Raw genomic sequence first — 71015 nt, 5'->3', positions numbered from 1 at the left:
GGTTCGCCATCGGGAGGATCGTCGACCATGGCGAGGTCGTCTTCCGGCACCGAGAGTCTCTCCACCATTAACTTTGGGAGATGTGCTGGCTTCTGCAGAGGTATGTCGTAAGCCATCTTCTTGCTTTCTTCGTAACTCAAGGATCCGTGTCTCTCCGTCCACGATTTCCACTCCGGCAAGAGCCTCACCGGTGCCGAAGATGCTGCAGCCATCGAGATCCACTTCATGCGGTGATCTCGGGCGGGATTTGGCGAAAACAACGGTGGCCTTTACTTAGCTATTTTCAAATTTGAAATGTGAGATGGGCCCCAATCCATCGAAAGGCCCAAAACGTATGTGGCTCAGACCATCGGTGCCGTATCGGCCTACTGCTGGTCTCGCCGCATTGTTTTCTCATACAGGCACAAGGACTCACAACCCTAGAGCTCCTCATTCCGCGGTCTTTCGCAAATACGCGATCTCCTACATAGCAGTCACGCGTTCTGCCATGGAGAACAACGGATCAATCCCAGGAGCTCAACGGGGTGCTGCTGCTGCTAACCAGGGATGGGGACGGAGTAATGGTCGGGCCGGCTTCGTTGGCCGTGGCGGCTTCCAACAGCCTACTTTTCATCCCGGTTATGACGGCAGCAATGATAGCCAAGGCAGGGGCCGTTACAATGGTGGATATCGCAATCCGGGCGGTCGATCCAGTGGGCGCAGTTTCGGAGGACGATATCGTGGTGGCTTGATGGGCAGGAATGGCCGAGGTGGACACTTGAGAAACGCTAGTACCCAGTTGGGACAGAACCAAGCTAGTGCTGGCGGCATGGCAACGGCATCTGCCGAACAAACCGCGCAGGCAGCGGCCTTGTTGCAGCAGGCCTTTGTGGCGATGCAAGCATCCACGGTTGCAGGGGCCAACACATCCACAGGCCAGGTTGAGCAGGTTGATCCTTTATCAAAGGCTATACCTAGTGCAGATAAACCCGACTCTTCGGCGCAGGGTGCTATGAAGGGTAGCGGCAAGCCTCCTTATTGCTATCGGTGCTACACCAAGAGCCACAAGATGGATGATTGCACAGCGGAGCTGTACTATGAAATTTGTGTTGTGATGAGCACGCCTTGCTACGGTGCCCCATCTACCGTTCGATACAGCCCGACACAAAGAAAGCTACTGCCTTCACTATGCCATGCAGCTATGTTGTTGAAGGTCTTAGCTTTTACTATATCAACCCACCTGAAAATTTCAAGATCAAGGTGGAGTGCAAGACAGCAGTGATCAGAGTAACTGGAGGCCCACTCACATCGGCCAATGTGACTTTAGAGATGGAGAGGTTGTTCCAGGAGGATGGCGTTGGATTGTGGAGGAGACCAGTACAAATACTTTCAGAACCGTGTTTCCGTCCAGGTCGGAGCTGCAGCGCATGGTGGAGTGGGGTGTGTTACATACAAAATTCCCAGGAACAACTTTGAAATTTGAAGAAAGCAGGGGTCGTGATGAGGTCAAGTATGTGATGCCCAAAGTGTGGGTGCAATTCACAGTGCTGGCAAAGGAGCTGCGTGAATTTGTGATCATTTGGGTGATCGGCTCAATCCTTGGCGTGTCAAAGGCAGTAGATATGAAATTCACAAGAAAACATAATATATGTCGCCTCCAAGTGCTTGTTCTAGACCCCAACATCATACCACAGTTCGTGGATGTAGTGATCGGGGATTATCTTTATGGACTCTAATTCAGTGTTGAGGAGAACATAGATGAAAATAATCCTGAACCTGGGTTCAACGACATTGGGGGAGAGAATAAGGGAGATGATCACAATAGGACAACGCACCAGCTAATGGTGGCAAGGGCAAGGATGTGAATAAGGATAGTGTTGGGAAAATAGACAACTGTAAGTTTAAATTCCGAACTAGATTTATCATGACGAGAATTAAACCTAGCATGCATGACTCTAATATACTAGACAGTACGTATATCATAAACAAGATCTCAGAAAACATGATTATGAAACAGATCTGATCACAAAATACGTACTGTGCGGGAGCCGCCGGGAAGACGAAAGGTGCAGACGAGACGAAGACGGTCCTTTGAACGGAGCGCAGCAACTGGCGTTGCAGACGATGGTACGCCACAGCTCCTAACTTGGACGGAGGACGAGCCATGGCGAAGAAGATGAGCAGTCGCGCTTAGCGCTTCCCAAAAACCTTATTCGCCCTCTCCCGGTGCAGGATCACAAGAGCGAGCGGTTCCGGAGACATGCTCTCCCGTTCGCCGGTGCACGCCGGCGCTCGGGATGAAGAAGACTACGGTGGCGACACAGCAACGAGAGGAGGCAAAACCCTAACTCAGATTAGATCTTTTTATGAATTCCCAAACCTTGGGGACTCTATGTATAACGATCTATGGTGCACTTTTTCCATGAGCGAGGTGGTCCGTATTTAAAGGGAGAAAAACCCCTACACCCTCGTCCATTAGCAATACGGGACTAATAGATCGTGTACCTCCTCTTAGCGCTAATGGGCCTTTGAGATTTATTAGGATTATTTATATGGGCCAAGCCTAAATCTAACAATCCCCCACCAAATCTCAAATACTCATTTATAGATTTTGCCTGTTTCTCACTACTGTTTGATATACCAGTGTTTTAGTGAGGACTGTTAAGTTGAACTCTCACCTAGAGTTCCAAGCTACACTTATCCACAACTTGAACAATAGACTACGCCTTGAATTGCAAGTTTGGTGCGAACAAGTTTCACTCAAAGTCATAACCAGTACATGGCTGCCAGTAGCCTTCTCCGCGGGTGGAGCATATACGTCGTACTCCCTGGTCTCTTCATGAGTTTACTAGAGATCACCCAAATCTCACAGACTGCGACATTAGACAGTCAGACTCATATAGGTGTGTTCTTTCAAGAATGCTCTGTAGGACAGCACCTTTGCTCATTAGAGCCAACAAAAACACATTAAGTCAAATAGCCAACCTGCCTTACAGCAACTGAGAGTATTGCATCTTTTCTTAGAGAGGGTTTAACCATTACTCTCCTCAGTTCACCATCAGCTTGTTCTCCCCATGTCCTAATTCACGAGATCTCTGATCACATAGGTTGGGTTACCACTGTGGCAACTTATACGGGTCTCATACCCATCTCCCTTGATGCACTATCTATCACATTCCGTGATAATCCTTTTGTAAAGGGATCTGCCAGGTTTTTGTCTGTTTGAATATAAGTCACACTTATCACTCCGGAGTTTATCAACTTCCTGACAGACTTCAGTCATCTTTTAATATGTCTTGATGACTTTGCATTATCCTTAGCACTGTTCACTTTGACTATCACCGTTTGATTGTCACAGTTCATAAAGGATGGCCGGCACTGGTTTCTCAACCACAGGCAAGTCCATCCAGAGCTCATGCAGCCACTCTGCCTCAACAGTGGCTGTGTCCAAAGCAGTAAGTTCTGCTTCCATGGTTGACCGCGTCAAAATGTCTGTTTGCAAGACCTCCATGATATCGCACCACCTCCAAGGGTAAACACATACCCACTCGTGGCATATAGCTCATCAGCGTCAGATATCCAGTTTGAATCACTATATCCCTCAAGCACAGCAGGGTGCCCAGAATAGTGAATCTCATAACTCATAGTACCTGCTAGATATCACATAACCCTTTCAAGTGCATGCCAATGATCAGTACCCGGGTTTGACATGAACCTGCTCAATTTGCTCACAGCAAAAGATATGTCGGGTCTCGTTGCGCTAGCTAAGTACATAAGTGAACCAATAATCTGCGAATATCTCAGTTGATCTTTGGCAATTTTCCTATCCTTTCTCAACATCACACTAGGGTCATAAGGTGTTGGAGAAGGCTTACTGTCGATATAGTCAAAACGACTCAAGACCTTTTCCACATAATGGGATTGTGAAAGAGTAATCACATTCTCAACCTTAATAACCTTGATGTTAAGGATAACATCAGCTTCTCCTAGATCCTTCATATCAAAGCTCTTTGAAAGAAATGACTTGACCTCATTGATCACATCAATGTTTGTGCCAAAGATCAGTATGTCATCCACATACAAGCATAATATCACTCCTCCACCCTCACCATAGCGATAGTACACACATCTATCAGCCTCATTAATGACAAAGCCTGCATAAGTTAAAGTTCTGTTGAACTTCTCATGCCATTTCTTAGGTGCTTGTTTCAACCCATACAAAGACTTCAAAAGCTTACACACCTTGTTTTCTTGACCTTTCATTACAAATCCATCAGGCTGATCCATGTAGATCTCCTCATCCAAATCTCCATTTAGGAAAGCTGTCTTAACATCCATCTGATTAATGATAAGACCATATGAGGCAGCCAAGGAAATTAATGCTCGAATAGTGGTCAATCTAGCGACAGGTGAATAAGTATCAAAGAAGTCTTCGCCTTCCTTTTGTGTGTACCCTTTAGCAACAAGCCGAGCCTTGTACTTGTCAATAGTACCGTCAGGCTTAAGCTTCTTCTTGAATATCCACTTACATCCTACTGGCTTGTAGCCATAAGGTCGTTCAGTGAGCTCCCATGTTCCGTTAGAAAGAATTGAGTCCATCTCACTTTGGACTGCTTCTTTCCAATCATCTGCATCTGAAGATGCATATGCCTCTGCAATGGACGTGGGAGTATTATCCACAAGGTACACAGTGAAATTGTCACCAAAGGATTTTACAATCCTTTGTTTCTTGCTCCTTCTAGGAGCTTCACTGTCATCCTTCTCTAGGACATGCTCATGTTCATCGGATTGTTCAGAAGACTCGATAGGTACTACAGGTTGAGGAGTTATCTCTATCAAAAATCTAGAATTGCTATGCATATCTTTCATAGGAAAAATATTCTCAAAAAATGTTGCATCACGAGATTCCATAATAGTATCAACATGCACATCTGGTATCTCAGATTTAACCACTAAGAATCTATAAGCAATGCTCCTCTGAGCATATCCTAGAAAGACACAATCCACTGTCTTAGGTCCCAACTTGCGCTTCTTTGGAATACGCACATTAACTTTCGCTAAGCACCCCCCACGTGCGCAGATAAGATAGTGATGGTTTTCTCCCATTCCACATCTCATATGGAGTTTGATCTTGATTCTTGTTTGGAACTTTATTCAAGACATGACACGAAGTCAATACAGCCTCCCCCCACCATGCCTTAGAAAGACCAGCTGTGTCTAACATGGAGTTAACCAAGTCAGTCACCGTGTGGTTTTTCTTCTCGGCAATCCCATTTGATTCGGGAGAATAGGGAGGCGTCCTCTCATGAATAATTCCATGCTCCTCACAGAATTCATCAAATATTTTGGGAAAATACTCGCCACCACGATCTGACCTTAGACGCTTGATCTTTCTCTCTAGTTGATTCTCAACTTTAGCTTTATAGATTTTAAAGTAGTCTAATGCTTCGTCCTTAGTTCACAACAAATAAACATAGCAAAATCTAGTCGCATTGTCAATTAACGTCATGAAATATCTTTTCCCACCTTTTGTCAACACACCATTCATCTCACATAGATCAGAATGTATGAGTTCTAGAGGTGCCAAGTGTCTCTCCTCAGCAGCCTTGTGAGGCTTCCGAGGTTGCTTTGATTGCACACAACTATGGCACTTAGAACCTTTAGCAATGGTGAATTTCGGAATTAAACACATGCTGGAAAGCCGAGACATCAAACCAAAATTAACATGACATAAACGTGAATGCCAAACACTAGCATCATCACTAACGTTGCCACAAATATAGTTCACCGACTTATTATAAAATTCAGCAAGAGAAAAGCGGAACAAGCCTCCGCAATCATAGCCTTTACCAACGAATTGTCCATGTTTCGACACGGCAAATTTATTGGACTCTAACACTACCTTAAACCCGTCCTTGCATAGGACTGACCCGCTGACCAGATTCTTGTTGATAGTGGGCACATGCTGTACGTTCCTCAGCTGCACGATCTTCCCCGAAGTAAACTTCAGATCTACCGTGCCAACACCATGAACAGAAGCATGTGAACCATTCCCCATCAGCACGGAGAAGTCCTGGACGGTCTGGTAAGAAGAAAACATAGAGATGTCAGCACACACACATGAACATTAGCACCCGTATCAAGCCACCAACTCGTGGATTGAAAAACTGAAAGAACTGTAGGTAAATTACCGTACCCATCTCCAGTGTTGCTTATGGTCACCATGTTGACATCCTTGGACTCATTTGCTTTCTTGGCCCTGCGGTCCGCCCGATCTGGGCACTCCTTGGAGAAGTGTCCAAGCTTACCACATGCATAGCACTTTTCCAAAGCCTTGTTCTTCTTCTTCTTGAAGGTAGTGGTCTTGTTAGGCTTGTTGTTCCCTTTGTTCTAGCCATGTGGGAACTTTTGGACCAGGTTGGCGCTGGACTGGCCTTGATCTCCTTTCTCAGGCACGTCCTTCTTCCGAGCCTTCTCCTCAACATCAAGAGTCGCTATCAGATTTTCAACTGATATTTCCTGTCTCTTGTGTTTCAGAGTTGTGCCGAAGTTCCTCCACTGGGAAGGCAACTTTGCAATAATGCATCCAGCCACAAACTTGTCGGGAATAGGACACTTAAGGAGATCAAGATCCTTGACAATGCACTACACCTCATGCGACTGTTCCACCACAGAACGGTTATTCATCATCCTGTAGTCATGGAAACTCTCCATGAGGTACAGTTCATTGCCCGCATCTGTTGCATCATACTTAGCAACCAGAGCATCCCACAGCGTCTTCGCCTCTGTCTCATCAATGTACACACGGACTAATCCGTCTGACAATTGCTAATGATACATCCGACAAAGAGATTATTGGCCTCATCATACTTCTTCTGCTCTTCAGCAGTAAGTACGCCCTCAGGCTTGCCAAGTCTCATGTCCCAGATGTGCATAGCAGTAAACCAGAGGCGAACCTTGGACTTTCAGATCTTAAAGTTCACGCCAGTAAACTTTTCTGGCCTCAGTGACTCAGCGAAACCAGCCATTGTTAAATCAACAGATTGCCTATAATAAGGTTTTTGGATTGTTGGAAAAATAGACAACTGTAAGTTTAAATTCCGAACTAGATTTATCATGACGAGAATTAAACCTAGCATGCATGACTCTAACATACTAGACAGTACGTATATCATAAACATGATCTTAGAAAACATGATTATAAAACAGATCTGATCACAAAATACGTACTGTGCGGGAGCCGCCGGGAAGACGAAAGGTGCAGACGAGACGAAGACATTCCTTCGAATGAAGTGCAGCAACCGGCGTTGCAGACGACGGTACGCCGCAGCTCCTGACTTGGACGGAGGACGAGCCGTGGCGAAGAAGATGAGCAGTCGCGCTTAGCGCTTCCCAAAAACCTTATTCGCCCTCTCCCGATGCAGGATCACAAGAGCGAGCGGTTCCGGATAACTGTTCTCCCGTTCGCCGGTGCACGCCGGCGCTTGGGATGGAGAAGACTACGGTGGCGGCGCAGCAACGAGAAGAGGCAAAACGCTAACTCAGATTAGATCTTCTTATGAATTCCCAAACCTTGGGGACTCTATGTATAACGATCTATGGTGCACTTTTTCCATGAGGGAGGTGGTCCGTATTTAAAGGGAGAAAAACCCCCCTACACCCTCGTCCATTACCAATACAGGACTAATAGATGGTGTATCTCCTCTTAGCGCTAATGGACATTTGAGATTTTTTAGGATTATTTATATGGGCCAAGCCCATAAATCTAACAGATAGTGCGCAGCAAAACAACACCAAAGGAACTGCACCGAAACTGAACTCGGCTACAACTGTTGGGTCGCGACCTGTAGCACCGGCGGCGTGATTCCTGGGCTGACCTCGGTGCCGAAGCTAGACGTGCACATGAAGGAAAATTTGGTCAACCGGTAGGGTGCAGCCCCTGCAACCCCGGCGGAGCTAGTGGACATCCCAGAAGCGACGGGTTGAGATTCGCTGTAGCAAGCGTTAGGTGGACACCAGCGAGGTGGTGCTGCACCAGGCCTCAAAGTTGAAGGCCGGCAAGGATACTGAGATCCAGTCTACTAAAGGTGACACATGCAATTCCTCTTCGTTTTTACCTTATCCTGAGAAGTATATTCACTCTACCTTCAGTAGCATTGGTATTAATATAGGATCTGATGATACTAGCATTAGGAACTCAATTTCAAATTTGAAAAAGGTAGAAGAAGACAAGATGCATGAGTCCCATAGCATAGACTGGAAATTAGATATATTAGATAAAGAGGAAAAGATTATGGCTGAGGAAGAAGAAGTAGACACTTATATTTTAAATCATCTATGCGGGGAAATTATGGATGAGGTAATGGATGTTAGCAGTAATCTTAAAGATTTTACTGTGCCACTATCCAAAATCAAACTTCATAACTCTAAAGGCAAGAAAGTACAAGAGACAAGGGTGTCTAAAAAAATCTAATTTATCTAAATGAAGGGTGTATTTTGGAACAGTGACGGGTTTCGAGACCCTAAGAAACATAGATTTATCTCGGATTTAATAAAGGAACACAATTTGAGTTTTATTGCTATTTCAGAAATAGGAAGGAGAAGCTTTACTGATCCTTTCCCAAAAAATCTGTGTAGTGGTAAAAATTACCTTTGGCATGTGAAAGAACCTAAAGGTCGGTCAGGTGGTATTTTACTTGGTATTGATCTAGAGGTTTTTGACATTGGCGCAATAGATGAAGGAGACTACTCTGTAAAATTTCGCTTGTGCAATAAAAATGATAGCTTCAAGTGGGCGTTGGTAGTAGTCTATGGTCCTGCGCAAACTGAGTTCAAAGAGAATTTCTTAACAGAATTAGTTCATATATGTAGCCATGAGCGATTTCCACATTTAATTGGTGGCGACTTTACTATTTTAAGAAGCCCCAAGGAAAAGAATAATGATACTTATGACCATTGTTGGCCTTTTCTTTTTAATGCTATAATTGACGGTCTTAATCTACGGGAGCTAGAGATGTCGGGTAGGCAATACACATGGGCTAATTCTTTACAAATGCCGACTTATGAGAAGCTGGACAGAATTTTAATGGCAACGGAGTGGGAAGAACAATTTCCACTCTCAAATGTCATTGCACTCACGCGTGATATCTCAGACCATACCCCTTTATTGTTGAATACGGGAGACTCATCTTCGAATTCTAGCCAAAGCCAGTTCAAGTTTGAATTGGGATGGCTTCTTCGTGATGGCTTCATGGACATGGTGAAGGAGGTTTGGGAGAGTGTGGATCTTGGTTCCACTCCCATGGAATTCGCCAACACTTATGGGGTTGGGCCAAGAATACAAGTGGTGCACTTAAAAAGGAAAAGAAAAATATTCTAGACAAACTGGATAGTCTGGATAAAAAAGCGGAAACCTCTATTTTATCCCCACAAGAGGTTGATCTAAAACACTACATGAAGAACATACTGGCAGAAATGCTTAGAGGGGAAGAAATTAAGTGGTACCAGAGAGCAAAAGTTAAGGAGTTACTAGAAGGTGACTCGAACACCAAGGACTTTCAGCTGATTGCTAATGGTAAACACAGGAAAACGAGGATATGTCAGTTACACGATGGGGACCATATAATAAGGGGTGATGAGCAACTAAAGAAATACATCACCACATATTATAAAGGTCTCTTCAGTCCACCAGATAATAATAATTTTAACCTGGATGCGACTCGGATAGATGATATTCCCCAAGTAACAGATAATGAAAATGAGATCCTAACTTCAGAGTTCACAGAAGCGGAGGTGAGAGAGGCTATTTTTCAAATGGAACATAATAAATCACCAGGGCCTGATGGTTTTCCGGTTGAATTCTATTTCCATAAAGGAGAATTACCTCTCTACAGCCTCAACTTTGGAACAATTATCTTACTCCCAAAGTTTAATGAAGCTATCAAAATTCAGCAATATAGATCCATCTATTTGATTAATGTTATCTTTAAATCTTCACAAAAGTGGCTACTAATAGAATCTCAATGGTGGCATAGAAGGTTATTAGTCCTACACAGACTACTTTTCTTCCTGGTAGGAATATCATGGAGGGGGTCGTTGTTTTACACAAAACCATCCATGAACTACACAGGAAAAACAAAGTGGAGTCATTTTCAAAATTGATTTTGAGAAAGCTTATGACAAAGTAAAATGGAGTTTCGTCCAACAAACACTGAGAATGAAAGGTTTCTCACATAAATGGTGTGAATGGATTGAATCTTTCATCCAAGGGGGTCATGTGGGAATCAAAATCAATGATCATATAGGACAAAACTTTCAAACTTTGAAATACCTGAGACAAGGTGATCCACTATCACCCATTTTGTTTAATATTGTTGTCAACATGTTAGCTATCCTAATAAACAGAGCTAAGGATGAGAGTCATATTGCGGGGATTGTTCCTCATCTTGTAGATGGCAGCTTGCCTATCTTGCTGTATGCTGACGACACCATCCTTTTCATGGACCACAATATTGAGAAAGCAACTAACATGAAAATGTTATTATGTGCTTTTGAGCAATTATCAGGCCTTAAAATTAACTTCCATAGGAGCGAAATATTTTGTTTTGGACAGGCTAAAGAGTTGGAACAACAGTACTCACAATTATTTGGTTGTCAATCTGGGAAGTATCCTTTTAGATATCTTGGCATTCCAATGCATTTTAGAAAGCTTAGCCATGCAGATTGGAGGATCGTAGAGGATAAGTTTGAAAAACAAAATAAGTAGTTGGAAAGTGGAGCATATGTCGGTAGGAGGACGTCTCATTCTAATAAATTCAGTCTTAACTAGTTTAGCCATGTTTATGTTATCCTTTTTTGAAGTGCCAAAAGGGATACTTGAAAATTTGGATTACTATTGGTCAAGGGTTTTTTTTGGAAATCTAACGAACATAAGAAGAAATATTGATTACCCAAATGGAGTATTCTATGCCAGCCAAAAGAAATTGGCGGGTTAGGCATTAAGAACCATTATATACAAAATAGGTGCTTGTTAAGTAAATGGCTTTTTAAATTTATCAATGAAGAAGGAATTTGGCAAAGTTTATTAAGGAACAAGTATTTAAAGAACCAGACTATCGCTCAAGTGGAAAAGAAACCGGGGGACTATGGCTCCTTCCAATTAAATAAGGGTAATCAAATATGTTTTTGGGAGGACAAGTGGTTGGGCAATATGACACATAGAGAGCAATATCCGACTCTTTATAATATTGTGCGGAAAAAGCATGCGACTTTAGCATCAATATTTGATACTGTACCTCTCAATGTATCCTTTAGAAGAACTTTGATAGGTCATACACTTTTTTATGGCATGATTTGGTTGCTCGCATTAGTCATGTTCATTTAAATGATAATGCTGATGTCTTTTGTTGGAATTTGAATCAATCTAGTATATTCACCGTTAGCTCAATGTATAGTGCACTTATTAGCAATGATAATGTACAATTTGACAAACATTTGTGGAAACTAAAAATGCCCCTTAAAATTAAAATATTTATGTGTTACTTAAAGAGAGGTGTTATTATTACTAAACACAATCTAGAAAGACGGAATCGGAATGGTAACAAACAGTGTTGTTTTTGTTCTAGTGACGAAACTATTCAACATCTCTTTTTTGATTGTCATGTCGCCAAGTTCTTATGGAGAGCTGTACAGTTTGCCTTTGATTTACATCCACCTCAAACCATTACTAATTTGTTCGGTAATTGGCTTAGGGGTGTTGGAAAAAAGTTAAAAAGACAACCGTTAGTAGGAGCATCTGCTTTATGTTGGGCCATTTGGTTTAGTAGGAACAATGTGGTGTTGATAAATCTCCAATTAAAACTTATTTACAGGTACTATATCGGGGTAACTATTGGCTCAGATTCTGGGCACAGTTACAAAGGCATGATGAAGATAAGGAGGCGGTTCAGCAGGCATGTCAAACCATGGAGGTTCTAATCATGCAGTTATTTGCCAACAATAAATGGGGGTTTAGTAATAAGATTGGTTCTTAATAAGCATCCTCATCAAACTTTTGGGTTGGCTATGTTGGTTTTTTATCCTGACAGTGTGATCGCAGATGGTGTGCTGCAAACCTTGTAATAAGCGGTTGTAGCCTCTTTTGAGGCCAAGGCTGGGTACTTTTTTCTCATTATCTAAAAAATGCATGGGAGGGAAAAGCTGACAATCATAATTGTTTACAGGATAAAAGGTTGCTTTAGCTTTATGTTATATGTTGGAGCATTTTGTCTTAGCTAGCACCTGGTGACATGTCCAGCTTCAAATTTTTTGCAATGGCTATACGCTGTTGCTCCTCTTAGGCTGACTCCAACAAGGAGATGCAAAGCTATTTATGTGTCTCCTAACACACTGTGCATCACCAATTTGGTGTCCAACAGACCATGCATACCCAGCAGGCATTTTGCATCGGAGGAGAGAGGCGAGCTAAAAATGCGTTCCCTCTCTCCTCTGATGCATTGCCTCCGCCGCAGTTCGAGGAGAGCGTTCCCCGCCCCTACCCCCGGCCCCGAGGCTCGCCGCCACCAAGCGCTCCCCGCCCTCGGACCTCGCCGCCGTCGAGCAATCCCCGCCCTCGCCCCCGCGCCCGGGTTCGCTGCCACCGCCGCCGTGGCTCGCGGAAACCGCGCCACCGCCGAGCTGCTCCCACGCCGAGTAGCAGACCAATCCCCGTCCCCGCCACCGGGTTCGCCACCACCGCCGCCGAGCTGCTCCCACGCCGACCTCGCCGCCATCGCGGAGCAGGACCGGCTCGCCGCCGCCGGGGAAGCGCCGAGGCCGGCGCGGCGGAGGAGGCGGGCCCGCGCCTATCGTCCCTTCCGTGCCGCTCCGCCGTGCTAGAGGAGGACGGAGCCATCCCGTCGTGCTCGCTCTGCCGCGCCGCCGTCTCCTCCCGCACCCGCAGCTCCTCCACCGCCTCCGAGCCGCCATGGCCTCCGCGCCGCCGCGCCGCCTGACTCCGCCTCTAGGGGAAGGATGCCGGGGGATCCGCCCCTCCCCCGAGCGCACAGTTGGAGGTGGTGGTCGGGGCCGAGCGGCACTGGCGGCCGCATAATCTTGCATCCCCGGCGCCGTGCCAGGTGGCGGCGGTGTTTGGCGGGCTACGGGGTTGGAGGAGGAGGTGCAGGAGGTGGGCTCGGTGGTGATTTGAGGAAGGTGTAGCAGAGGCCGTGGATCTGGCCGGAGAAGCTCGGCTCGAGCTTGCCTCTATCTGGAGGAAGAAGAAGAAGCAGAAAGGGAGAAGGAGAAGTCGTTGGGGGATGAAAACGCGAAGGAAATGCCTTTGCTCATTGCTGTTGCCCATGTGAACGAACGAATAAACACTGTACACAGAAGACAAATGCCAATTTGCCTCCCAAAATGCCTCTTAATGTTGGACTCGGTCTTATGGCAATACAAAGCTTAATTGGAATCATCAGCCACCAACGTACCGTCAGCATTTCTTTATTGACTATAAAATTGTTCCATCCATCACTGGGCCTGGATCAGGGACTGTATCTTGGGTCCCTCGTGTAAGCGGAAGCGCTTTCCCGTCCGTGGGATTTGGGAAGTCCACGCACCGTCCTCGTCCTTATCCGTATCAGTCCGTGTCCGTCAGTCCCCGCTCGCCACTGCTCTCTTGCCTCTGGTCTGATCGGATCAGATCACCCGCCACCCCATGGCCGCCGACCGCCGCTTCAAGATCTTCGCGGCCGCCGACGGCTTTGGCCAGCCGCTCAAGGACGCCGTCGTCGCGCACCTCCGCGCGCACCCGGCCGTCGCCGAGGTCGTCGACCTCGGCGTCGACAAGTACTACGCCGCCGCCGCAGCCGTCGCCCGCCAAGTCTCCTCCTCCGATTCGGCCGGCGCCCCCGAGGTCCGCGGCGTCGTCGTCTGCGGCACGGGCGCCGGCGTCTGCATCTTCGCCAACAAGTACCCGCGCGTGTACGCCACGCACTGCGCCGCCCCCGCCGACGCCGTCAACACCCGCTCCATCAACGCCTGCAACGTCCTCGCGCTCTCGGGGATGGCCACGCCGCCCGATGCCGCCGCCGCCATCGCGGACGCCTGGCTCGCCACGCCCTTCCGCGCCCCCTGCCCGGCCTCCGGCGACACGCCCTGGCCGGAGGACATCCAGCGGTTCTTCGACACCGCGCCGGACGAGATGGCCGCCATCCCCGAGGCCGAGGGCGCCCCCGACTCCGCCTGCGCCATCTGCTGCCTCAGGAACGGGATGGAGTTCGAGCCGGTGGGGATAATGCCCGGGAGCGAGATGCGGATCGTGCGGGAGAGCCCCACCTCGGCGTACGTACGGTTCAAGGCCGGCAGCGTGGAGCCAGCGCACCACCACACCTTTGGCCACGACCTGGTGGTCATCAAGGGCAAGAAGAAGGTCTGGAACCTCACCAAGGAGGAGAGCTACGACCTGGTGGACGGAGATTTCCTCTTCACTCCGGCCGGGGACGTGCACAGGGTGAAGTACTTCGAGGACACGGAATTCTTCATCCGATGGGATGGGCACTGGGACATCTTCTTAGATGAGGATCTCGACACCGCACGTAGTGCGATTGATGCAGAGCTTGGAGCAGGCAGCAACGGCAAGTGAGGTGACTGCATCTTGTGCGGTAATGGCAATGCTTCTGAAGTTACATGCCCTCATTATCTTGGTCTTGCAAAGTTGCGATGTTGGTTGCTATATATAGTTGTTTTGTCATCTCGGTTTGCGATGTTGTGCATTATGATGATAGCAAACTGTACAATACAATGACTGAATAAAACTGCATATGCAAGGTTGCTAGTCGTGGTTGTTCTTGGAACTGGTTTCATGTTTATGGAAGCTATATGTTTTATGTCATTGTTGTTGAGTCACCCTGTGATGTGCTAATTTCATTAGCTGTGTTATTTGTGACTTTCAACATCCAAGATGTGTTAAATACTGATGATTCAATCGCTAAGAAAGAGACCAAAATGATTAGTGGAAAACAACCCCTTGGAGCGCAACCTTATCTGAGTGCTACTTATTGAGCACCACCATTCCTTTTGATGCAGTTCTTACTTTTTTTTTGTGTGATGTGCTCCATCAAATCGAGCCTTACTCATGTGCTGTCCGACTTTTTTCTTAAGGCTGCTTTTTTTTTAATAAACTATGGTTTGTCGGATCAGGTTAATAGATGTGGAAGCATTAGGGGTGTTAATTAATGACCCTTAGGTGCACCTCCAATCGTCTTTAGTTCAAAATTTTGTACTACTTCTACAAAATGAAATCACATTTTGAAATATTAGTAAAAAACTTTGAACTAAAGAAAGTTAGAGGTACACCTAAGGGTCACCAATTAACACCTCTAGGAAGCATTGCCTCTTCATCGAGAAAAAAGAAAGAAAGATGTTGAACAGTAGAAGCATTGCAGTTTAGTAATTCTTTTAGTAATTCTGATCTCAACTGTGAAGTAGCGAACCAGAGATTTCTATATCACCGAAATTACGATGGTCTCGTTATCTTCTTTGATATCATTTAGCTTACACTTTCAAATTGGATTAGATACATTAGCATTATTTGCTCGACATGGTTAAAGGCCTTTTCAGTCCATTAAATCCATGATTCTTGATACTACATGGAAATAGGAAATATTATATTTCCTAGTTGATGCCTTTCTCAAAGAAGATCCAAGTTGACTTTGTTACGCAAAGTATGTAATCCAAAGGAGCAGTACATGGAAAACGAAATATTGCTGGAACATATTGTCTGATCTAGCAACCCTTGATCAAGTAAACATTGCACGGTGAAGCCCTGTCGTCACCCAACGTGGTGCGGCATCGCGCCCACCGTACTGCTTGCTCATCCTGGAAGCCGAACTGCCGAAGCCCACCTCCAAAGCGGACCCCGCCGTGCCGCCGGTCGCTCTCCATGCGCTCCTGGAGGGCGGCAGGCAGAACCGGCCACCCCGGCGATGCAGTGGCGGTGAGGATCTTCTCCCCTCCGGGCTCGATGCAGGATGGCCCGACGTTCGCCATGGCGATGGTGGTGCCGGAGTAGGACACCTCCATCGCGGCTCGTCCGCTGGTGTGTCCTGAGGAGGCTGTAGGTGCTCTTGGCGCGCAGCGTCACGTTGAACGACGGTGGGGCCGGCGGCCAGGCCGAGCCCGGTGCCGACGACGGGCTCCATGGAGAACTTGATCCTCCCGGCCTCCTGGAGCGTCCTGAAGGCCACGAAAGGCGCGAGGAAGATTGTCGTTGGTGCTATCAGCACAACGAAAAACGGGGAATCTATTCATCGCGCGTGCGAGTGCGAGCGATCCTATCGCAGAAGGAGGAGCACCAACGGCGCCGAAAGAGGATGAAGAAGAAGCGCCGCCACTGTTCATCTTCCTTGCGGAGACGAGCGTTCCGGAGAGGGGTGGGGGTGGGGGTGGTCGGCCGGGGGTGGGAGGTTGGGGGAGCAGCCGCCGGCGAGGTCGCCGGCGGCCGTGGTGGTGGAGGGCGGCGGCGGACCTTTAGGATTTCGGGTTGCCGGGGCTTCCAATGGCCGACGACGGTAGAAGAGGGAGCCGGGGGCGGCGGAGGACCGGCAGCGACGATGGTTCGGCCGGCGGAAGGCAAGGCGGCGCGGGAGCGCCGCCGGCCGGGCAGGGCAGGAGCCCCGGTGGGCGGTGTCTGCGGCGGGGGCGAGAAGGCGGCGGCGGCGGCGCGACAGCGAACTTGGTTAGGGTTGGAGGCGGTGGAGGGTGGCGGCGGAGGCGCCGAAGCCGAGGGAGGTAGGGGATTGCGGGGGTGCGACGCTGGAGAGGCCCTGTTTGTTTCTGTTTTCTGGATCTCGTTTTGCTGAGAATAAGGATTCTGAGATAACCCAGCTGCTTGGAGAATCAGCTGTCTGGATAAGCTGGGTATTTGGCAATCTTGATTATTTTGAGTCGATTCTCTGAGTTGAGTGGTAAAATGTCTGAAATATCCCTGAGGCTGATGATATCTCATTTTTTCTGAATACGAGCGGAATTCAATAAGACTTATATTTTTTAAGTATCTTGACTACGTAATTATATTATAATTAGGTTAAATATATATATCAATATCATAAATATACCAAAAGATATACCCATGTATTACGCTACATATATATATCTTTGGTGTAGACAAATGGATCTCGATTTATTCCTTGCTTATGTCATGATCTATTGTACTTGCTACCACAAAAGAAACAGAATACTGCATAAAAAAATCTATTTGCAACAGTTTCACAAGAAAAAGAATAGCTCAAATCCTATGCAGGGGCGCTGGTCGGGGTGGGAGGGCAGAGTCCGGGTGGGGGGTGTGCTGGCGGGAGACGGATTCAGTCACTTGTCACAAAGTAAACTGGCGCTAAACGACAAGGAAAACCACTGTGTCGATAGTACTGTAGCATGTACAGTATCAAAATACTGTTCCACGGGTACTGTTCACGCAGATCTGTTCGTCGATCACGAAATGGACGGCTCTCAAGAGGTGGCAAGTTACCGGAACAGTGCTCAGTGACTTGGCTTGAGCAAGTTACTGAATCTCAATCCTGGCGGCTCCGTCCGGGGTGCAGGGAGTCCAGGCCCCTGTGGTTTTCTCCCCTGTTACTTTGACCGCTAATTACGGTGTCAAACAAATTCAGTTTACAAAATCAACTTCAGAATCCCCACGCTAGTGACCCTGAATAATCTAATGCGATCTTTGACTGCGCGATTAGATGATGGTACTGTAGCATCACTGTAGCCAGTCATCGATTAATTACCATCATTAGATTCGTCGCGAAAAGTTACACACATCCTTAAAAAGGTTTTGCAAATAGACTTCATTTAGTACACCATGCATGCGAGATTCTTTTTTTGGGAAGTGTGCGCGCTAGAATTCTTGCGGAACCAAACAAAGCCCAGGTCGCAGGAACGGGCGGCGATCGAAGGGGCAGGGGCACTAATTAGGATGCCGCGGCGCTGCTCCAGATCAAGGAGAGGCGGTTCCAAGGCCGCCGGTGCAGCTCCGATCGGGGAACGGCGGCACAGCTCCGGTCCATGATGGCAGGGCGGCGGCGCAGATCTACTCTGGAGAGGGCATGGCGGCCCGATTTTAGGGGAAGGCGGGGCGCAGCAGGGATGGCAGGCGGTGGGGAGGGGCGCTGGGTCAGGCAGAGATGGGGAGAGGCGGGGTAGGCGTGGAAAAGACCTACCGATTCTCAGAAAAGCACCCCCGAGCCCGCAATGTAGAAAATCATCATTCATGTTGTTTCTCGATTCGCTGGTAAGCTACTTTCCAGGTAAGCGAGAAATAATCGAGGCGTTTAGGTGGAATTCTTGCTTATTTTCATCTAGAATCTACTTATAAGCGGAAACAATCAGGCCCAAAGTGCGACAAATAGACGCCCCCATAAAAATGGTGGCCACCCAGATATTGTTGATGGGGAAGCATGGCCCCTCATCATATCCAGTCAGAGTTCTGCTGTCCATCGTTAGTTTTAAGGCATTTGCCCTTCTGCAGGGGAAGGGAGGAAGGTGCACATATAACTTGACGAGAATCCTACACCGAGAGCCCTCTCGATTTAAGATTAAATCGAGAACCCTCCAACTTACATCCATCTCCACACACGAGAAAGTAGACGGGGGTGATAAGAAAGTAACAAAACCAGTGTTAGACCTTCTTCTCCGGCGACGGGCGGGCGGTAGGTGGGCGGGGCGGTCGGCGGCGTGGTCGCCGCCGGCCGCGGGTGGTGGTGGAGGCCGCCGGGGTTAGGGTTCTGGGGTTGGGGTTGTGGGGAGGGCTCCATGACCGTCGGCTTTAGAGGGATGGCCGTGGGCAGCGGCCGGCCTGGTGGAGGAGGCGGGTTGTGGGCGGCGAGGCCGGCGGCGACGGCTCCGCCGGGCGGGTGGTGGAAGACATCCGGTGGCGCGGGGTCGGTGGCGGGGGCGAGCGGTGGTGGCGGGCCGGGTTGGAGGGGAGGGGAGGGGGCGGCGGTCCTCGCGCGATGCCGGCGAGGGGGAGGTCGGTGGCGGGGGCAGAGGGAGGTGGCAGGCGGATGGAGCAGAGCAGTGGACGGCAGCGCACATGATGGTTGGGCGAGGAAGACGACTGATTTTTTTTTTTGACGATTGGAGGGCGGAGTCGAACGGATAAGAGGATGGGGGCTCTCGCTGGATGCTTAAAAGGGAGAGGGCTCTCTCCGTAGATGCCTCCATAACTTGATCAGGCCATTATATATTGTCACAACACAATCAAATTGCACGCGCGCATCCGATGCAAATACAGGGTCCTTGTCGAAGACACCCAACCCGTTTTGCCATCATCGTGGCGGTTCAACCCGTCATTGGATTCGAACTCGATCAAGATGGCAGCTTCCGGCAAGACCGAGGCGCTCGCCGCCGACGACAAATCGCGAGAGGTCATCGTCGCCGTGCTGCTCTGCTGCGGCATGCCTGCATCACTGCCGTGATCGGAACCATGACCTGGGTGACGACTGACGAGCATCACGACACCGGCGGACCGGCCGACACGTCCCCCAGCTTCTCCGTCATGGTGACCGACACCAGCAGCCTCGACCCGCTGCTGCTCGGCCTCGCCCTCCGTGCCGACAACCCCATGGACTCGAGGATCTGTCGGGAGAACGCCGCCGTCACGGTGTCCTACGGCGGTCTGATCCTGGGCTTGGGCCAGGGGCAAGACTTCTGCGTCGCGATTCCATTACGGCGATCGCGCGTCACATTCCTGGCGTGCGACGAGCTGTCTCCGCGCCCTCCGGAGTCCGGACTCCACGTGACGTCAGACTCCACGCACCCACGTGAGTCGTGACATTTCACCCACCTCCATGTGAGTGACGTCACAAATATTTATTTTTTCTTTTCATTTTTTTTGTTTTTCTTTTACGTTCCATAAGTGTTGTTAATTTTTTCTTTTCTAATTTTTCCTTTTTTACCTTTTATATGTCTAAAGTTTTTTTGACAATTTTTATAAGGAAATCATACTAAAAAATTATACCCAGACTTGTGCTTAGAAGTTGCATGATAAATTTGTGCGTACAAAAGTTGTATGAGAAATCTTCTAGATAACATCTCTCATACAATTTGTACTGAAAAGTTATCCTCTATAAGTTATTTTAGAAAACTACACATTAAATTTTGTATGCACTGTGAAAGTTGTGCTAAAAAATATTAATTTCAAATTATTAAGAAAAAATTATACGTAAAAGTTATGTACAACATAAAAAGTTATAATACGAATCTGGCTTCAGTGAAGGTGTGCAAAAAATTATACTCGCAAATTATATTTATAAGTTATAATTTTCTAAATTTGGAAAGTTGTGCGAAATAATTTATTTTCTAAAAAGAAAAGTGATCCCTGTCCGAAATCGTGCGCGAGCAGCGCTGCTGGTGCGCGCGGATTAGGAGGACCCCTTCTGCGTGGAGAAGCGGGCTGCGGGAGACCATGGAGGTGGAGGCCGCGCTGCTGCGCGCCGACGTGGTGCTAACCCACGACCTGCGCAGGAGCATAGCGTTACGAGCCGCGCGCCGGCGAGATGGAGGTCTTGGTGGAGCTGAGGATGCTGCTTCTGAAGGAGACCACGACTGCCAGCACTGCGCGCGCGACTAGAGGTGGTAAAGGGTTTAACATTTTGAACTATAAAATCTAAAGACCGGACCTTAAAAGGATTGGGTTCTAATTTTATGTAATTTTAAACTAAAAATTTTAAAAGTCTTATTGGGCTGTGAAGAGACTACTAGAGCCATGACCCATTATCACCCTTATGCGCGACATGTTCCAGTACTCTCGCGTGAGGCCGGGGCAGGGGTGCGCGCCGTGCCATTGTCACGCTCTAGAAATTACCCAAATATCAGAGTCATTTGGGGGCAGTAATTAATACAGGAATCATACTCATGTTGCGGTAAACTTGAATTGCACCGAGCTTTTGCATAAAAGCGACGGACGAAGTAGCAACGCCTCCGCGCTCGCCCACTGCCAGCAGCCAACAGGACGGCCCCTCTGACACGTGGACCCACCACTAGCGGCGTTGACTTGTATGGGGTCTGCTCAAAAACCTACTATTCAGCCTTGCTTAGGCTTAGTTTGGAAGCCCAAATCCCCACAGGCATCCCGTCGATTTCCAAGGTCGGCAGCCCACGCGGAATTTTTCCTAACGAAGCCCATCATACGCTTTTGGAAGCTTTGTGCGTGGGGTTTTTTTTTTTTGCCCGGGTAAGCCCAATTTCCCGCCTTTTTTCATTTTCATATTTTAAAAAATAAAATTTTAAAAATATATATCGAATAGGGAAATTTTAAAAAATAATGCCTGTCGCCACCCTAATGGGCGACTGTCACGCCGACGAGACACCATCCAGTGGGCGACAGGACCTAAATGTAAAAAAAATTACATTTAGGTCCTGGCGTCTAGGGTGCATTAAACAGTGAATTTGTAAAATTAATATACAATCGTAGAAAAATTGGAAAAATACAAACTCAACTGTTCTAGATTCTATAAAATAATATCTACAACTTTTGTTACATAAAGTTTTTCATTTGATCAATGTATCTAAATCAAGAAAAAATAGTTCTTGTACCTAGAAAAATATGAAATAATTCATTTGGTCTAGTTGTGCTTATCTAAAATTTACCAAACTTTTTTATAGCTCTTAGGAAATAAAATAATGGTACTGTAAAAGTTATGGCTTCTAATACTCAGTATAGCAGCATGGATAAATAACCCATTTAAACTAGACATATTGCAAGATCTAATTTAAAAACTTATTCTAGAAATGTTTTCTGGGCCTACTAATTTTGTACAAGCCTATGCTCACCATATGCAACACTCTGGCTAAAGATGACATGCATCCAAAGGATGGATCTTGAGATTTAAATAAAAGTGCATTAAACTGGTATTTAAAATAGAGTAAGATATATTGATCAAATGAAAAACTTTATATAACAAAAGTTGTAGATCTGGTTTCATAGAGTCCAGAACAGTTGAGTTTGTATTTTTTTTATTTTTCTACGATTTTATATCAATTTTACAAGTTCACAGTTTAATGTGCCCTGGGCGCCAGGACCTAAATATATTTTTTTTAACATTTAGGTCCTGTCGCCCATTGGATGGGCGACATGCACCCTGTCGCCCATTAGGGGGCGATAGGCACCCATTTTTAAAATTTCCCTATTCGGCATATATTTTTAAAATTTTATTTTTTTAAAAAAATATAAAAATGAAAAAAGCGCGCCCAATTTCCCGTGGAAGCTGGCCCGGCCTCTAGACAACGGGCGGCGCTCCCCCTCCATCGTCTCGCTCGCGAGTCACGCGAATCCGCGAGGAGAACGCCGCCGCCGCCGCCTAGATCTCCTCCGACCTGCTTCTCCCTCCGGTGTTCCTGCAGCCAACTCCTCCTTTGCATCAAGTGATTCCCCTCTCCCCGTCCCCCTGCATCTCCTTGCCCCCACGCTAAGGTTTCTCCTCTCCTCTCCTCACACCTTTTCTTGCAGATCCTGCAAAAAATCGCGGTCGGGAGAGCCCTACGGCGGCTGTGAGGGACCCGACGTTGAGCTCCGGGGCCACTTCGTCGGTATGTACGCACTCCTCCGCATCGCCCCCCGCACGCACACGCACCTGGGCACACGCACCTCCGCAATTTTGCTTTGTAGGCTCTCTAGTCTCTACTGAGGATTAATTAATGTTTCTGAACAAAGCCTTTTTGCGTGCATGACGAGCTGGTTCCTGTTAATTAGACATGCATTACGGGCTGGAAAGGTTGCTTAATCTAGCTAGTTGGGTCAGATCTTTGATTCGAGTTCTTTGTATATATCATCACATTCTTTGTATATATCATCACATTCTTGCTCATCGATCCTGTCCTGACTGGAATGTCCTGAGTACAAGGTTGATAATAGCTTTTGTTCTTTTCATTTTTTTACATTACAGCTTCATCTATAGTCTGCCAGCTGCTAGGAAGTTCTGTTTTCTTGTTTTGATATGTATAATTTAGAAATGTAATTCTCACTTTGGTGCAGCCTAATCTGATTACAGCATATGCAAGTTGATTATGTAGTTCCTTATGGAATTAATTCCCCAAAGAAAAGAACTTTTTTCGTTGTTGCAAATGTTTGGTATATTCCTTCCTAATGTCCGTCAATGAGTATGAAACGCTCTGGTTATGTATGTGGACTGGGTATGATGGTCCGGAACATGGTTCAGACTCACCTAAATGAATATTTTGAAATGAAATCTAGAGGCCAGACGTAGGCATTAAAGAACCAAGCTGAGAGGTTGAATCAGCCGGCACTGCATGAGCAGAAGCGTCACTTCCTGTTATAACTCAATTATGCAGATATGCATAATAACATCTTCAGTTTTCTGATATAGATGCCTCTGACACCATCTTTGATTAACAAATCTACTGGTGATCAAAGTCTAATACACCAGATATGCATAATAACTTTTTTAATCTTTCTGCTTGCGTGAAATGTTAAACTTTAATATTTATTTTTCGAAAGATAAACTTTAATATTTACAACCTTCTGTTTCTATTTGTTCAAAGATCTGTTGATGGTACTCTGACAACACATAATTCTCTCCGTGATGCATATATCTTCCCACATATTCTTGTCTTGAGGCAGATTTTGGTAACCACCTGTATTCACTAATGCTAGCAGTATAAAAACAATCATAAATTTGATACTTATTATTTGCTTCATCTTTTTAAATCTCACTGATACACCTGTGTGGATCATGACAGGCAAGGAATGTTAGTGTTGATCTCCACCGTTTGGGCCCAACGGACCAAACGGGCCTTGACTCGCGCCCTGATCGGGGGCGCCCAGTCCATGGAAGGCTGGTGGGCCCCCGTCGCGCAGCACACATATAAAAGGAAGAGGTGGGGGTCAGTGGCACACAGTCCAAAGATCGTCGCCCTTTGCCCCACCGATAGAAACCCTAGCCGATCAGGGATGTGCTGAAGCGACGGGAAGCACCACCGGCTCGCCGTCGCCACTGCACCGACCGTCGCCGCCAAAGAGCGGATCCTCACCACCGAACCAGAGATGCCGAATCGAGCTCCAGTGGCAGCGAGGGTTTTCTCCGTCTCTCTCTCTGTGTTCTTGTTTTCCTAGATTAGGACCAATTGTAACTCGTGAAGAGAAAAGTTGTACAGAAACCCCAAATGATCTATTCACTGGTGATCCTAAAGTTTCACATTGGTATCAGAGCATATATATAATTTTTAACAGATGGAACCCAAATAAAGAGATTTACTGATATGCCATATTTACAAAAGATGGCAAAATCTGGGGGAGCATGGTATGTAGATACCTAAGACTTGAAGAGAAGCGGGAATGCATGCCCACTTCGATGATTCAAGAACAAAAATTTTCTCACTCTGTAACACCCGGTTTATAAAAGAACATAAACCGAGCAATCATATACGTGCCAGGATCAAGTCACACGTATATACAACAGAATGAACAGTATATCATAGCACATATCACGTAAAAAGATATAATAAAGCGAATACGAATGTTATTTATTACAATAATGACAAAATGTCTGATACAGCGGAAGCGAAGTACAAAAATACGGTAAAAGCTCTCCGAAGCTGAAGCAGGGCGCCACAGGGACGTCGACTGGGAGACGAAGCACCTAGAAGTCCTCGTAGTCCGGGTAGCGCTGGACGAACTCCCTCGTGTCGGCAGGAACTGAGCAGCAGTAGCGTAGCCAAGAGGAAAAAAGTAGAGAAGAGGCAAGAGTGAGTACACAACTTGTACTCAACAAGTATAACACAAACTATGAGGCTCTAGGCTGGCTGACTCAACTGCATTAGCTTTTAAGTGTTGGCAAAATTTTATTAAAACTATTTACTACGAGTTGATGAATTACCATTAACCCAGTTACATAGTAATTAATCAGAATTAATTATACTACTACTGAGAACCATACCAAAACCAAGCCACCAAGGTAAACCCCGAGAAGCACCTCCCTCGTCGGAAGGAGATAACTTCACTAATCAAAAGGAGGATCTGGGCCGCTCATAACCGTGAGCACGGCTAGTATACCAGTTTTACACTCTGCAGAGGTTGCACATCTTTACCCACAAGTCGTGAGCTACGCCAGTTGTTCATCACACTTCCTTAGGTGAGATGACTAGCGACTCACTACGAGGCCTTTAAAAAGAATCTCGTTGGTAAGGCGTAACCGCGAGAGTTAGGTCGGCGACGATGGGGCCCACCTCCGGGGGTACAAGCACAGGAGCGCAATCCAAGCACAGACCAAGCCGGAGGAGCAGGGACCATTGAAGCTTACTACTCTTGCCCCGCAGGTAAGTTACTCCAAACCAAAAAGATCTAATTATTACGCCAAGTCTATCCCATTCTAGCCTTGTGGTAGCGCTGTTGTCCCAGGTTGTCGCTCTATGAACCGGTCCTTATGGAGAGTGGCCAACCAGGCAGTAAGCACCGTGCTGGCCCCCTAAACCATGTTTCTAAAAAAAACATCTTTTAACGAGAAGTGAGCCACTCAAGCCACACAGAGTGCCACTCTCAGAATTAAGTTCAAGTAAAACATTAATCAATTTAATTAAAAAGGACCAGAGTGTGTTATAGCGCAGCAACCTAGCACAACTAACCAAAATGCATCCCAAGGTATATATAAAGGATATAAACTGGCTAGGAAATCCTTAAAGGCATACAGTATTAAAATGCAGTATGAAATTGTAATTAAAAGTGATAGGTTGTTCATGTTATACTTGCCTTCCTCGTACTGCTCTGGCTGCTGCTCAAAGTGCTCGGAAGAAGGCTGCTCCTGGTACTGGTACTGGGGCTCCTCAGATGGATCAACGTCTACTCACGAACACATGGCCAAAACAATGCACGAAAATAAGCATACAAGCAAACATTAACAAAAACTAAGAAACAGTACATCAATACATAAAAACAGCACACTAAACTAGTCTAATACTGTTCTACGCGTTACAACGATCGCGTGGATATAAAGAACGCTAAAAACGGAGCTAAAACGCATTTTCTGGGCTAAAAACAAGTTCTAGGGGCTTATTTGTAAGAAAACTGAAGTTTCAGGGGGCTTTCTGCTAAAACCGAGGGCTAAAACGTAATTACTGAAAAGATCCAGGGGCTAACACGCAAAAGGACTAAGCCTGGACGGCGGGTTCAAATTCTATAAAGATTAGGGGCTAAAGTGTTAAAAACTGGACCTGGATATAATTATTTTTCAACGCGCTAGGACTGCGGGTTGATTAAAGAAAACTCCAGGGTCTCTTTAACAAAAACGCCAGGGTGAACCGTTATCTTTGGATCTCAGCCGTCGGATTGAGATCTGGTGGCTTAGATCTAATGCAACTCTGATCTAATCCCGAGCGTCGAAACCGGATCGAACGGCTCGGACCTAACTGGGCGCGGGGCGGCGGCGGAGCTCGCCGGGGAAACCTTTCCCGCGGCGGCCTGGCTTGGGAGCTTGCCGGAGATGCCCAATCCGGCGCTCCGGGGGCCAATCCGAGTGGGGCTTTGGCCTGGGATGGAGTACGCGGCATGCGTAATCCACCTGGGCCTCGTGCGCGGGGAGGGGAGGCTCGGGGCGGCGTGTGAGGCGGTGGTGGCGGGCCTACGCGGCGGTGACGCCGGTGTGCGCGCGCGCGCTGTGCTGGGCTCGGGTCCGGCCGGGGTTTGGTCGAGGAGCGAGCGTGCGGCCCGGCGAACTCGTCCAGAGGCCCTTGGAGGCAGGTAGGGGCGCTGGCGTGGCGTGCGGCCGTGCAGAGCGGCACTGGCGGCCGTGGTTTGCCGGCGGCGGTGTTCTGGGCGCGGACGGGGGCTACGGGCCTAAGAGATCTAGCGTAAACGAAACAAGAAGTCGGGCAGAGGCTCACCAAGGTGTTGGATCGAAGAACGAGTCCGGCGCAGGGGGTCGACGGCGATGTCCTGCGGCGGAGCTCAACGGAGCTCGCGGAGGAGGATGCTGGGGGTTGCGTCTGGCTCCTAGTTCTCCACGGGCATGTGCGAAGGTGCTCTGCGATCCCAGGAGAAGGGTTAACATGGCTGGAGGATCACCGGAGTTGGGCAATGGCACGGAGCCGGGCTCACCTGCAGCGGGGTTCGGGCCGAAATTCGGCGTGCACCCGGGTCAGGATCGGACAAGGAGACTCCGGGGAGTTTCCAGGCGTCGAGGCGGAGCTGTCGCGCCGCTTGGCCGGAGCTCTGGTGCAACGGGGCGGCGTGGCCGCGGCGGCGCAGAGGAGCGGCGCGGGGCGGAGCAGGGCGTGGCGCAGCGAGCTGGGGTTTGGGGGCGGCGAAGGGAGTGGATGGGGTGCGAGGGGGGGTGCCTTGGGCCCCTTTTGTAGGGCGGCGGCCAACCTGGGCGTGCGCGCCCGGGGTTGGGAAACCGGCGAGATCCCCGGCGGGAGTCGCGGGCGGGCGTTGCGGGAGGAAGGCGACGGGGCTGACCGGTGGGGTCCCGGCGCAGCGAGACGGGGCGAGCGCGAGCGGGGTGCCGCTGGCGGGTGGGACCGGCAGGTCGGGCGGGCGAGGCGCGCGCGATGCGGGCCGGGCGCTGGCGAGCGGGGTGACGCGGGGGCGCGCTGACGAGCGGGCCCAGGCGGTGCGGGTGAGAGAGTGGGGAGCGGTTGGGCCGCTCGCGGTGAGCCAGGCCGGGGAGCGGGCTGGGCTGGGGTCTGGCTTGCGGGCCTGCGTGGAGAAGGGCTGAGGCGCGTGGGCTGGACCGCCCGGGAAGGGAGAGGGAAGTGGGCCGGGTTGTTTTGGGTTGGGTTTTCCTTTTTCTATTTCTATTTCTATTTATAAACCAATCAAAGTTTGAATTCAAAATTGAATTTGAATTCAAACCACACTCAAATAAAATTATGCACCAGCATGAATGCAACAAAAATTTAAACTTATGATAAATTTTAATTATTTTACTATTATACCCCTTGACTTCTTTGACCTTTTACCCTTCTGCCTTGATTTTTCTCTCTGAAGAATAGTTTTCGTAGATTTTGGCCTGAATCAGTCATCTGACCACCATGAGTTAGCTAGGTGACCTTTTTATAATAATACGATAGCACGTTCTGCGACGCGTTGTGTTAGTCGAGTCTATTGCTAAACTCGGCTAAGTCGTGAAAATTGTCTGCTTGTTATTATGCTACATGTTTGATTTGGATCTTTGAATGATTGCATAGCTTAGTAGTTTAAATTTGCTTAAAGAAAACCACTCAGATGTTAAAGTTAACTAATTAATAAAATGAGCTAGATCGTTGGGGGTAAAACAGTCAACTCTACCCTGTCTACTTTATCATGTCGGAGTCTTTTTCCGCAAAGAGTTATCATAACCATCTGAATTCATTCTTGCAATATCCTTACTCGTGAAATCTTTTGTTCAAATCAGATGGTGAACACCAGGAGCACCGGTTCAGGTTCTGGCCAGCAGCAGGGTCAGAACAACCAGGGTACCGGGATCCCGATGCCTCCGCCCTTGACTCCGGAGCAGTACTTCCAGCTCCAGATGCAGATGATGGCTACCCTGAACAACACCGTTCAGGCTCTTCAGCACGCTCACACTCAGCCTCCGCCTCCTCCACCGCCGCAGCCTCGCGACAGGCGTGCTGAGTTCCTGAGGGGTCACCCGCCGACGTTCTCTCACACGTCCGACCCTCTTCAGGCTGACGACTGGCTCCGTGCAGTGGAGCGTCAGCTGGACATCGCCCAGTGCGATGACCGTGAGCGCGTCTTGTACGCAGCAGGACAGCTGCGAGGGGCAGCTTTGGACTGGTGGGAGTCCCACCCAGTTCACGACCGCGAGGCTCTCACTTGGCTCCAGTTCAGGGAGCGCTTCCGCAGCCACAACGTCCCCGCGGGCGTTATGAAGATGAAGCAGAAGGAGTTCCTTGCACTGAAGCAGGTAATCCTAAGTATAATCATTCAGCGGTTTCTTTTGAGCTAATGCCCTTGTTCTATCCTTATGAATCTTGAGTTAATCTTCCGATATCTATCTGTCTTTGTGAATTCAGGGGACTATGTCGGTCACGGAGTATCGTGATCGCTTTCTTCAGCTGGCTCGCTACGCCCCTGCCGAGGTTGCGGATGACCGCAAGAAGCAGGAGCACTTCATGGAGGGTCTTGAGGACTACCTCCAGTACGCGCTGCTCAACCTCCGCTTCGACGACTTCAACCATCTGGTTGACAGTGCGCTCAACACTGAGCGTAAGCACCTGGAGATGGAGGACAAGAAGAGGAAGGTTGTCCCCGTTGCTTCCGGCAGCAACACTCGTCCTCGACTCCAGCAGCCCCAGCAGTACCAGCCTCAGTACCGGCCTCCTCAGCAGTACCAGCAGAGGCCACCGCAGCAGTACCCGCCTCGACAGCAGCAGGCAGGTCAGGGCCCGAGGTTACCGGCACCTCCGGCTCGTTCTGCTCCACCGGCACCGCAGGCTCCACGTCCGGCAGCTCCTACCGGACAGCAGGCTCAGGGACCTCCACGCACCTGCTTTCACTGCGGCCAGCCGGGGCACTACGCCAACGCTTGCCCCCGGAAGGCGCAGGCGGGACAGCAGGGACGCCCAGCTCAGCCCAGGGCGCCAGCACAGGGCAGGGTGAACCACGTGACGGCCGAGTCAGCGGCCGAGGCTCCCAACGTGGTTATTGGTACGTTCATGGTTAATTCATATCCAGCTACAGTGCTTTTTGATACTGGTGCTACGCATTCCTTCATTACTCAGTCTTTTGTCGAGCATCATGGTATTCATACTAGCACATTAAAGAGGTGCCTGTTAGTATCTTCACCGGGAGGACAGTTGAGGTCTCACACTTACTGCCCGAGAGTCAGTATTTCCTTGAGGGGAGTAGAGTTCTGTACTGATCTGATGGTGCTAGACACCAAGGGCATTGATGTCATTCTGGGAATGGAGACTCTGGCCAAATGGGGAGTTCGGATAGATTGTGCTCAGAGGACAGTCTTGCTATCAGCTTCCAGTGGCCAAGAGGTTGTCATCAGTGCAGTAGAGCCTTCGGGATTTCTTCATCAGATGGAGGCTAGACCCACGGACGGTATTCGCGTGGTGTCTGAATTCCCGGATGTCTTTCCGGATGATTTGCCAGGTATGCCGCCTGAACGCGCCATTGAGTTTTGTATTGATCTCTTGCCTGGCACAGCTCCTATTGCAAAGCGGCCCTACCGTATGGCACCTATAGAGCATGAAGAAGTTAAGAAGACTATTGATGAGTTGCTAGCCAAGGGCTATATCCGTCGCAGCTTCTCTCCTTGGGCTTTTCCATTGTTGCTGGTAGATAAGAAGGATGGCTCGAAGAGGATGTGTGTGGATTATCGTGAGCTGAATGCAGTCACTATCAAGAACAAGCATCCACTGCCCCGTATTGAGGATCTCTTCGATTTGCTTCGAGGTGCTCGTATATTCTCGAAGATTGATCTTCGTTCGGGTTATTTTCAGCTGAGGATCCGTCCTGGGGATATTCTGAAGACGGCATTCACCTGCAAGTACGGGCTATATGAGTATACAGTCATGTCCTTCGGCTTGACTAATGCCCCGGCTTACTTCATGCATCTGATGAACATGGTTTTCATGGACTATCTGGATGTCTTCGTGGTGATTTTCATTGATGATATTCTGATCTTTTCCAAGACAGAAGAAGAGCATGAGGAGCATTTGAGGCTCGTGTTGCAGAGATTGAGAGAGCATCAGCTGTATGCCAAGTTCAGCAAGTGCGAGTTCTGGATTGACGAGGTTCCATTCCTCGGTCATGTTATCTCTCAGGGAGGCATTGCTGTCGATCCGAGCAAGGTGAAGGATGTGCTCGAGTGGGAGACACCGCAGACAGTGAAGGAAGTCAGATCTTTCTTGGGCTTAGCTGGATATTATCGGAGGTTCATTGAGAATTTCTCCAAGATCGAGAAGCCTTTGACTTCTTTGCTGGAGAAGAATGTGGCTTTCGTATGGACTGATGAGCGTCAGATGGCCTTTGATGAGCTGAAGAAGAGGTTGACTACGGCGCCAGTCTTGACTCTGCCAGACCAGACGAAGAGGTTCACGGTGTATTGTGATGCTTCGAAGGATGGTCTTGGGTGTGTTCTGATGCAGGAGGGCAGAGTGATAGCTTATGCTTCACGGCAGCTACGCCGGCATGAGCTGAATTATCCTACTCATGATCTTGAGTTAGCCGCAGTTGTGCATGCTCTGAAGATTTGGAGGCATTACTTGTATGGGCAGCGGTGTGATATCTACACTGATCACAAGAGCCTCAAGTATATTTTCACGCAGAATGAGCTGAACATGCGGCAGAGAAGATGGTTAGAGTTGGTCAAGGACTATGACCTGGAGATTCACTATCATCCGGGCAAGGCCAATGTTGTAGCAGATGCTCTGAGCAGAAGAAGTTATGTCAACATGGCCGTGGCTTTCCAGATGCCTCCAGAGTTATGCGAGGAGTTCGAGCAGCTGAGTCTGGGTTTCTTGCATCATACCTCTAGTGCAGCTTTTGAGGCAGTACCGACTCTAGAGGCAGAGATCAGGCAGCATCAGAAAGATGATGAGAAGCTGCAGGAGATCCGTGAGTTGCTCAAGAAGGGCAAGGCTCCTCATTTCAGAGAGGATGATCAGGGTACTTTGTGGTACAAGAACCGGATCTGCGTGCCTGATGTGCATGATCTCCGGAAGTTGATTCTGAGTGAGGCCCATGATACAGCTTACTCTATTCATCCGGGCAGCACGAAGATGTACTATGATCTGAAGGAACGTTTCTGGTGGTATGGGATGAAGCGTTCAGTGGCAGAGTACGTGGCTATTTGTGACACCTGTCAGCGTGTCAAGGCTGAGCATCAGAGGCCAGCAGGTCTGTTACAGCCTTTGAAGATTCCAGAGTGGAAATGGGAAGAAATCACTATGGACTTCATTGTTGGTTTGCCTCGTACTCAGAAAGGGTACAACTCCATTTGGGTAGTAGTGGATCGTCTGACTAAGGTTGCTCACTTCATTCCAGTGAACACTACTTACTCCGGTGCTAGACTTGCAGAGTTGTACATCTCTCGGATTGTCTGCTTGCATGGCGTGCCGAAGAAGATTATATCTGACAGAGGGTCTCAGTTCACTTCTCGTTTCTGGGAGCAGCTCCATGATTCGTTGGATACGAAGCTGCGCTTCAGTACAGCTTATCACCCTCAGACAGATGGGCAGACAGAGAGAACCAACCAAGTGTTGGAGGATATGCTGAGAGCTTGTGCCATCCAGTACGGCACTAGTTGGGATAAGTGCCTGTCATTTGCTGAGTTCTCATATAACAACAGCTATCAGGCCAGTCTAAAGAAGTCTCCCTTCGAGGCATTGTATGGCAGAAAATGCAGGACTCCTCTCTATTGGGATCAGATCGGTGAGAAGCAGCTCTTTGGTCCTGAGATCATAGATGATGCAGAGCAGATGGTTCAGGCTGTGCGAGAAAATCTGAGGATTGCACAGAGCAGACAGAAGAGCTATGCAGATGGCAAACGGAGAGACCTGACTTTCAGTGTCGGTGATTTTGTGTATCTGAAGGTGTCTCCGATGAGAGGAATCCGCAGATTCAATGTTAAAGGGAAGTTAGCACCTCGGTATGTGGGGCCATTCAAGGTGCTAGAGCGGAAAGGCGAAGTTGCTTATCGCCTGGAGTTACCTCTCAGCCTCTCAGGAGTTCATGATGTCTTCCATATATCTCAGTTGAAGAGGTGTTTGCGAGTACCCGAGGAGCAGGCACCACTGGATGGAGTCGATGTCCAGGAAGATCTGACTTATACTGAGCACCCGGTAAAGATTCTGGAGACATCAGAGAGGGTCACTCGGAACAAGCGCATCAAGATGTGCAGAGTTCAGTGGAGTCACCACAGTGAAGCTGAGGCTACATGGGAGCGAGAAGATGAGCTAAAGAAGACATATCCAGATCTCTTTGCTAGCCAGCCCAGCTAAATCTCGGGACGAGATTTCTTTAAGGGGGTAGGGTCTGTAACACCCTAATTTTAAATTTCAGTATTTATTAATAAATTTAATTGGTTTTATTCAAATTTCTAAGATTTATTGTGTTTAGTTGGCATTTAAATCTAATTTTTGTTCCTAATTAATTAAAATTTATCATAGGTTTAAATTTTTGTTGCATTCATGCTGGTGCATAATTTTATTTGAGTGTGGTTTGAATTCAAATTCAAATTTGAATTCAAACTTTGTTTGAATTAGATTAAGAAATGGGAAGAATAGGAAATAGGAAAGGAGACCCAAAACCCTCAACCAAACCCAAACCTCACTCTAACCCGGCCCAAAAACCCACCAGCCCAAGCCCAGTCAAACCCAGCCAAAACCCGGCCCGTTCCTCCCTCTCCCTTCCCGCGGCCCAACCCCGCGAGGCCCAGCGCGCCCCGCTCGGCCCGCGTTGCTCGCGCAGCAGCCCGAGCCGGCCCATCCCGGCCTGCGCCCGCGTCACCCCCACTCGCCCCGCGCGTCGCCTCCCGCCTCTGACCGAGCGGCCCTGCTGCAGCATGGCCCCACACGCCAGCGCCCACTGCCCCAGCGCCGCTGACAGCCCGGCCCCCCATGTCAGGCCCTTCTCTCCCGACGCGCCCGCGCCAGTCACGGCCGAAATCGCCGGCCGTGATCCTCGCGGCACCCTTCCCTGGGCACGCTCGCCGAGATCCGCGGCCAGCCCCTTTAAACCACCCCGCGACCCCTGCGCTCTCACCCTCCCCGCTAGCGCCGCCCCAAGCCCCGGTTCCACCCCCCCACGACCTCCGCGCCGGAGCAGAGCCCCACGCCGCCGAGGCCTCGCTGCTCCGCCACGCCTCAGCCCTCCCAGAAGCGCGCAGCAGCCTCGCCCCGTGCCCAGGCACTTCCCCGAGCCCGCGGCCCTCTGCTCTGACCTCTTTAGCGGCCGGGATTTTCCCCGGAGCGCCACCGCAGGTATTTGACCCGCCTCTCGATTTCTCGCCACCGGCGACCCCTGAGCCCCCCCTGACCCCTGGACAACCTTCACAGCGTTGTCACTCATCCACCTGTGGAGCTTGGGCGACCGGAGGAGCTCCACAACGCCCGGCCCCCGTGCACAGCGTCGTACGCCGCCGCTCGCCATCAACGCCGGTGACCCCGCGTAGCAGCTCCAGCGGTCTTGGACCCTCGGTAAGCACCCCGAGGCCTCCTTGTTCGGTTTCACTAGACTTTGCAGGGCGTAGCACCTCATTAGGTGACCGAACGCCCGCTCGCCGGCGAATCTCGCCGGGCAGAGCCGCTCGTGCCGCCGCACACGTTGCCCAGAGCCCTACCAAGCCCAGTCTAGTGCCCAGGCAAGTTCGCCGTGGCGCACTGCCCATTCCAGACCCACGCACGGGTCGAATTGACCCCGGGAGTGCCAGATCGGCAAACCCCGGCGAGCCCTACCGGCACAGCGCCGCCGTTGCCGCTGGACTCGCTGCTCTAGTCAAGGCTGACCCGCACACTAGGCCTTAGTGCATTACACATGCCACGCTCTTTCGTTTGGACCTGACCACAGCCTGTGAGGACCCCTAGAGCGCCGGAACGGCCAACGCCGGCGACTCTGCGGCCGCGCGCCGCCGCGCTCCGTGACTTCCGCCGCCGCCGTTGATCACGTTCGTCCTGGGTCGTTCGATCCAAAATCAACACTCGAGATTAGATCCCAAATCCCATCGAACCAGAGCCACGAGATCTCGATCCGACGGCCCTAATACGCACGTAACGGTTAGCCCTGGCGTTTTTGTTAAAGAGACCTCCACCTTCCTTGAAATCAACCCGCAGTCCACCTTTATTCAAAAATAATACCACTCAGGTCCTGTTTTTAACGTTTTAACCCCTGAGCTCTTTAGAAATAGAACCCGCCGTCCAGTTAGGGTCTTTTTACGCGTTGGCCCTCGGATCTTTCTGGTTTTTACGTTTTAGTCCTCGGTTTTAGCAGAAAACCCCCCTGGAACTCTGTTTTTCTTGCAAATAAGCCCCTGAACCTTGTTTTTGGCCTAGAATACGCGTTTTAGCTCCGTTTTTAGCGTTCTTTATATCCACGCGATCGTTGTGACGCGTAGAACAGTATTAGAGTAGTTTAGTGTGCTGTTTTTATGTATTGATGTACTGTTTCTTAGTTTTTGTTAATGTTTGTTTGTATGCTTATTTTCGTACATTGTTTTGGCCATGTGTTCGTGAGTAGACGTTGATCCATCTGAGGAGCCCCAGTACCAGTACCCGGAGCAGCCGTCTTCCGAGCACTTTGAGCAGCAGCCAGAGCAGTACGAGGAAGGCAAGTATAACATGAACCACCCATCACTTTAAATACATTTTCATATTGCATTTTAATACTGTATGCCTTTAAGGATTTCCTAGCCAGTTTATATCCTTTATATATATCCTTTGGGTTGCATTATGGTTAGTTGTGCTAGGTTGCTGCGCTATAACACACTCTGGTCCTTTTTAATTAAATTGATTAATGTTTTACTTGAACTTAATTCTGAGAGTGGCACTCTGTGTGTCTTGAGTGGCTCACTTCTCGTTAAAAGATGTTTTTTTAGAAACATGGTTTAGGGGGCCAGCACGGTGCTTACTGCCTGGTTGGCCACTCTCCATAAGGACCGGTTCATAGAGCGACAACCTGGGACAACAGCGCTACCACAAGGCTAGAATGGGATAGACTTGGCGTAATAATTAGATCTTTTTGGTTTGGAGTAACTTACCTGCGGGGCAAGAGTAGTAAGCTTCAATGGTCCCTGCTCCTCCGGCTTGGTCTGTGCTTGGATTGCGCTCCTGTGCTTGTACCCCCGGAGGTGGGCCCCATCGTCGCCGACCTAACTCTCGCGGTTACGCCTTACCAACGAGATTCTTTTTAAAGGCCTCATAGTGAGTCGCTGGCCATCCCACCTAAGGAAGTGTGATGAACAACTGGCGTAGCTCACGACTTGTGGGTAAAGATGTGCAACCTCTGCAGAGTGTAAAACTGGTATACTAGCCGTGCTCACGGTTATGAGCGGCCCAGATCCTCCTTTTGATTAGTGAAGTTATCTCCTTCCGACGAGGGAGGTGCTTCTCGGGGTTACCTTGGTGGCTTGGTCTTGGTTTGGTTCTCAGTAGTAGTATGATTAAACTTGATTAATTACTATGTAACTGGGTTAATGGTAATTCATCAACTAGTAGTAAATAGCTTAAATAAAATCTGCCAACACTTAAAAGCTAATGCAGTTGAGTCAGCCAGCCTAGAGCCTCATAGTTTGTGTTATACTTGTTGAGTACGAGTTGTGTACTCACTCTTGCCTCTTCTCTACTCTTTCCTCTTGGCTACGCTACTGCTGCTCAGTTCCTGCCGACACGAGGGAGTTCGTCCAGCGCTACCAGGACTACGAGGACTTCTAGGTGCTTCGTCTCCCAGTCGACGTCCCTGTGGCGCCCTGCTTCAGCTTTGGAGAGCTTTTACCGTATTTTGTACTTCGCTTCCGCTGTATCAGACATTTTGTCATTATTGTAATAAATAACATTCGTATTCGTTTTATTATATCTTTTTACGTGATATGTGCTATGATATACTGTTCATTCTGTTGTATATACGTGTGACTTGATCCTGGCACGTATATGATTGCTCGGTTTATGTTCTTTTATAAACCGGGTGTTACAGATACGTGCCAGGATCAAGTCACACGTATATACAACAGAATGAACAGTATATCATAGCACATATCACGTAAAAAGATATAATAAAGCGAATACGAATGTTATTTATTACAATAATGACAAAATGTCTGATACAGCGGAAGCGAAGTACAAAAATACGGTAAAAGCTCTCCGAAGCTGAAGCAGGGCGCCACAGGGACGTCGACTGGGAGACGAAGCACCTAGAAGTCCTCGTAGTCCGGGTAGCGCTGGACGAACTCCCTCGTGTCGGCAGGAACTGAGCAGCAGTAGCGTAGCCAAGAGGAAAAAAGTAGAGAAGAGGCAAGAGTGAGTACACAACTTGTACTCAACAAGTATAACACAAACTATGAGGCTCTAGGCTGGCTGACTCAACTGCATTAGCTTTTAAGTGTTGGCAAAATTTTATTAAAACTATTTACTACGAGTTGATGAATTACCATTAACCCAGTTACATAGTAATTAATCAGAATTAATTATACTACTACTGAGAACCATACCAAAACCAAGCCACCAAGGTAAACCCCGAGAAGCACCTCCCTCGTCGGAAGGAGATAACTTCACTAATCAAAAGGAGGATCTGGGCCGCTCATAACCGTGAGCACGGCTAGTATACCAGTTTTACACTCTGCAGAGGTTGCACATCTTTACCCACAAGTCGTGAGCTACGCCAGTTGTTCATCACACTTCCTTAGGTGAGATGACTAGCGACTCACTACGAGGCCTTTAAAAAGAATCTCGTTGGTAAGGCGTAACCGCGAGAGTTAGGTCGGCGACGATGGGGCCCACCTCCGGGGGTACAAGCACAGGAGCACAATCCAAGCACAGACCAAGCCGGAGGAGCAGGGACCATTGAAGCTTACTACTCTTGCCCCGCAGGTAAGTTACTCCAAACCAAAAAGATCTAATTATTACGCCAAGTCTATCCCATTCTAGCCTTGTGGTAGCGCTGTTGTCCCAGGTTGTCGCTCTATGAACCGGTCCTTATGGAGAGTGGCCAACCAGGCAGTAAGCACCGTGCTGGCCCCCTAAACCATGTTTCTAAAAAAAACATCTTTTAACGAGAAGTGAGCCACTCAAGCCACACAGAGTGCCACTCTCAGAATTAAGTTCAAGTAAAACATTAATCAATTTAATTAAAAAGGACCAGAGTGTGTTATAGCGCAGCAACCTAGCACAACTAACCAAAATGCATCCCAAAGGTATATATAAAGGATATAAACTGGCTAGGAAATCCTTAAAGGCATACAGTATTAAAATGCAGTATGAAATTGTAATTAAAAGTGATAGGTTGTTCATGTTATACTTGCCTTCCTCGTACTGCTCTGGCTGCTGCTCAAAGTGCTCGGAAGAAGGCTGCTCCTGGTACTGGTACTGGGGCTCCTCAGATGGATCAACGTCTACTCACGAACACATGGCCAAAACAATGCACGAAAATAAGCATACAAGCAAACATTAACAAAAACTAAGAAACAGTACATCAATACATAAAAACAGCACACTAAACTAGTCTAATACTGTTCTACGCGTTACAACGATCGCGTGGATATAAAGAACGCTAAAAACGGAGCTAAAACGCATTTTCTGGGCTAAAAACAAGTTCTAGGGGCTTATTTGTAAGAAAACTGAAGTTTCAGGGGGCTTTCTGCTAAAACCGAGGGCTAAAACGTAATTACTGAAAAGATCCAGGGGCTAACACGCAAAAGGACTAAGCCTGGACGGCGGGTTCAAATTCTATAAAGATCAGGGGCTAAAGTGTTAAAAACTGGACCTGGATATAATTATTTTTCAACGCGCTAGGACTGCGGGTTGATTAAAGAAAACTCCAGGGTCTCTTTAACAAAAACGCCAGGGTGAACCGTTATCTTTGGATCTCAGCCGTCGGATTGAGATCTGGTGGCTTAGATCTAATGCAACTCTGATCTAATCCCGAGCGTCGAAACCGGATCGAACGGCTCGGACCTAACTGGGCGCGGGGCGGCGGCGGAGCTCGCCGGGGAAACCTTTCCCGCGGCGGCCTGGCTTGGGAGCTTGCCGGAGATGCCCAATCCGGCGCTCCGGGGGCCAATCCGAGTGGGGCTTTGGCCTGGGATGGAGTACGCGGCATGCGTAATCCACCTGGGCCTCGTGCGCGGGGAGGGGAGGCTCGGGGCGGCGTGTGAGGCGGTGGTGGCGGGCCTACGCGGCGGTGACGCCGGTGTGCGCGCGCGCGCTGTGCTGGGCTCGGGTCCGGCCGGGGTTTGGTCGAGGAGCGAGCGTGCGGCCCGGCGAACTCGTCCAGAGGCCCTTGGAGGCAGGTAGGGGCGCTGGCGTGGCGTGCGGCCGTGCAGAGCGGCACTGGCGGCCGTGGTTTGCCGGCGGCGGTGTTCTGGGCGCGGACGGGGGCTACGGGCCTAAGAGATCTAGCGTAAACGAAACAAGAAGTCGGGCAGAGGCTCACCAAGGTGTTGGATCGAAGAACGAGTCCGGCGCAGGGGGTCGACGGCGATGTCCTGCGGCGGAGCTCAACGGAGCTCGCGGAGGAGGATGCTGGGGGTTGCGTCTGGCTCCTAGTTCTCCACGGGCATGTGCGAAGGTGCTCTGCGATCCCAGGAGAAGGGTTAACATGGCTGGAGGATCACCGGAGTTGGGCAATGGCACGGAGCCGGGCTCACCTGCAGCGGGGTTCGGGCCGAAATTCGGCGTGCACCCGGGTCAGGATCGGACAAGGAGACTCCGGGGAGTTTCCAGGCGTCGAGGCGGAGCTGTCGCGCCGCTTGGCCGGAGCTCTGGTGCAACGGGGCGGCGTGGCCGCGGCGGCGCAGAGGAGCGGCGCGGGGCGGAGCAGGGCGTGGCGCAGCGAGCTGGGGTTTGGGGGCGGCGAAGGGAGTGGATGGGGTGCGAGGGGGGTGCCTTGGGCCCCTTTTGTAGGGCGGCGGCCAACCTGGGCGTGCGCGCCCGGGGTTGGGAAACCGGCGAGATCCCCGGCGGGAGTCGCGGGCGGGCGTTGCGGGAGGAAGGCGACGGGGCTGACCGGTGGGGTCCCGGCGCAGCGAGACGGGGCGAGCGCGAGCGGGGTGCCGCTGGCGGGTGGGACCGGCAGGTCGGGCGGGCGAGGCGCGCGCGATGCGGGCCGGGCGCTGGCGAGCGGGGTGACGCGGGGGCGCGCTGACGAGCGGGCCCAGGCGGTGCGGGTGAGAGAGTGGGGAGCGGTTGGGCCGCTCGCGGTGAGCCAGGCCGGGGAGCGGGCTGGGCTGGGGTCTGGCTTGCGGGCCTGCGTGGAGAAGGGCTGAGGCGCGTGGGCTGGACCGCCCGGGAAGGGAGAGGGAAGTGGGCCGGGTTGTTTTGGGTTGGGTTTTCCTTTTTCTATTTCTATTTCTATTTATAAACCAATCAAAGTTTGAATTCAAAATTGAATTTGAATTCAAACCACACTCAAATAAAATTATGCACCAGCATGAATGCAACAAAAATTTAAACTTATGATAAATTTTAATTAATTAAGGAACGAAAATTAGATTAAATGCCAACTAAACACAAAAAAACCTTAGGAAATTTAACTAAAGCCAAAGAATTTATTAACAAATACTGAAATTTAAATTAGGGTGTTACATACCCTACCCCCTTAAAGAAATCTCGTCCCGAGATTTAGCTGGGCTGGCTAGCAAAGAGATCTGGATATGTCTTCTTCAACTCATCTTCTCGCTCCCATGTAGCCTCAGCTTCACTGTGATGACTCCACTGAACTCTGCACATCTTGATGCGCTTGTTCCGAGTGACCCTCTCTGATGTCTCCAGAATCTTCACCGGATGCTCAGTATAAGTCAGATCCTCCTGGACATCGACTCCATCCAGGGGTGCCTGCTCCTCGGGTACTCGCAGACACCTCTTCAGCTGAGATATATGGAAGACATCATGAACTCCTGAGAGGCTGAGAGGTAACTCCAGGCGATAAGCAACTTCGCCTTTCCGCTCTAGCACCTTGAATGGCCCCACATACCGAGGTGCTAACTTCCCTTTGACATTAAATCTGCGGATTCCTCTCATCGGAGACACCTTCAGATACACATAATCACCGACACTGAAAGTCAGGTCCCTCCGTTTGCCATCTGCATAGCTCTTCTGTCTGCTCTGTGCAATCCTCAGATTTTCCCGCACAGCCTGAACCATCTGCTCTGCATCATCTATGATCTCAGGGCCAAAGAGCTGCTTCTCACCGATCTGATCCCAATAGAGAGGAGTCCTGCATTTTCTGCCATACAATGCCTCAAATGGGGACTTCTTTAGACTGGCCTGATAGCTGTTGTTATATGAGAACTCAGCAAATGACAGACACTTATCCCAACTAGTACCATACTGAATAGCACAAGCTCTCAGCATATCCTCCAACACTTGGTTGGTTCTCTCTGTCTGCCCATCTGTCTGAGGGTGATAAGCTGTACTGAAACGCAGCTTCGTATCCAACGAATCATGGAGCTGCTCCCAGAACCGAGAAGTGAACTGAGACCCTCTGTCAGATATGATCTTCTTCGGCACACCGTGCAAACAGACAATCCGAGAGATGTACAACTCTGCAAGTCTAGCTCTGGAGTAAGTAGTGTTTACTGGAATAAAGTGAGCAACCTTCGTCAGACGATCCACTACTACCCAAATAGAGTTGTACCCTTTCTGAGTACGAGGCAATCCAACAATGAAGTCCATAGTGATTTCTTCCCATTTCCACTCTGGAATCTTCAAAGGCTGCAATAGACCTGCTGGCCTCTGATGCTCAGCCTTGACACGCTGACAGGTGTCACAAATAGCCACGTACTCTGCCACTGAACGCTTCATCCCATACCACCAGAAACGTTCCTTCAGATCATAATACATCTTTGTGCTGCCCGGATGAATAGAATAAGCTGTATCATGGGCCTCACTCAGAATTAACTTCCGAAGATCATGCACATCAGGCACGCAGATCCGGTTCTTGTACCACAAAGTACCCTGATCATCCTCTCTGAAATGTGGGGCCTTGCCCTTCTTGAGCAACTCACGAATCTCCTGCAGCTTCTCATCATCTTTCTGATGCTGCCTGATCTCTGCCTCTAGAGTCGGTACTGCCTCAAATGCTGCACTGGAAGTATGATGCAAGAAGCCCAGACTCAACTGCTCGAACTCCTCGCATAACTCTGGAGGCATCTGGAAAGCCACGGCCATGTTGACATAACTTCTTCTGCTCAGAGCATCTGCTACAACATTGGCCTTGCCCGGATGATAGTGAATCTCCAGATCATAGTCCTTGACCAACTCTAGCCATCTTCTCTGCCACATGTTCAGCTCATTCTGCGTGAAAATGTACTTGAGGCTCTTGTGATCAGTGTAGATATCACACCGCTGCCCATACAAGTAATGCCTCCAAATCTTCAGAGCATGCACAACTGCGGCTAACTCAAGATCATGAGTAGGATAATTCAGCTCATGCCGACGTAACTGCCGTGAAGCATAAGCTATCACTCTGCCCTCCTGCATCAGAACACACCCAAGACCATCCTTCGAAGCATCACAATATACGGTGAACCTCTTCGTCTGGTCCGGCAGAGTCAGGACTGGCGCCGTAGTCAACCTTTTCTTCAGCTCATCAAAGGCCATCTGACGCTCATCAGTCCATACGAAAGCCACATTCTTCTCTAGCAAAGAAGTCAAAGGCTTCGCGATTTTGGAGAAATTCTCAATGAACCTCCGATAATATCCAGCTAAGCCCAAGAAAGATCTGACTTCCTTCACTGTCTGCGGTGTCTCCCACTCGAGCACATCCTTCACCTTGCTTGGATCAACAGCAATGCCTCCCTGAGAGATAACATGACCGAGGAATGGCACCTCGTCAATCCAGAACTCGCACTTGCTGAACTTGGCATACAGCTGATGCTCTCTCAATCTCTGCAACACGAGTCTCAGATGCTCCTCATGCTCTTCTTCTGTCTTGGAGAAGATCAGAATATCATCAATGAAAATCACCACAAAGACATCCAGATAATCCATGAAGACCATGTTCATCAGATGCATGAAGAAAGCCGGGGCATTAGTCAAGCCGAAGGACATGACTGTATACTCATATAGCCCGTACTTGCAGGTGAATGCCGTCTTCGGAATATCCCCAGGACGGATCCTCAGCTGAAAATAACCCGAACGAAGATCAATCTTCGAGAATATACGAGCACCTCGAAGCAAATCGAAGAGATCCTCAATACGGGGCAGTGGATGCTTGTTCTTGATAGTGACTGCATTCAACTCCCGATAATCCACACACATCCTCTTCGAGCCATCCTTCTTATCTACTAGCAGCAATGGAAAAGCCCAAGGAGAGAAGCTGCGACGGATATAGCCCTTGGCTAGCAACTCATCAATAGTCTTCTTAACTTCTTCATGCTCTATAGGCGCCATACGGTAGGGCCGCTTTGCAATAGGAGCTGTGCCAGGCAAGAGATCAATACAAAACTCAATGGCGCGTTCAGGCGGCATACCTGGCAGATCATCCGGAAAGACATCCGGGAATTCAGACACCACGCGAATACCGCCCGTGGGTCTAGCCTCCATCTGATGAAGAAATCCAGAAGGCTCTACTGCACTGATAACAACCTCTTGGCCACTGGAAGCTGATAGCAAGACTGTCCTCTGAGCACAATCTATCCGAACTCCCCACTTGGCCAGAGTCTCCATTCCCAGAATGACATCAATGCCCTTGGTGTCTAGCACCATCAGATCAGTACAGAACTCTACTCCCCTCAAAGAAACACTGACTCTCGGGCAGTAAGTGTGAGACCTCAACTGTCCACCCGGTGAAGATACTAACAGGCACCTCTTTAATGTGCTAGTATGAATACCATGATGCTCGACAAAAGACTGAGTAATGAAGGAATGCGTAGCACCAGTATCAAAAAGCACTGTAGCTGGATATGAATTAACCATGGTGTGTAGATCGAGATTGGGAAGGATCCGGACTCGGATCTAAAGCAACAGAAAGATCTCGATCTTGGATCGAGAACAAAGAAAAGAATATCGATTTCGAATAGGAAAGAAATGATGACTCGCCGGCCGGGAAGGCCACGCCAACGCACGGCCATGCCTCAGCTCGGGCGTGCAGGGCACCGTCGCAAGGCTACTCGACGGCGGAGCGCTCAGCCCAGGGCGAACGCTCACATCAGCGAGGTGCCTTACGGCGGTGCCGCCAGTCTCCTTCTATGACCATCTTGGGTGCCTGCCGTCGTCGCTGCTGCAGTGGCTGTGGTGCGCTGCGGGATCAGAAAAGAACCGGGAAGGAGAGAAAAGAAAGAACGGGCTCGGGGCCGCCGGCCATGGCGCGGCGATCAGACCGGCCAGCGTGGTGTCAAGAGGCCACCGACGGCGCCGCAGGACCCGAGCTGGGACAGAAGGAAATGGGAAGGGAGGCGCGAGAAAGAAAGGATGCCTCGGGGTCGCCGGCCACACCGGCGTGACTGCCGCTTGGAGGAGCGCCGGTAGGAGAGCACCAGGCGGCGGCGCCGCCGGCTCGGAGCGGGCGCAGAGAAAAGGAAAGGAGCGAAATGGATTAGGGTTTTAGGAAAACAAGAACACAGAGAGAGAGACGGAGAAAACCCTCGCTGCCACTGGAGCTCGATTCGGCATCTCTGGTTCGGTGGTGAGGATCCGCTCTTTGGCGGCGACGGTCGGTGCAGTGGCGACGGCGAGCCGGTGGTGCTTCCCGTCGCTTCAGCACATCCCTGATCGGCTAGGGTTTCTATCGGTGGGGCAAAGGGCGACGATCTTTGGACTGTGTGCCACTGACCCCCACCTCTTCCTTTTATATGTGTGCTGCGCGACGGGGGCCCACCAGCCTTCCATGGACTGGGCGCCCCCGATCAGGGCGCGAGTCAAGGCCCGTTTGGTCCGTTGGGCCCAAACGGTGGAGATCAACACTAACATTCTCCCCCTTGATCTCATCTCGTATTTTAACTTATCTCAATCTTTACTTTCTTCATTCTTGATTCTTTATCTACCTACTTCATTACAGATAGTAAGATGGTGCTTACAGAGCATATATATAATTTTTAACAGATGGAACCCAAATAAAGAGATTTACTGATATGCCATATTTACAAAAGATGGCAAAATCTGGGGGAGCATGGTATGTAGATACCTAAGACTTGAAGAGAAGCGGGAATGCATGCCCACTTCGATGATTCAAGAACAAAAATTTTCTCATGCCTACTGATGTTCTGTTGCCATTTGGCAAAAGGAGTAACATCAACCCTATACAAAGTAAAGAAAATCAAATGGAGGTTGTTCACCTCATTTGAGGAAGTCACAAGAATTCCATGGGTTAAGAACATGGAAAAAGAAATGATTCCTAAAAGAGCCATCACAGTATGTTATGATGGACCTATAAAACGCAATGTGTTTCCAGAAGGAATGTTGAAAGATATAAAGCAAAATTTGTGACAAAAGTTTTAGTCAAAGAGAAGAAAGAACATACGGGATACCACAATAGTAAATTCATTTATGGATTGAAGAAAGCCACGAGATGGTGGTATCTAAAGCTTAAATGAAACAGTATGAAATTTTGGGTTTCCAACAGATTGAGGAGGACAATAGCTTTTAAGAAAAGTTAAAGAATGGGGAATTTGATTTCCACATCTTAAATAAAGATAACATCCTACTTTCTAGTGGTGGTGTTAATATGTTATTATAAATAAAGAACTCTTGTCCTCAAATTTTGATATCAGTGATGGGTTTTTTTTTTCATTCTACGAATTGAAACTCATCGAGATAAAAGGAAGGGGTATTTTGGTTACAACAAAGGCATACTTGGAAAAGATTTTAAAGAAATAAAGTATGCATATGAGTAAACCTACGCCTGTTCCTATCGTCAAGGGTAATGGTTTTGGGAACCTTAATGTTACAGGAATCAATGTGAAACAGAAATAGTCCCATATGCTTCAGCTGTTGGAAGCTTTATAAGCGCGCAAGTAAAGAACTTACCCTGACATAGTTTTGTGTATCCGGGTTATTTTGGCAAAAGTACAATCCAGAGATAGATCACTGGAATTGAAATTGAGAAAATTGGCCTCATGCTAAGTTGGAAAGATCAAGTACTCTCAAAAGGTTGTGAGTACAAAAGTAGAACTTGTGAAATATGTAGCGAAATCCACAATTGTCGCTAACTTTCACATTTGGAGGTTTTGTGTGGAAAAGCTCCAAAACAAAGCAATTATGATTAATGTGATGCAATGATATAGTATAGCATGATACGAGGCCAAGGGACAGGCAAAATGGTTAAGGGAACCTGTACCCGGAGTTGATAATGGTTGACAACAGCAATAACCATTAAAGTATTTTGCTCCTATAACAACGAGTCAAGTGTGGTGCCAAACACATTGACACAAAGTTATACGTTGTAAAGGAGAAAGTCCGGAATCATGATGAAATGCATTGTGAGTATAAATGACAGAAAGTGTCTGCGGATCAAAGGGGGTGTAGCTCATATGGTAGAGCGCTCGCTTCGCTTGCTAAAGGCTTGCCGCCCAGTGTGTACAGAGAACACACAGTCGACATGGGTTTATGGTATAGCCTATGTTTTCCGGACGATAAAGGGCCCAAAGTTAAAGTATCTATTTCAGAACCGAGAGGTGTGTTGTAGCTGTTAAGTCCATCGGCTATTGACCGTGACGATGAGACATGCTCATATGCACTAATCTGTAATGAAGTAGGTAGATAAAGAATCAAGAATGAAGAAAGTAAAGATTGAGATAAGTTAAAATACGAGATGAGATCAAGGGGGAGAATGTTAGTGTTGATCTCCACCGTTTGGGCCCAACGGACCAAACGGGCCTTGACTCGCGCCCTGATCGGGGGCGCCCAGTCCATGGAAGGCTGGTGGGCCCCCGTCGCGCAGCACACATATAAAAGGAAGAGGTGGGGGTCAGTGGCACACAGTCCAAAGATCGTCGCCCTTTGCCCCACCGATAGAAACCCTAGCCGATCAGGGATGTGCTGAAGCGACGGGAAGCACCACCGGCTCGCCGTCGCCACTGCACCGACCGTCGCCGCCAAAGAGCGGATCCTCACCACCGAACCAGAGATGCCGAATCGAGCTCCAGTGGCAGCGAGGGTTTTCTCCGTCTCTCTCTCTGTGTTCTTGTTTTCCTAGATTAGGACCAATTGTAACTCGTGAAGAGAAAAGTTGTACAGAAACCCCAAATGATCTATTCACTGGTGATCCTAAAGTTTCACAAGGAAGAATGCTGCTATATTCGACAAGTAACAAGGATGAATGATGAATCAGAAATCTCAACTCTTCCATTTTTTGGATGCATTCTCCTGAAGGGAATCGATCTATTTTTGGTGTCAGTTTCATATGATGCTGAAAGCACTAGGAGGACGTAGTGCTTGAACGATATTGTATTCTAGTTATGCCCATCTCTATTGGATGATGACATGAATAGATTGGCGGTAGTCTATTCTATGATCTCAACGTGCTCCTGAATCCTGAATTCATGATGCAACAAATTTATTATGATTTTATCAAGCATTTTATGTGTTTTCCTGAATTTTCAGAGCAGCTTTTTTATTTGTTTGAATTTTCTAGTATTTTCTTGAATTTCCTTGATTTTTCCATGGGCAAACAATTCCCTTCCTCCCAAATCAGACGCGGGGATCACCAGCCCGCAGGGGAGGGAGTGCCCCAGGGGTGGGAGCGACAGGTATTTCCCCGCGGGGGGGGAGGGGGAGCCTTGCCCCGGGACATCACCCCTTGGTTGCCAAACTAGCCCTTAAGGTGGCAGAAGCTCCAAATCAAATACATTTTACCTCGAATTAACGATTTCGTGCAACAAAGCGAGAAAAAATAAAAGAATGTAGAGTATCAGATTTCTTGAGCCATACAACATGTTACGATCTAGAACACGACGAATGTAAAAGAAGAAAAAATAAAGGAGGGGGGTAAGATTAAGAAGGCCCAGCGCAGCGGTGATCCAACAACAGCAGGAGGAAGACCAAATTTCGGCAACAAACGATGGCCGCAACCGAGGACCACGACGCCGCAGCCGCGCTGGCCGTGTTCCACGAGTCCCGAACCGGCGTCCGCGGGCTCGTCGAGTCCGGCGTCACCGCGGTGCCTCCGATCTTCCTCACCTCCGCCACGCCGTCGCCGCCGTCACCGGCGACTACGGCGTCCGCCATCCCGGCCGTTGACCTCTCCCTCCCGCGCTCGGACACCGTGGCGCTCGTCCGCGCGGCGGCACGCTCCTGCGGCTTCTTCCACGCCATCAACCACGGCGTCCCGGCCGGCGTCGTCGACTCCGCGGTATCCGCGGCCAGGGCGTTCCACGAGCAGCCCCGCGCCGCCCGGTCGGCGCTCTACTCCCTCGAGCCCGTCGGGGCCGTCACCTACTCCACCATCCCCACCAACGCGCCGCAGAAGGGCGCGCCTCCCCTCCCATGGCGCGACTCGCTCCGTGTCCGCTTCGGCCCAGGGGAGGCCCCCGACCTCGGCTGCCTCCCCGCGGCCTGCCGGGGCGCGCTGCAGGAGTACCAGCGCTCGCTGACGGGGTTCGGCAAGGAGATGGCCGGGCTGCTGTCGGAAGCGCTCGGCGTCGGGACGGAGCGGCTGGAGCAGGCGATGCAGGTGGAAGGCTGGCTCATGGTGTGCCACTACTACCCGCCGTGCCCGGAGCCGGCGCGGGTGGTGGGCAGCCTTGAGCACACCGACCCCAGCTTGTTCACGGTGCTGGCACAGGACGGAGTCGGCGGGCTGCAGGTCCGGCGTGACGACGGCTCCGGTGGCGGTGGAGAGTGGGTAGACGTGGCGCCGGTCACCGGGGCGCTTCTGGTCAACATCGGGGACGTGCTCAAGGTACAACCTTTGGTGTTCGTCTACTAATTAATTATAATAGCTGTTTGCAAGTAAACAATTACAAGACCAGTGAAAATGAACATATTTATAATAGTTATTTTTGAAGTTGTTGAATGTGGATTTTCAAGATGTTTAGTTCAGACGTGTTGTACTCTCAACAGACGGTTCATTTTTCTAGTAATTAGAACTTTTGAGGTGGGCGAGTAGTAAGAAAGTTAAGGTTTAGGATGCAGAAAGTTAGCCTAACTGCAGATTTCAAAAATTCTTTTATAACGTGTCTAATAGGTTGGATTTATTGGTATAGAGCTGTGTGCCTACTAGCCTAACCATGTGTATGATTAGTTTTCCTAGCTTGCCTGTCATTTAGTTATACGGATTTCTCAAGTCACATAACAATATTATGGTTAAATACTTCCTCTGATTCAGAATACTTGCTTTTTTAGCCTCCTTCATATATCTCCGAATCCACTTTCATTTTTCAACAATTAAAGTGCTTTACATTTTCAGATAAAATTTCAATTGTCTACCAGATACACCAGCTAGGGGTTTTAGTGCTTACTACGTGCCAGAGAGTCGTTAAGTGTTGTCCATTTTTACCAGGCAACCCCAAGAAGGCTGCTAGAACGCTACGCTTTGTACATTTGTTGCACTTACTAATCTTTTTGTTCACATACACATTGCAGAATATGTCAGCGTAAATTGCACATTACTTTGGCATGTAACCTTCCATGGGAGCTCAACAATACGAGTAGATTGGTCTCGATAAGTGTTTTTACGAAAGTATATTTTTTTACTTTGCTTTGCAATATATTGCAACGAAAACTAAAAGCTAAGATTCTATTTTAGAGACTTTGCTATGTTCAAAATATAATTTATTTGTGACCACAATGATTAAATGTTGTGCCTGCTGGCAGGTGGTTTCCAATGATGAATTAAACAGCGTGGAGCACAGGGTGGTTATCAAATCCACACAAGATGCCAGGGTCTCCATTGCCCTCTTCTTCAATCCTGCCAAGCGTGACAAGTCCGACCTTTTTGGACCTCTCCCGGAGCTGGTGACATCAGAAAAGCCTGCACTGTACCGGAGTTTCACAGTGCCGGAGTTCATGAATTCAAGGAGGGAACACGGTCATATCGGATCGTCCATCGAACAATTCAAGGTGAGCTCGAGTCAATAGTCCGGAGGGATGTTGATGAGTTTGGTGATGAAGCAAGCATGCTTGCACTTTATGTCTGTCAGGATAACGTCCGGTTAATTTCCTTGCGCAAGGAAACGAATAAGATTTACTTATTCATTGCTAGTATTGTAAATATGTGACCATCAGACAAGGCAAGCAGCAGTTAAGCTAAGCTCAGCTCAGGCTCATAAGTAAGAACAGAATTACCCACATGACCAATTCCTAATACACAATTACATGCACGCAACATACATGGATGATCCTTTCTAACTGGAGTGCAAACGATGAATTGGTCAGAAACGATAATATAACAATATTATTTACTCGCAAAATACACAGCAAAAAGAAAACCGCTGCATAATTTGATTCCCTTTATATTTCCCCCCTACTCGATATAGTTTAGGCCATTAAACCACTCAGCGATCTGGTAGCTGATGGCCATCGTCTACAACTATGCTGGACAGCTCCTCAGGGTCAACCGAGCTGCTGTTGGCCACAGCTGGCTCACCCCCACTCTCCATGCTCTCGTGCCGGACTGGACGGAGCAGCAGCCCCTGCAACCGCACCAAGTAGCTTTGCCCAGCCGGCTGTGACCTCACGTATCTAGTCGCTGCAGTTGCTGTTGTTACATCGCTGGCACTGGCGGATGGATGATCTGGTTCGCTGGTTGACCGAAGATTGTTCAGTGCGCTCAGGTCCAAGTTGGGGAAGACGGAGCATCGGCACCGTGGGCACTTAACATTCAGCCGGAGCCATTGGTCGATGCACTCCACATGGAAATTGTGCGCACATGGGAGCCCACGCACCTGCATGGATATGCATCAGATCGGACCTGTGAGCATATATAGCAACTAACAGATCGATGGATCTCCATTTAAGGCTTTAAGCAGTGTTTTAAAGGTGTCGCCTAGGCATCCAGGCGCACCCAGCTCGCCTTGGGTTACAGTGGCGCCTTGTCGCCTAGGCGTCCAGGCGTACTCAGCTCGCCTCGCCTCGCCTTACCGCCTTTAAAACACTAACTTTAAGAGTTGCTTATGACTACCGATGCATGACGTAGAGAGCAATCGCGCTTCACCTCATTGCCAACATGAAATTCTTCAAGGCAGATGGGACATTCACTGCAGTCGGTTGGAACAGCTTTCAGCCTGAATTTCGGAAGTTCTTGAATCAGTGCCTCAACTGCTTCTCTCTGCACAAAAAGGACCCCTCAATTCAAGAGTGAAAATTGGTTCAAGGAAAATTTTATTCGAAAATAATGCTAGCAAAAAAATGCAGAAATAAGATGAGATAATTGGTGCTGCAATGATGTTCCATAAGTGGAATTAGAAGAGTTTCACTCTACTTCCATAGGATTAGAAGAGCGCACTAGGACATTTCAGACATATACAAGCAACTAATGCATCTCCGGCTTCAGCATTGACTGGCACCAGATGTCAGATCCAACAACAAAATGATGTCCCTGTCTTCACTAAAAATCCTATTAGAGTACTACTGAACAATGGTACAAATTTCCTTAGCTTTTAGCCCTTGAGCAGTTCTGATCTCTCTGTCGAATTACCACATTGCTCCTTTTGTTCATAGACAAGTACAGAATGCTTATTGCTAATAATCAAGAAAAATGCATAAATTTGCTAAGCTAAACCTGTTCAATGACCAAACCAACAACTAATAAGCTGCACAACCATTGGATCGACAGCTAAGCATATAAGAAAATAATTTAGCCATATATTAAAAACTTGCACAAGATTAACCAAATCAACTCACCTGAGCTGCAGTTAAGTAAAGACCTGGATGATATGCTGTATCTTGGCCCACTCTCATTTCCAGGCCAACAGCCTCAAATGCCCAGTCAGGAACACGGATCATATCAACCAAAATCTGCATGGATGAACACCATATTAGATACCATACCACCAGAATAAGTACAGGCATAGATTGTGTAACAAAGTAAACCTGTGCATTCAACCAAAACATACAATCTTCCACCAGAACTACAGACAGTTTGGACATGGTAGAAAAACAAAACACTTAGGCGTAGCTACACCTATATGGCTATATCTGACTCATGAATATGTTCAAAAAAAATCCCAATAAATTTCAAATAACAAGTTCAAGTATAACGTGTAATAAAGTATCATGGGGGAATGTATGTTGAACTAAACATGTAAACACTGACAAAGATGTAAAAAAAGATTTTGTACTTTAGAACTGCTTGTGTCAACAACTCATTTTATATTTGTAACAGGTCGTATAGAAAATAGAGGGAAGCAGTACCCCATATTCAGAGACAGGAATTCCCTGCTGTGCCCTTTGTTGAAGTGCGTGCCTTCGGTTTAGCCACTACAAAAAAAATCATTAATTCTCCATGAACTAGCATCTTCTCAAATGATCCTCAGAACAATTAAAGCCAGAGTAGTAACAAGTCAATAGCATTATGCCACCTTCCAATGGGCATACACTTCTATTAAGTCAAATGAACACGCTTTTATCAGTATGTCATACTGCACACCAATAGTCAAAGTGAAAACTGAAAATGTGCATGAACAGCTTTAGTGTTTTATAAGTATGTGATAGATGTGTACTTTATGGTGTGGAGCCCTAGTGATTACACATATATCAAACACAGTTGCATGTTGACCACAGGTAGATACTCATCAGTATATCAAGGTTATATACTTTACACAAGAGCAGTGATTCCAATGAAGCATCAAAGTTGTTAGCGCACAGTTCAGACCTGTACAGTTTTGTCCATCAGAATAGAACCCATCAATGCCCCTTCTGAACTAATACTAATAATGTGGCATGTAAACTTCATGCCTAAAGTAGCTCAATATAATTTTATCTAATGAACAGCACATGTGAATATATCATGACTAAATAACAGTTATCTACAGTTTACACGCACTGAACTTAATCTAAACAACTTCAGTCCAAGAAAGATCAAGTCGCAATATGCATGTATAGTTCAACAGTTGTCCTCTCAGTCCAAAAAACTAATATTCTTCTAGGAAGGGCATATGCAATATCACTGATGGATAAGCATTTTCAAATGTATATACGAATTTCATAGTAATACCTTTCCAACAGCAACACAAGCAATACAGGCGAGTCCACAGTAACTGAACAGCAGCCATATCAGGAAGCCCCATTTTTGTCCTTCCTCAGGCAACTACAGAGGGAAAAAATGCATTTAGTAGAACTCGATATACATGGTGATACAAATAGTACCCATATAAAGAATATGAGAACTCACGCAGCCTCTTGCAGTGCTAAACCACAATGTTCCTATCACAGTCCAAACCCAAAGAAAGGGGTATAAAAGTAGTACAAGAACTGAAAGGACAATTATTCTTCCACAAAAGCGAGCATATCTCTGTTGCCATCCGAGATCCCTACAGTTTTCAACAAAAAAATATATAAAGGAATTAACCAACAGCCATACTTCTGCAAGGTTCAGCTTGTCATTGGTTGTGGGACAGACAAACAAGACAAAGTTAGAAACATATAACAACTGTATGAGAACGAAAAATATAGAGTAGCAATTATTATCGTAGGAAAACGGAAGGTCAAGAATGTGTCATGCGCCACGATAAATCATAAAAGGCTGTGTTACATAATTACTTTGCTCAAAAGAACACTGTAACTCAAATCTTTAGAATCATGCATCTGAAAGCAATCAACTGCCATCATATAGACTATGCTATTAAAAGGTTTGATTTGATTCTTAAACACCATATGCTGGAAAACTGAGATATCCAAATTTAGAATATTTCGTTAGCTGATAGAAATTTGAGAGTGCTTTGGACAAAACAAAATTGAGAAATCCTAAGGAACCCAATACTTTTATTGATTCTAAATGGCTTAACCGTAAACTACAATGTTATCCACTGGGTTGTCTTCCCTGGGAGGGCGACACGGGCGGCCCCCTGCCCAGCGCCGCCGCCACAACCCTCCAGAGCTCCTCTTCTCCTCGCCGCCGCCGGAGCCGGCTAGGAAGGCGGTGGCGGGGCTCCCTCCTTTCTTCCACAGGACAAGGCATCGGCCATGGCGGCAGCCATGGTGCTGTCGACCATGGAGGCGGCGGTGGCCAAGGCTGCCGGATCCGGAGTCCCGGAGGCCGGATCCGGTGCCACCGGGGGCTGATCTACGCGGCCATCCGACAGCACCAGTGGGGGCGGCAGGCCGACCTCGCCGGCGGGCGCGGAGCGCGACGAGGTTCCCCTTCGCTGGCGGGTGCGGTCGCTGGAGGTGCCAAGGGGGCCTTGTCACCAGGCGGGCATTGGAGCTGCCTGCGGCTCTGGCGAGGCTGGATCCGGTGGCCGCGGTGGTGGATCCGTTGGGGAGGTTTGGCTCGCGACGGCGACGACGTCGGTTGGCTCCTTGTGCGGGGGTGCGGCCTGGCTCCTTCCTCTGTTGCGGCGGAGGAGCGTGGGGGCCGCCGGCGTCATGGTGGCGCGGTCGGCGGCGGCCAACCTGGTGTGGTCGGCTGCGCCGTGGTGGCGGCGGCCGGCGACGACTAGGCGCAAGCGGCCTGCGGCGCCTCGGTGGCGCGGCGGGCTTCGCTAGGCCTCCTGTGGGTAGGCCTCATGTCTGCTCGTAGCACCTTGTCTAGCACCAGCGAGCTGCGTCAATGGTGCCGCGTGCTGCTCGTCTGGAGGGGGTGGCTGCCGACGCATCTATGCGGCTGCCATGTGTACCTGGCGCGTCGTTACCCCTCTGGAGGCGTAGTCGTGGAGTGACGCGACTTCGACGACGGTGGTGGCTGGCAACTGGATCATCAAGGCCTGGCGTTTCATTTGGAAGAGGAGGGAGAGGTATATTTGGGCGAAAGCCTTGACGACGGCGACGCCCGTGGGCGCCGTTTTCCCTGTTGGGGGTGTCGTGCTTCCTCCCCCTCTTGCGTCTTCCTCTAGGGGTGAAAACCCTGTCCATTTTGGACGTGCGACGACGGCGTCTTTGGCGTCGTGCCCTTGAAGGCGTTGCATCTGGAAGTCTTTGTGGCCTTGATTGTTATCTTCGATGGTCGCCCTCCACCTCTTGGAGGCCGCCTGGCGGGCGAGGCCAAATCCGGTGACGTGAAGTCGGAGCTGCTGCGTCGAGGATGTAGCTCGGCAACGATAACACGGAGCGGACTGTTCTTCATCCATGGAGGGTTGCTGCGGGTGTGGTTGGTGGTCGTTGGGGATGGGGCCTTGGTTCCGCTGTAGGAAGTCGGAGCTGCTCTTCGCGCTGCATTGAGCTCGGCAACGATGACCTCCGTGGCCTCGGCCTTTTGCCAGCCCAGTGGTGGTCGTCAAGGGTTTGCTTCGGGAAGTTGGAGCTGCTGGCTTCTAACCAGCTTGGCGACGATGACTCGTTGCAGTGTTGTGTTGTACCGCGGCATTTGGGTGGGTTAGTCATCCGGTGGTTTGGCTAACCTTTCTTGTACATTAAACTTCTATTCCCTCTTAATTGAAAGGCAGAGCTCCTGCCATTTACTTCAAAAAAAAATGTCATCCACTGGATCTGTAGACTATTCAGAGATATGACCATACGGGCAACAGAATGTACCATGTTCCTAGGGATAAATAACATGGAACCAGGTATCTATCTAGCTTTATGCATCTCGTAATCTTATTTTCAGTAAGAGTTCCCACAGGATTAACAGTTTGATTAGTTTAAAACAAGCTTAGACAGAAGCAAGGTTGCTATTGAGGCCTGGCTGTGACTTTCTTGCCTTTTTAGCTTTTTAAGAGGCTGTTAAAGCAGTGAGACCGTGATGCTCAACTGAGGCTAGGGTGAGCAGAGCAGTGTGTTGCATAAGTAAATACAACATGCTAAATTGCATGACAACATTAGTTTGTATCGCGGTACTTTGTCGAATTAAGAAAAGAGTCTAGAGTTTTAGGAAGTGTGAGTGGGTTTAAAATGACTCACAATCCCATCCCTGCAGCAAGACCATTATCAAGAAACATGAGGAGACGGAAGATGAAGACAGTGGTGTAGTCCACCTGTGGAAGGTAGGCAGTAGAAACAATGAATTGCAGTAGAACCGATCCTCAAATGACTAGTAAAAACTCAGTGACATCAAACCAAACCCAAATACTAATCTTTTAAGTAGAATGCGGAGAAAAGGAATAGCTGGGGCAGGGCAGGAATCTGACCACTATCCAAATGTGGAGCGGATGGGCGCAGAGGCGATACCTCTTCCAATTGATGGAGACAATGATTCTAAACATGTATTAGATGATTATTAAGGAATAGCATTTAGCAACAAAATAATAAACTGGATGAAATTGGTCAGGGAATTAGTGGGTGGAGTAGGATACACGCTAGTGGCGAGCATCGAGAGGAAGAACCCATCGTACCTGTAATCAATCGTGAACCAAATTTCTTGAATCAGTGAACCGCACTTACTGTCCCACTAACTAGCTAGGGTTGATTTGATGGGGATCTCCTATCCAATTTAAAGTGGGAACAAATTAGGGGCGGAGAGACGAGAGGGGTGAGACGCACCACTTGAAATCGACGCCCCGCATCGCCATGGTCTTCTTACTCTTCTTAAGCGCAGGATTGGACCAACTGAAGAAAAAAAATGGTTTTAAGCTGAAATTGGCGATCAAAATTGAACATATCAAAAGGGAAAATCCAGCTGCTATTCGACTTCGTCAAAACCACGACCGCAATTTGCGCAATCGAAGCCAGGCATTGATGGGATCGAGTCATCGAGCTGAGGCTGACAGTGTCACAGTGCTCACCTGAGAGGGTTGTCTGCCAGTAGGTGGGAGGCACGGGTCTCCGACGCGCTCGCCCTCCCGAAGCGGGTTCGCCGCAGCAGCGAGCCGCGCTCGCGGACCCAAAAGTCCAACACAGGCTTGCCGCGGGTGAGTTCGCCGCCGGCCTCGCAGACTCGCCGCCCCGATGCTCTCGAAGCCCTACGCGTGGAGCTCTGGAGACGAGGAGGCAAGGGGAGTTTTAGATCCGGTGGTGGTTCTGCTCGCCGCCGAGGGGATGAGCTCCTCTCGCCGCCGCGGCAGCATCAGTAGCGGCAGCATCTCATCGCCACGCCCACAGAAGGAAGGACGCTGCAGGGAACAGAATCGGAAAAAGTTGGACAGCAAGCGCTCGCGGAACACACCCACTCTCAACGGGGCCCCACTCTCAACAGGTTGGTGAGGCTAGGTGAGCGAACCCGGAGCCCACCTGTCAGTGCGAGGTATGTGCGAGGCTATAGCTGACCATGGGCTCGACCCAAAAAAATCCAACCCGATTAATGCGTGGGTCGACTGAATTTTTTAGCCCGACAAAAAAAGGCCGAATTTTTTTATCCAAAACCCGATGTAACCCGAATTTTATAAAAAAAAAAATCAAATTTGCCCGACCCGACCATGTGACGGGTCTAGCTCAGTCGGGTACGGGCCAAAGGAAAAAACATCGGATTTTTTTTAACCCGACCCGAATCGATAAATGATCAGGTCTATGCAAGACTGCTTGCTGCAGCAACTTGCGAATCTAGCTTATACTCGCGTGAAGTGATAGGCTGCCTTCAACCTAAATGCTAAGGTAGAGGGGAAGGAAGAGAAGAGAGAGGATGCGAAGGTGGAGGGAAGAGAGAGAAGAGAGAAGAAGCGAGCTGCAAACTTGCAGCTGGTTTCGACATAAGAATCAAAAAACTATGTGAGAGAGATAAGTGGGTCTTATATTAATAGTGAAGGCTAACTGCCATATAAATGAGCTGATAGGTACACTGTAAGGCCAGTCTTAGTGAGAGTGTCATCGACACATTTATCAAGACTGAAAATTTGAGAACTATGCCAGTGGAGTGTCATGGTGGTGACACTCCTCTCACATTTCATGACACTCATCTCTCATCTCTCCTCATAATATTGGTACATGTTAGTAAATTTAATGTCCATGACACTCCTATAACACTCCCACTAAGATTGGCCTAAGGATCGAGTATATAAGTGGGCTGATAGGTAGGCTGTAAGTATCCTTACAGTCAGCAGCTAGCTGTATTATTAATTTTTTTTCTTACAAAACTATGAGTTGAAGACATGGTTTCTAGAGTTAACTCTAGACATCAACTCTAGACATGGTTTCTAGAGTCCGTCTACCCCGCCCCAACTGCGGGCTTCCCCTCCGTGGCCATGGCCGCTTGCGCCACCGTGTTGAACCGGACTTCAAATATCCTGAGTATTCTATCAAAATTATTGATAAGAAAAGGTTGGGTTACTCGCAATCGGTCCATGAGATTTTATAAAGTTCAACCAACTAATCACTCTGAAGAAGAAGCTACTTGGAAGCAAGAGGAGTTCCTTAAATCGAAATATCCTGATTTAATAAACAACAAAGAAGGTACTTCTAGAATACTCATCTCTACCATAAGCACTATCTGCACTTAAATCACTTAAATCTCGGGATGAGATTTTCCTTGAGTGGGGGGGGGGGGAGCCTCTGGTGTTTAGAAAAACCATTAGGCGCAAATCATTCACAAAGCATGTCATTAACATTGTCCCATGTCTGTTTTGGCATTTATTTGTTAATAACTAGGAACAAAAGTAGTAAATATGAAGTTTATGCTCAGATAATGTTTAGTATGTTGAATTGATCAATTATGTATGAATCATAGACATGGTTGGTTAATGGAACAAACTCAAATCCTTAGTTAGACATTACTCCGTGAAAAACTGCAAGTGTTGGAGTTTGCAAAAGTACCTACTTTGAGAAGCAAATGAAAATATATTTTTGCTAAACACTTGAAATTTAGTCAACAACAAATTAATAGTCGCACACGATCTTGACATGTTAAAACTTGATTTAATAGTTCAAAATCTCAGTTAAATATTAGTTAACCAATATTGGTCAACTCCCTGTTTCAGCCACATCTGAAATTTGGTTATATTTGTTATCTGATAACTTGTCACCACATCTATTGGATTTGTTTCTCCAAAATCTTCTAGTAGACTACCCAATGTTTTTGCAGAAATTTTTTAGTCCTATATCCCAACTTAACATGCACAGGAAGTTTAAAGTGGGTACTTCATGTTTTTGTGCTTGAAATCAAGTTCAAATTTCGCTAAAGTAAGTAAATTATAGATGACTGAAAAATTCAGAATTCTTCATATTTTGGCTGATTTCGGGGTTTTATAACTTCTAGACCGTGAGCATTTGGACCTAGTGGCCTTAATACTTTAGAGCTATGTTAGAGCTACAACTTTGGTGTTGACCATTTAAGCCAGTTATACACATAAATCTGGTGTTTTTAGTGGTCCAACATTGTTGTTTTGGTGTTGATGAAACTTGACTAAATCAGCTTCCATGGTTGTTCCTGTGCGGCTCGTTAGGTCGTCGCCGACATGAGGCGATGTGGTCCTGCAGCAGCACCGCAGCCTCACCACGAGTCTCCCCATGGGCCCAAATTTCGCTAGGCTTCTCCCCAAATTGAACTGGACATCAGCTATCTCTTTCTCCTCTACCGGTTCTTGTTTCTTACTCCCATAACAATCTGACAGCCGGAGTTTCACTGGCCAAATCCTTCCAAATCTACCCACCAAAACCACATCGCCGCCGTCCACACCTTCACCATCTTCCTACCTCCCTTCTCCCGCACTTATCCCTCTTCGCTGCGACCTCCATGGCTGGGGATTAAGACGCCGACCATCATACTGCCATTAACTGGACCTCCGCCTCTCATAGTTGAAGTTCTATCTCCGGCCATCGTTCTCATCATCTAGCCACAAAAAATCAATTTCCGGTGAGTCGCTGATGCTCGTGCTCTCCTCATTTCATGATGTCCGCTGTCAGTTTCGCGGGAACGCGACCATGCCACTTGTCCGCAACGCCGTGGCCTACGCTGGCCAGTCTTTTGGCCGTGCCACTTGGTGCTGCTAGCGTCCCATGCTTTAGCAAAGGTTCTGGTGCTTTTTGCCGCCGCCAGTTGGTCTCGCAGTTGCTAGGTCCGGCCATGACTGGCTTTGACTGGTCTAGGTCTGGTTGACCATGGGCCCGGGTTATCAGTGACTAGAAGTGTACCTGGGTACAATTAGGGTTGGTAGAGAAAGTTTGGTTAGGGTTTATCTCGGTTTATTAATTTTCTGGTATATTGTTAATAGGCTACAAAAATGGAAAATGCATAAAAATCATAGGAAAATGATAAATATGTGAAATCAATTTTGTTAGCTCTGTTAAGAACATACTATTGAGGCAAAAAATCCCACCGTCGGACAGGGAGACTCCCACGCTCCAAGTATATTAGGGCCGAGGGGATCTGCTTTGCTCCGACGTACCGAACCCAAAAACGCGCGTGTGATGCACTAAGCGTGGCAGTCAATTTGACCTGCAATTGACAAGGAGGATAAATGTTAGATAAAGGGGGATATCGGGTAGCCACCGATATGGATGATGCCAGTAATCGGCTATCGTACAGCTGATTGAGGGGAGGCAAAGCTACACTTGAAGCAGCGGAACTTGAGAGCAACATTCAGATCAGATCTAAATCGGCCTGCATGGTTGGATCACGAGAGGCAGCCGATCAAGTTGGATCTAATCTGGATAACTTGTGACAAAACCTTAAAGTAAACCAGATTAAACAGATTAACCTAGCAAGATCTAAGCAGATGTTGATAACATGGTGATAAAAGCAACAAAAGCTAGATTAACGGATCAATTAACCTAATAGGTTGATAACTTTTATCGATAACTGGTGAGCAAACTAAATTCTGCCAGACGGATCTAGAGTGCTCAATAACCGGTGAAGAAGCTTGACCCCACCGAACGGATCTAACCTACTAGGTAAATTGTGAACAGTTAAACCCCGCCGGAAGGATTTTAACGTGTTCGATAAATTTGAGCGCTATAAACAGAGGAAGAACCGATGCGCCGTCAACCTGGCCTGTTTATGCAACTCGACACGGAACTAGTCAACAATGAAGAAATACCTGCTGAGAAGAACTCGAAAAAAGAAAATCTACTACATCTAAGGTGAAGTCGCCGTTCGGGAAAAGTAGATGTACTGAAAGGTAAAGATTTTGGTTGGATGCAGTTGATCAAAGTTTACAGATGCTGGGGGTATGATATTTATAGCCTAAACCTAGACCCCGTTACTGATATGGCGAAATTACAACTTGATAAACAAGAAAAGAAAATTTCCTAATTTGAAGACATGAAATCTAAAAGATAACTTGCCAACATGATTTGTGTTGGCTCCTTCCTTGGCTCCACCGCCTGCGATGCCCATCTCTGGCCCAAAGGCCTAATTTGCTTATGCTTCTTTCTTTACTCCAATTCTGGCCCATTGTCATCGGCCGCTCGTCCATCAAAATGACACGTGCCAAAAAACTGTGTCAACACATACCCCTCAGTTTCGGAGTATGAAGATTTCATGCTTCAAAATTTTGCCTCAATCTGCATGATGGACTCGACACCTCAGCTTTTCTAATGTTGTTCATTCATAGCCGATGCCTTTCTTCAAGCTTCTTGCCAGAACTTAGTTGATGCTTCCAACATAACAACCTCAAGATTTGAAAAACTGACAGATGAATCTAGACGAAACAATAGCAATACATCCGGAGGTTAAAACCTAGAACACCTGACAAATGAAAACTGTAGTGACCTGGAGACCGCGATAAACTTTTCTGGTATACCCTTTTCCATAGCCTATGATCCTCTTCAGGCTTTATATCATAATTTTTCAAGCCAATGTTGAAAGTCGAATCAACTCTATCTCTCCTACAAAATAACTTGGGTCTTTTGAAATATGTCGGTGTCCTGACCCGGTGGTCCAGCACCAACTAGTAAAGATGCTGCGTGGTCTCTCACCCTGAATGGTTGATGCAAGAGGCAACACAGGAACACATGAGACGGGGGCTGTGGGTTGAGACGGGTCTGACCCCGGACCCAACACTAGCGGGAACGAGGAGAATGCTCGGGCGCTAGGCTGGGGTTTTAATCCTCGAATGTGTGAAGTTTCCTCCGTGGGGGCGCGCCAGTGCACCCGTGGGTGTAGCCCCCGAGGCCTTAGAGGAGTGCTTGCTCTCGTCCAAGGGCTATAAACGTCGCTCTGCATGGTCGATCAGGTGCGGCAATCGCCCAGCTTCTTTTTCAGTCGGCCTCGGCGTTCCTTTTAGCCGGCCTTGGTGTTTTCATGCTGGCACAACAGCCCGCAACTCTGTTGATCAATCTGGCAGGCGCGTGCAAGCGCGGGAGGTTTGTTCGACATGTGGGGTTTCACAATCGACGGTAGCCGATTCATTTGAGGGTGTGGCCTGAGCCGCGGCGTGCAAGGAGCCCCCGAGCCCTGGCCTGTGTGAAGGCATTCAGGGGACCCTCGACTTTTCGTTACGACCCTCATCGCCCTTCCGCAGGGAGGAGGGTGAAGCGTGCCATGCTACCCATGCCCGGGCCGCGAGCCATGGTTGCTTCGGTGAGCTGCTAGCGGGTGGTTCAAGTGGACGTCCGTGCCCCATTCGATAAGGGTCGGCTTGTGGTCTGTGGACACGTCATATAAAGCACTCGCAAAGGTTCGCTAGGCGGGGCTCGGACCCGTTCGATAGGGTCCGAGGGCTAGGTGCTCTCCCTCGATGGGATTCCCCTGCTAGGCACCCTCGGCTGGCCTTGAACACGGCGTAGGGCATCTCGAACTCCGTGTTCGAGGGTAGCTTGTACGGCACACCCATGTTGTCCCTGACTCTGGTGATCTGGGGCGCCTGTTGAACTCTCAGCGGGCCAGGCTTCGAACCCCTGATCGGTAAGGCCTCGGAATAAAATTCCTTCGATGGTAAGGAACCCCTGGAGGGAATATTGCGTCATGGTTTGTAAACAGCACAGAGTCACCAATTGTGCACGCGGGTCTTCCGCTGGATGTGGGCGACGTGGCCCGGTGCGTGCGATGCGGGTGCGCCTTTTCAGGCGGTCGTCTCGAGCAGGTGGAGAGGCGTGGGCGGCGGCTGGCCGACGAGACGGCGCTACAGTGCCGCCGCCCACGTCAGTTGCCGCACATCGATTATTTCTGTGCGTGCGCGTGGGGGTCTCCGTGGTTGTGGGGTGCAGCCGTCGGTGGCTGTGAAATCTCCCGCATTTAATGCGGTAGATTTGGGGCCGCCGCTGTGAATCCGCCCGGGGTGGTGGATAAAAGCAAGAGAGGGGGGATCTGATGGGGGAATAAACCAGGGGTCCCTAGCGGGCCCACATTATGCGACGCAAGGCCCAACAGACTTATTGGGCCAAGGACGGGATGACTCGATAAGCCGCGCAGGGGACTGCCTTCGCTGCTAAGCAAACGGGTCTAGGAGCCCGACCTTCCAGACACGTGGCGCCCCCCCGACCAGTGACCCGGGCCAAGGCCGGGCTGGTGGCTCGAGACATGCGCTCCAAGGGCACCGCGCCCCATGGCAGGCCTGCCGCCCAAGACAACCTCTGTGCGAGCCCCAAGGCATCGGATCCCTCTATCTTGCTCCACGGGCCAAGCCAGCAGGCCTACCTGACAAGGGGACAGCGCCGCTCGTGCGGGCCCCTTGACACAACGGGAGGGGGCGTCCACAGATGCTGCCTCCCCTCGATGTAATGATGGTCACCTCTGCGCGCCACTCCATTATGCCAGCGATCATGACCGGACGCCCCCGGCCAGGCCTCGGTAAGACACCCCTCACCAGGCGCGCCGTCTGGTGACAGAGCTACACAAGATAGCCCCCCAGGTAAGAAACCCAGGCTCCGGCGGACAAGACCGAAGGAGACCCCCGAGTGACCGACCGGGTGGTCGCGCCGCCCCAACTGAGCCAAGATGGGACAGCGCCAGGGGGACACACCGCTCAAGGAGATCGCCAGGATCATTCCTTGAGCCAGAAGATCACCAGGATCAAGCTTGCCAACTGTAACACCCGGTTTACAAAAGGACATAAACCGAGCAATCATATACGTGCCAGGATCAAGTCACACGTATATACAACAGATTGAACAATATATCACAGCACATATCACGTAAAAAGATATAATAAAGCGAGTACGAATGTTATTTATTACATGAATGACAAAAATACCTGATACAGCGGAAGCATAAAAACAAGTACGAAACTCTCTCTGAAGCTGGGCGCCACAGGGACATCGACTGGGAGACGAACGCCTAGATGTCCTCGTACTCCTCGTAGCTCCGGGTGAACTCCTCTGCGTCGCCGGGAACTGAGCAGCAGTAGGGTGTCCCCAAAAAGAACAAGAGGAAAAGAGTAGAGGAGGCAAGTGTGAGTACACAACTTGTACTCAACAAGTATAACACAAACTATGAGGATCTATGGTTGGCTGTCTCAACTGTATTAGCTTTTAATCTTGGCAAAATTTTATTAGAACTAATTACTACAAGTTGATGAAATTACCATAACCCAGTTACATAGTAATTAATCAAAATTAATTATGAACTACTGAGAACCAAACCAAACCAAACCACCCGGGGAACCCCCCTAATCAAAGGAAGATAACCCCACTAATCAAAAGGAGGATCTGGGCCGCTCAAAACTGTGAGCACGGCAAGTATACCAGTTTTACACTCTGTAGAGGTTGCACATCTTTACCCACAAGCCGTAAGCTACGCTAGTTGTTGATCACACTTCCATAGGTGAGATGACTAGCAAACTCACTACGAGGCCTTTACAAAGAATCTCGTTGGTAAGGAGTAACCGCGAGGGTTGGATCGGCGACTATGGAGCAGGTCTAGTGGGCGTCAAGATACAAAAGCACAGACGAGGCCACTCAGTACGAGGGCCATAGAAGCTTACTACCCTTGCCCCACAGGTAAGTTACTCCAAACCAAAAAGACCTAATTAGTTAGCCAAGACCGTCCCATTCCAATCTTGTGGTAGCGCTGTTGTCCCATGTTGTCGCTCTATGAACCGGTCTTTAGGGAGAGTGGCCAACCCAGCACTAAGCACCATGCTGGCCCCCTAAACTATGTTTCTAGAAAAACCAATTTTAACGAGACGTGAGCCACTCAAGCACAGAACACAGAGGGTCACTCTCAGAATTAAGTTGCATATACCATTAATCAAATTAATTAAAATGGACCAAGTGTGTTATAGCACGGCAACTAGCACAACTAACCAAAATGCAACCCAAGGATATATATATAAAGGATATAAAGTGGCTACGAAAGTCCTTATAGGCATACATTATTAAAATGCAGTATGAAATTGTATTTAAAGGTGATAGGCGTAGTTCATGTTATACTTGCCTTCCTCAAAGTTCTCCTACTGCTCAAACTGCTCTGAAGACGGTGGCTGCTCCGGGTACTGGTACTCCTCCGAAGGATCAACGTCTACTCACGATCGCAACGCCAAAAACAAATCCAGCACATACACATACATGCAAACAAGAGCAAACACTAAGAAACAGTACAACAATACATAAAAACAGCAAATAAAACTAAGCTAAGACTATTCTACGCGTTACAACGATCGCGTGGACATAAAGAACACCTAAAACGGAGCTAGAACGCAAAAACTAGGCCTAAAACAAGATCCAGGGACTAAACTGCAAGAAAAACAGAGCTGCAGGGGGGTTCTGGGCAAAACTGGGGACTTATATGTAATTAACCCATAGACTCAGGGGTTAACGTGCAAAAAGTCCAGGGCTGGACTGTGGGTTCTATATCCGAGAAGCTCAGGGGGGGTCCGTGCAAGATTCTGGGCCGATCTGGGATTATTTTTGAACGTGGGTGGACTGCGGGTTTATTTCAAAGAAACCGAGGGACTCTTTAGCAAGATCACCAGCGAAATAGTACACCCGATCTAATCTGGCGCGTTGATCTAAGATCCGACGGCTCGGACCTGACGCGGGCGACAGCGGCGGCGGAACTCGTCGGAAGACCAATTCCCGCGGCGGCGCTGCGTGGGGTTCGTCGGAGTTCATCGAATTCGATGCTCCGGGGATTCGTTTGGACTCGGGTTTGGGTCCGGCGTGATCAGCACGTCATGGCTAATCCACCTGTGCATCTATACGGGGTTTTCCGGGCTCGGACAAAGCTCGCCACGGCGAGGGGCGGTGCTGGGCCATGGCGCTTGCTGGGGTGCAGCGTGCAAGCCGAAACGGGGTGGAAACGGGTGCCAAAGGCTGCGCGTGCGTGTGTTGAGTGAGCGCGAACCCAAACCAGGGTCACGTGGTGGCTGGCGTGCACTGCAGGGGACTCGCCATGGCAAAGCATGGAGTGCGCAGCGGCAGAAGCACTGGCGTGCGAGATGTTCTGGAGCTCAGAACTGGGTGCAACCGGGTCGTGAAGCGCGTACAAGGCGCGGGCAACCTGGTGCAGGGCGTGCGCGGGGCTGAGATGCGCTGTAGCATGCCCACCACGGCGGGGCTGTGCAAGCGCGGCGGTCGAACACCGGTGAACGGTGTTCCGGCCACAGGGGGGGCTACGGCCTACAGAAGCTAACGCAAAAGGACCAGGGGAGAACGTGGGTGCTCATTGGGGGTTTGGATTGCGCAGGGAGGCCGTGCAGGGGCATCGGCGGTGAAGTCCTGCAGTGGCACACGGCGGAGCTTGGTGACGGGGTCATTGCTAGGTGTCTCCGGGCCTGCTAGTCCCACGGTCAGGCTCGGGGTCGACCTGCGGAGCTGGGAGGTGGGTCAGTGTGGCCGGAGCGTCAACGGCGACGTGGAATTATGGCGGCGGAGCAACTCACCAGCGGTGGATCTCGGGTCAAAATCCGGCGTGGGCATGGCTTGGACCTGGGTGAGCGAGCTCAGGGTCGATCCTGGGCATGGGGCGGAGCTCCAGCGGATGTTATTGGCGGTCGTGGTGCAGCAGAGCGGCGTGGCCGCGGCAGCGCCGGGGTGCGGTGGGGCGGAGCAAGGCGGGCGGCGCTCTAGGGTTTGAGGCGGCGGCTTCGGGGTGGAGACGAGATACAGGAGAGGCCAGGGATCCCATTTATAGGGCGGCTGAGGCCTAGGCATGCGTGCCCAAGAAGGAAAGCTCACCGGGGATCTCGGCGTGACGGGCGCGGCTGTTGCGCGAGGTTGAAGGAGGGCATGGCGCGTGGGGCCGGCGGGTCAGCGAGCGCGTTGCGCGGGCGAGCGTGAGCTGGGCCACGATGCTGGCGATGCGGGGTGCGGGATGTTGGGCTATGCGAGCGGGAGAGGGAAATAGAAAGGTGGGCCAGCGGTGGTTGGGGTTGTCCGGACGGCAGACTCAGAGCGAGGCGACGGGCGCGCGGTTGAGCGAGCGGGGGGACGGGCTGACAAGCGGACCCAAGCGATCCGCGGAGGGAGCGTGCGTACGGCGCTGAGGGAGTAGGCACTGACCCTTGGGGCCCAGGTGGCAGTGGTGGGCGCGACGCGCGAGGTGCTCGGATCGGGCTGAAGGCGGTGGGGGGGGGGGGGGGAGGCCGGGCGCTGCTGGGCTGCCTGTGCGCGAGCCGGGGCTTCCTGGGCAGAGAGATGGGGCGTAGGCTCTTCTGCGGCTGAGGGAAGGTGCGGTGCTGGGCCGGTTGAGCTGCGCTGTCAGGCCGCGCTAGGGAAGGGCTGGAGCACTGGGCTGGGTTCCCTTCTTTTTCTTTTCTTTTCTTCTTTTTCAAACAAACTCAAACCATTTGAATTTGAATTCAAACCACACTCAATCAAATAAAATTATGCACCAGCATGAATGCACTACATGTTGACCTAAGAATTTTTATTTCCTTGTGAAAAACTTAAATTAAATGCAAGATAAGCAAATTAATCCATAGAAATTAAATAAAGCCAATTAAATTTATTATTAAATACTGAAATTTAAATTAGGGTGTTACACCAACTCCCGACCAACTGAGTGGGCCCCGACGACTGACAAGGACGATTTGCACCCCGACGGTGCAAAGGCACAATGCTAGATCACTGTAAATGGGGGCCCCACCTTAGACTATAAAAGAGAAGGCCCCTCACGTAGGAAAGGGTTGGACTCTCACGGGTTCGACACTACTAGACCAGCTTGTAAGCTCCCCTCTGAACTTTGAGCACCCGGGCTCGAGAGCAATAGAGCAAGAACACCACCCCCATACTGGATGTAGGGCATTTCAGGCCCGAACCAGTCTAAATCCTCAAGTCTTTGCATGCTAGACCATATCTGATCAAGCGCACAACAATCAAGCAATCGAGTAGTTTTGTAGTCGCCCATTTCCCGCAGCGATAGTTTTGGCGCCGTCCGTGGGGAGCGCTTTGTGCGTTCACTGCTTCGACTATCGGATGGTTTTGATCACTCCATTCGCCGCTCCGGCGGCCGGCAACGGCGAGACGATCCGCTTCGGCTCGCTGGAGTTCCCCGCGATCCCTCGCGATGGATTGTGGGTGGCTCCACCGTTCTCGCCTTCCCAGACCTTCCAGTTTGGAAGCCTTGAGTTCGTCACCGACCAGCTCGGTGCACTGCGCCTCCATGAGGAGGAAGCCACTCCGGCGGACACTGAGGAGCCACCTCCTCCTCCCAAGCCTCGCAACCTGAGGCATCGGAATCGGTTTGCTGGACCTCAGGAAGGACAGGCCATCGCGACCAACTTGTGTGGTGCTCCGCCACATCTCGCTCATGATGGCCTCCAACCCCGCTGTCGAGGACGTCAACTTGGTCCTCTTCTCTTTGGCCAACGTCTCTCCGCAGCTCGCGGGCGGACCTCCGCTCGTCCCACCTCGCTCGTTCTCAGAGCGGTTCCCATTCGGTCTTCACAATGCCTCGAGCGTCTACGCGCGGAAGGTGCGCAAGGCCACCCAAAGTTTCCAGCCCGCGTCACAATTTGTGGGCATGACGGAGAGCTACCCTGACTCCATCCACGACCTCCTATGCCATGAGGATCCCCTAAGTGATTCCTCAAGCACAGGGGATAACCGCCTGGAAGGCAAATCCGTGCCGCCACGCATGTGCACCATGGCCGACGGCGACGTGCCATTAGAGGTGGTGTCGTCCGAGCAGACGCACACCCCAGCTCACCAACGCGCTGGCCCACGGTGACGAATTTCGTCGTCGCGAGCAGGCACCTCTGCCCACGGGACAGCCCCCACGGGACTCCTCTGGGTCAAAGGAGGTGAACCCCACAAGTTCCACGCGCCGATGCGCAAGTGCGGTCAACCACGACATCATCAACAACGCCCGCATGCAGCTCCCGCAGGAGTTCCGTGCGGGTCAGAACATCGCAGCAGTCGTGATTCTACTGCAAACGCTGCCAGAGCCACAAGATCCGGCCCAAAGAGACCTTCACCGTCAGGTGAGGAATATGGTCGAACTTGCCGCCGTCCAACAGGCAGAGAGCTCTTCGTTCCACCGCCGGCAGGCTGCTGCCTCATGCCCAGTTGGTGGCGCAAGCCATGGTGGGTGGGAACCATCCCAAGAACAATGTACCCCGCCTCCACGGTAGCCCAACGTGGGCAGTGCGCCAGCCCCAGTGGCGGCATCCGCTCCTCTTCCGCTAAGGCCACCGATCCACGACCGTGTCGGTCCTAACTACGACGCGCACAGCATGATCCGAGGCCGACAGCGGGCGAGGCACCACGCCGACGTTGATCGCATGGCTGCTCGGGCAGAAGATGCGTGGGCATATGCCCCCAACTAGGACGTCCCTGCGACCCCGACGTGGATCACGACCTGAGTCCAAGTTCGGATCCCACCGGGCCAAACGCCTTCTCCAGAGAAATCCGGGGGGCACCTTTCCCCCAACGCTTCCGACCGCCGGCGAATGTCGTGAAGTACACTGGGGATACAAACCCCGGCGTGTGGCTGGAGGACTACCGGCTTGCATGCCAAGCCGGAAGAGCGACCGACGAATGCTTCATCATCCAGTACGTCTCCATATGCCTAGGAAAAAACGTCCGCGCCAGGCTGGATTTCTTGCCCGCCGACTCCATCGGCTGCTGGGCAGACCTCTGCAAGGTCTTTATCGGCAACTTTCAAGGCACGTATGTGTGCCATGGCAACTCTTGGGACCTCAAGAGCTGCAAGTAGGAGCCTGGTGAGTCCCTACGCGACTACATCCGGCGCTTCTCCAAGCACTTTCAGCGTCTGTAACACCCTAATTTAAATTCCAGCTTTTAATAATAAATTTAATTGGCTTTATTTAATTTTCTAAGGTTTATGGTGTTTAGTAGAGCATTTAATTCAATTTTGTTCCTTAAGTAGTTAAAATTTTATCATAGGTATAATTTTTGTTGTTGCATCATGCTGGAGCATCTCTTTTATTTGATTGAGTGCTAGGGTTGAATTCAAATTTGAATTTGAATTCAATTTAGTTTGGGTGTAGTTTGGAAAAGAAAGGAGAAAGAAGATAGAACCCAAACCCAAACCCAAGAAAACCCAGCCCAACCCGAAGCCAAAACTCAACCCGGCCCGGCCAGCTCCCCGCTCGGCCCAGGCAAACCCGCGTGTCCCACTCTCTCAGTCGCGCCCCCTCTCTTCTCCCTGGGCCCGCTTCAGCAGCGCGCGGCCCAGCACGCGCCAGTGCCCGCAGCCCGCACCGCCGCACGCATCACGCCCCGGCCTGCTCCGCACGGTCCCGCTCGCCAGCGACACACCCCGAGCCAGTGTCGCCCCGTGTTGCGCCGCGCTCACCCGCTGACAGACCGGACCCGCTGGGCAGACTCGCCTCCCTCACGCCGCGCCCGTGCAACGAACCCCGAGATCCACGGCCCGGTGATCTCGCCGGCCTTCCTTTTCAGACGCGCACGCCGAGATCCCAGCACCCCTCTTTAAACGGCGCCCCACACCCTGGGATCCTATCTCGCCCCCACAGCCGCCACGCAAACCCCAGCAGTCGTCCCCACGCCGCTCCACCGTGACGCCGCTCTGCGCCGCCGCGGACCAGCCCCGCCACAGCCTTCCGGCCCCTGCCAACCACCTCGGGAGCCCCGCCTCGACGTCAGGAACACCACCGAAGCCCCCAGCCCCGACTCCAGTCCGAGCATCACCGGAATCGGACCCGGACGCCATCTCAGGTGGACTCTTCCGCCGTGGCAATTGGCCGCCGTCGGTGCCGCTCCGGCCAAACTGACTCCTCCTTTGGCCTCGCAGGGACTCCACACATTGACCCGTGGAGCCTAGGAGCCCGGAGCACCCCCGTACCGACCCCGCCACCGAGCTCTGCGCCGACCCGCTGCTCGGACACCGCCGACGACCACCCTGCGCGACATCCCCGACCCAATCCAAACCCCGGTGAGCTTCCACACCTCCTTAGGCCTCTTTTGTGCTAGTTTCGTTAGGCCGTAGCCCCTGGAGAACCCCGAACGCGCCGCGCCGGCGAGCTCCGCCGCGCAGGGCCGCCGCCGACGCAGCGCGCCCCACTACCAGCCTTCCCGAGGCCCGCAAAAGCCTCAGGTGGACTACGCGTGTCGCGTAGTCCCCTCCCGACCCAGATCTCGTCCTTTTTGACCCCGGGAAGGCCGAGTATGGCCATCTCCGGCGC

At 49.6% G+C, this 71015-nt stretch overlaps 3 protein-coding genes and 1 long non-coding RNA gene across 5 annotated transcripts; 3 read left to right on the top strand and 1 right to left on the bottom strand.

Moving 5' to 3' along the window:
* The first annotated feature begins 13585 nt into the window (after positions 1 to 13585).
* LOC120675836 (DNA damage-repair/toleration protein DRT102-like) lies at positions 13586 to 14848 on the top strand. The gene has a single exon (XM_039957044.1). The coding sequence runs from the start codon at positions 13673 to 13675 to the stop codon at positions 14597 to 14599; it is 927 nt and encodes a 308-aa protein (XP_039812978.1). The 5' UTR covers positions 13586 to 13672; the 3' UTR covers positions 14600 to 14848.
* Positions 14849 to 22304: 7456 nt separating this feature from the next.
* LOC120676735 lies at positions 22305 to 47162 on the top strand. Its single transcript, XR_005675976.1, has 3 exons — positions 22305 to 22545; positions 23212 to 23724; positions 46853 to 47162. It is a non-coding gene; the product is annotated as an uncharacterized LOC120676735 (long non-coding RNA).
* Positions 47163 to 47462: 300 nt separating this feature from the next.
* Positions 47463 to 49886, top strand: LOC120673215 (DIBOA-glucoside dioxygenase BX6-like). Its single transcript, XM_039953965.1, has 2 exons — positions 47463 to 48466; positions 49381 to 49886. The coding sequence occupies exons 1-2, from the start codon at positions 47627 to 47629 to the stop codon at positions 49642 to 49644; spliced, it is 1104 nt and encodes a 367-aa protein (XP_039809899.1). The 5' UTR covers positions 47463 to 47626; the 3' UTR covers positions 49645 to 49886.
* On the bottom strand, positions 49808 to 56752 carry LOC120673214 (E3 ubiquitin-protein ligase SIS3-like). Of its 2 annotated transcripts, XM_039953962.1 has the most exons (11): positions 56382 to 56752; positions 56140 to 56205; positions 55953 to 55991; positions 55788 to 55854; positions 55561 to 55634; positions 52898 to 53036; positions 52721 to 52813; positions 51919 to 51984; positions 51409 to 51522; positions 50720 to 50833; positions 49808 to 50450 (listed from the first exon to the last, which is right to left on the bottom strand). In XM_039953962.1, the coding sequence occupies exons 2-11, from the start codon at positions 56166 to 56168 to the stop codon at positions 50061 to 50063; spliced, it is 1125 nt and encodes a 374-aa protein (XP_039809896.1). In that variant the 5' UTR covers positions 56169 to 56205; positions 56382 to 56752; the 3' UTR covers positions 49808 to 50060. The 2 variants fall into 2 exon arrangements, with proteins under 2 accessions (XP_039809896.1, XP_039809898.1); XM_039953964.1 differs by lacking the exons at positions 55953 to 55991; positions 56382 to 56752 and having other exon boundaries at positions 56140 to 56158.
* Between the last annotated feature and the right edge of the window lie 14263 nt (positions 56753 to 71015).

The sequence above is a fragment of the Panicum virgatum genome, chromosome 5N (assembly GCF_016808335.1).
Source record: "Panicum virgatum strain AP13 chromosome 5N, P.virgatum_v5, whole genome shotgun sequence".
NCBI lineage: Eukaryota > Viridiplantae > Streptophyta > Magnoliopsida > Poales > Poaceae > Panicum > Panicum virgatum.
Note: the sequence above shows the minus strand (reverse complement) of the source record. Positions and strands in the feature narration are given on the sequence as shown.

Coding starts and splice junctions, on each gene's coding strand:
- LOC120673214 (XM_039953962.1), bottom strand. CDS start 56,168: ATGGCGATGCGGGGCGTCGATTTCAAGTG. Junction 53,037..55,560: donor CTTGCTGCAGGGATGGGATT/GTGAGTCATTTT, acceptor TGAAAACTGTAG/GGATCTCGGATGGCAACAGA. Junction 52,814..52,897: donor TTAGCACTGCAAGAGGCTGC/GTGAGTTCTCAT, acceptor TTCCCTCTGTAG/TTGCCTGAGGAAGGACAAAA.
- LOC120675836 (XM_039957044.1), top strand. CDS start 13,673: ATGGCCGCCGACCGCCGCTTCAAGATCTTCGCGGCCGCCGACGGCTTT.
- LOC120673215 (XM_039953965.1), top strand. CDS start 47,627: ATGGCCGCAACCGAGGACCACGACGCCGCAGCCGCGCTGGCCGTGTTC. Junction 48,467..49,380: donor ACATCGGGGACGTGCTCAAG/GTACAACCTTTG, acceptor GCCTGCTGGCAG/GTGGTTTCCAATGATGAATT.